Genomic DNA, 72,089 nt, shown 5'->3' on the forward strand with positions numbered 1-72,089 from the left:
TTGCCTCTAGGGCATATTTCCTTCAGTCTCCCACTTGCACTAGAGTCAATAATCTAGTTCACATCGCCATGTGATTTAACACCAATAGTTCACATCACCATGTGATTAACACCCATAGTTCACATCGTCATGTGACCAACACCCAAAGGGTTTACTAGAGTCAATAATCTAGTTCACATCGCTATGTTATTAACACCCAAAGAGTACTAAGGTGTGATTATGTTTTGCTTGTGAGATAATTTTAGTCAACGGGTCTATCACATTCAGATCCGTAAGTATTTTGCAAATTTCTATGTCTACAATGCTCTGCATGGAGCTACTCTAGCTAATTGCTCCCACTTTCAATATGTATCTAGACCGAGACTTAGAGTCATCTAGATTAGTGTCAAAACTTGCATCGACGTAACCCTTTACGACGAACCTTTTGTCACTTCCATAATCGAGAAACATATCCTTATTCCACTCAGGATAATTTTGACCGCTGTTCAGTGATCTACTCCTAGATCACTATTGTATTCCCTTTCCAAAATCATTGTAGGGTATACAATAGATCTGGTACACAGCATGGCATACTTTATAGAACCTATGGCCAAGGCATAGGAATGACTTTCATTCTCTTTCTATCTTCTGTCGTGGTCGGGCTTTGAGTCTTACTCAATTTCACACCTTGTAACACAGGCAAGAACTCTTTCTTTGACTATTCTATTTTGATCTACTTCAAAATCTTGTTAAGGATGTACTCATTGAAAAAACATATCAAGCGTCTTGATCTATCTTTATAGATCTTGATGCTCAATATGTAAGCAGCTTCACCGAGGTCTTTCTTTGAAAAACTCCTTTCAAACACTCCTTTATGCTTTGCAGAATAATTCTACATTATTTCCGATCAACAATATGTCATTCACATATACTTATCAGAAATGTTGTAGTGCTCCCACTCACTTTCTTGTAAATACAGGCTTCACCGCAAGTCTGTATAAAACTATATCCTTTGATCAACTTATCATATTCCAACTCCGAGATGCTTGCACCAGTCCATAGATGGATCGCTGGAGCTTGCATATTTTGTTAGCACTTTTAGGATTGACAAAATCTCCTGGTTGCATCATATACAACTCTTCTTTAATAAATCCATTAAGGAATGCAGTTTTGTTTATCCATTTGCCATATTTCATAAAATGCGGCAATTGCTAACATGATTCAGACAGACTTAAGCATAGATACGAGTGAGAAACTCTCATCGTAGTCAACACCTTGAACTTGTCGAAAACCTTTTTGCGACATTCTAGACAGTAACACTACTATCACTGTCTGTCTTCCTCTTGAAGATCCATTTAATCTCAATGGCTCGCCGATCATTGGGCAAGTCAATCAAAGTCCAAACTTTGTTCTCATATATGGATCTTATCTCAGATTTCATGGCCTCAAGCCATTTCGCGGAATCTGGGCTCATCATCGCTTCCTCATAGTTCGTAGGTTCGTCATGGTCAAATAACATGACCTCCAAAACAGGATTACCGTACCACTCTGGTGTGGATCTCACTCTGGTTTACCTACGAGGTTTGGTAGTTACTTGATCTAAAGTTACATGATCATCATCATTAACTTCCTCACTAATTGGTGTAGGAGTGACAGGAACAGATTTCTGTGATGAACTACTTTCCAATAAGGGAGGAGGTACAGTTACCTCATCAAGTTCTACTTTCCTCCCACTCACTTCTTTCGAGAGAAACTCCTTCTCTAGAAAGGATCCATTCTTAGCAACGAATGTCTTGCCTTCGGATCTGTGATAGAAGGTGTACCCAACTGTCTCCTTTGGGTATCCTATGAAGACACATTTCTCCGATTTTGGTTTGAGCTTATCAGGATGAAACCTTTTCACATAAGCATCGCAACCCCAAACTTTAAGAAACGACAACTTTGGTTTCTTGCCAAACCACAGTTCATAAGATGTCGTCTCAATGGATTTAGATGGTACCCTATTTAACGTGAATGCAGTTGTCTCTAATGCATAACCCCAAAACGATAGTGGTAGATCGGTAAGAGACATCATATATCGCACCATATCTAATAAAGTACGGTTATGATGTTCGGACACACCATAACACCGTGGTGTTCCAAGTGGCGTGAGTAGTGAAACTATTTCACATTGTTTTAACTGAAGGCCAAACTCGTAACTTAAATACTCTTCTCCATGATCAGATCGTAGAAACTTTATTTTCTTGTTACGATGATTTTCCGCTTCACTCTGAAAATTATATGAACTTTTCAAATGTTTCAGACTTCTGTTTCATTAAGTAGATATACCCATATCTGCTCAAATCATCTGTGAAGGTCAGAAAATAATGATACCTGCTATGAGCCTCAATATTCATCGGACCACATACATCTGTATGTATGATTTCCAACAAATCTGTTGCTCTCTCCATAGTTCCGGAGAACGGCGTCTTAGTCATCTTGCCCATAAGGCATGGTTCGCAAGTATCAAGTGATTCATAATCAAGTGATTCCAAAAGCCCATCAGCATGGAGTTTCTTCATGCGCTTTACACCAATATGACCTAAACGGCAGTGCCACAAATAAGTTGCACTATCATTATTAACTTTGCATCTTTTGGCTTCAATATTATGAATATGTGTATCACTATGATCGAGATCCAACAAACCATTTTCGTTGGTGTGTATGACAATAGAAGGTTTTTATTCATGTAAACAGAACAACAATTGTTCTCTAACTTAAATGAATAACCGTATTGCAATAAACATGATCAAATCATATTCATGCTCAACGCAAACACCAAATAACACTTATTTAGTTTCAACACTAATCCCGAAAGTACAGGGAGTGTGCGATGATGATCATATCAATCTTGGAACTACTTCCAACACACATCGTCACCTCGCCTTTTTACTAGTCTCTGTTTATTCTGCAACTCCTGTTTCGAGTTACTACTCTTTAGCAACTGAACCAGTATCAAATACTGAGGGGTTGCCAATATACCTTTGTTCACTTTGCCATCCTTCTTATCCACCAAATACTTGGGGCAGTTCCGCTTCCAGTGACCAGTCCCTTTGCAGTAGAAGCACTTAGTCTCAGGCTTAGGTACAGACTTGGGCTTCTTCACTTGAGTAGCAACTTGCTTGCCGTTCTTTTTGAAGTTCCCCTTCTATCCCTTTGCCCTTTTATTGAAACTAGTGGTCTTGTTAACCATCAACACTTGATGCTCTTTCTTGATTTCTACCTTTGTTGATTTCAGCATCGCGAAGAGCTCGGGAATTACTTTCGTCATTCCTTACATAATATAGTTCATCACGAAGTTCTACTAACTTGGTGATGGTGACTAGAGAATTCTGTCAATCACTATTTTATCTGGAAGATTAACTCCCACTTGATTCAAGCGATTGTAGTACCCAGACAATCTGAGCACATGCTCACTGCTTGAGCTATTCTCCTCCATCTTTTAGCTATAGAACTTGTTGGAGACTTCATATCTCTCAACTCGGGTATTTGCTTGAAATATTAACTTCAACTCCTGGAACATCTCATATGGTCCATGACGTTCAAAACGTCTTTGAAGTCCCGATTCTAAGCCGTTAAGCATGGCGCACTAAACTATCAAGTAGTCATCATATTGAGCTAGCCAAACGTTCATAACGTCTGCATCTGCTCCTGTAATAGGTCTGTCACCTAGCGGTGCATCAAGGACATAATTTTTCTGTGCAGCAATGAGGATAATCCTCAGATCACGGATCCAATCCGCATCTTTGCTACTAACATCTTTCAACATAATTTTTCTCTAGGAACATATCAAAAATAAACACAGGGAAGCAACAACGCGAGCTATTGATCTACAACATAATTTGCAAAATACTATCAGGACTAAGTTCATGATAAATTTAAGTTCAATTAATCATATTACTTAAGAAATCCCACTTAGATAGACATCCCTCTAATCCTCTAAGTGATCACGTGATCCATATCAACTAAACCATGTCCGATCATCACGTGAGATGGAGTAGTTTCAATGGTGAACATCACTATGTTGATCATATCTACTATATGATTCACGCTCGACCTTTCGGTCTCCGTGTTCCGAGGCCATATCTGCATATGCTAGGCTCGTCAAGTTTAACCTAAGTATTCCACGTGTGCAACTGTTTTGCACCCGTTGTATTTGAACGTAGAGCCTATCACACACGATCATCACGTGGTGTCTTAGCACGAAGAACTTTCGCAATGGTGCATACTCAGGGAGAACACTTTTATCTTGAAATTTTAGTGAGAGATCATCTTATAATGCTACCGTCAATCAAAGCAAGATAAGATGCATAAATGATTAACATCACATGCAATCAATATAAGTGATATGATATGGCCATCATCATCTTGTGCTTGTGATCGCCATCTCCGAAGCACCGTCATGATCACCATCGTCACCGGCTCGACACCTTGATCTCCATCGTAGTATCGTTGTCGTCTTGCCAACTTATTGCTTTTACGACTATCGCTACCGCTTAGTGATAAAGTAAAACAATTACATGGCGATTGCATTGCATACAATAAAGCGACAACCATATGGCTCCTGCCAGTTGCCGATAACTCGGTTACAAAACATGATCATTTCATACAATAAAATATAGCATCATGTCTTGACCATATCACATCACAACATGCCCTGCAAAAACAAGTTAGACGTCCTCTACTTTGTTCTTGCAAGTTTTACGTGGCTGCTACGGGCTTAGCAAGAACCGTTCTTACCTACGCAACAAAACCACAACGATAGTTTGTCAAGTTGGTGCTGTTTTAACCTTCGCAAGGACCGGGCGTAGCCACACTCGGTTCAACTAAAGTGAGAGAGACAGACACCCGCCAGTCACCTTTAAGCAACGGGTGTTCGCAACGGTGAAACCAGTCTCGCGTAAGCGTACGCGTAATGTCGGTCCGGGCCGCTTCATCTCACAATACCGCCGAACCAAAGTATGACATGCTGGTAAGCAGTATGACTTATATCGCCCACAACTCACTTGTGTTCTACTCGTGCATAGCATCAACGCATAAAACCAGGCTCGGATGCCACTGTTGGGGAACGTAGTAATTTCAAAAAATTTCCTACGCACACGCAAGATCATGGTGATGCATAGCAACGAGAGGGAAGAGTGTTGTCCACGTACCCTCGTAGACCGAAAGCGGAAGCGTTATCACAACGCGGTTGATCTAGTCGTACGTCTTCACGATCCGACCGATCAAGTACCGAACACACGGCACCTCCAAGTTCAGCACACGTTCAGCTCGATGACGTCCGTCGAACTCCGATCCAGCCGAGTGTTGAGGGAGAGTTTCGTCAGCATGACGGCGTGGTGACGATGATGATGTTCTACCGACGCAGGGCTTCGCCTAAGCTCCGCAACGATATTATCGAGGTGTAATATGGTGGAGGGGGGCACCGCACACGGCTAAAATATCGTATATCAATTGTGTGTCTAGAGGTGCCCCCTGCCCCCGTATATAAAGGAGCAAGGGGGAGGCCGGCTGCCCTTGGGGCGCGCCAAGGAGAGGGGGGGAGTCCTCCTCCTAGTAGGAGTAGGACTCCCCTTTCCTAGTCCAACTAGGAAGAGAGAGGGGGAAGGAAAGAGAGGGAGAGGGAGAGGGAAAGAGGGGCCGCGCCCCCCTCCCCTAGTCCAATTCGGACTCCTCATAGGAGGGGGCGCGCCACCTCCTGGCTGCTGCCCTCTCTCTCCCCTCAGGCCCACTAAGGCCCAATACTTCCCCGGGGGGTTCCGGTAACCCCTCCGGCACTTCGGTTTTATCCGAAACTTCTCCGGAACACTTCCGGTGTCCGAATATAGTCGTCCAATATATCAATCTTTATGTCTCGACCATTTTGAAATTCCTCGTCATGTCCGTGATCACATCCGGGACTCCGAACAACCTTCGGTACATCAAAACATATAAACTCATAATATAACTGTCATCGTAACGTTAAGCGTGCGGACCCTACGGGTTCGAGAACTATGTAGACATGACCGAGACACCTCTCCGGTCAATAACCAGTAGCGGAACCTGGATGCTCATATTGGTTCCTACATATTCTATGAAGATCTTTATCGGTCAGACCGCATAACAACATACGTTGTTCCCTTTGTCATCGGTATGTTACTTGCCCGAGATTCGATCGTCGGTATCTCGATACCTAGTTCAATCTCGTTACCGGCAAGTCTCTTTACTCTATCTGTAATACATCATCCCGCAACTATCTCATTAATCACAATGCTTGCAAGGCTTATAGTGATGTGCATTACCGAGTGGGCCCAGAGATACCTCTCCGACAATCGGAGTGACAAATCCTAATCTCGAAATACGCCAACCCAACAAGTACCTTTGGAGACACCTGTAGAGCACCTTTATAATCACCCAGTTACGTTGTGACGTTTGGTAGCACACAAAGTGTTCCTCCGGTAAACGGGAGTTGCATAATCTCATAGTCATAGGAACATGTATAAGTCATGAAGAAAGCAATAGCAACATACTGAACGATCGAGTGCTAAGCTAACGGAATGGTTCAAGTCAATCATGTCATTCTCCTAATGAGGTGATCCCGTTAATCAAATGACAACTCATGTCTATGGCTAGGAAACATAACCATCTTTGATTATCGAGCTAGTCAAGTAGAGGCATACTAGTGACACTCTATTTGTCTATGTATTCACACATGTATTATGTTTCCGGTTAATACAATTCTAGCATGAATAATAAACATTTATCATGATATAAGGAAATAAATAATACTTTATTATTGCCTCTAGGGCATATTTCCTTCACTGACCTACACGGCTGCAACGTATCATGTTGCAGAATTTTCAGACAAAGAGTAAGGTGCGCTAGGTCGTTGTTGTACACTTAGTTTTCCGTGGAGTTGGATGGACTCATTTATCTTCGACGCTTCCACAGTTATCTTAATTTAGATGGCCTTCAACCATATTATTGTAATAACTTCTGCTTATGAGACACTAGATGTAATAAGTGTGTGATTGAACTCTGTTATAATTCCTCGAGTACTGTGTGTGTCAGCAATACTGATCCAGGGATGACACTTAAGCACAGAGACTCCGATCCATTGGGATCGGGTCGCTACAAGATGGTATCAGAGCACATGCTAACTATAGGACGCGACCACTAGGAAAAGCAACATGATACTCTTCTCTACTCATTTCTAACTCTTCCCGATTTCTACTCTATAGATGTTGAACCCAGCAACAAGTTCACTTAGCCGGATGACTACACCCCTTGTGAAGGAATATGTTTGTCTCATGTGCATATGGGTAGTGAAATCTCTCATTAGGCCTATTCTATTTTGTTCTCATCCCTCTAACCTATCAGATTCCTCTGAGACGTGATACCTGATTCACCTTCCCACCTAAGCTCACCCAGTTGATCCAACAGCAGAATGCCTTGATGCAGTTGCTCATTCAGAACTAAGGCAACAACAACAACTACAACCCTCCAACACCACCCCCAGTTGACAATTTAGCCTGTTTCCTAAGGTTGAATCCGCCGGAGTTCTCTAGCAGCACCGAGCCGATTGTCGCTGATGAGTGGCTCCGCAAGATTGGAAGGGAGCTGACCATTGTAGGTTGCACTGATGCTGAGAAGGTGCACTTTGCCGCACAACAACTGGATGGACCCACAACCTCATGGTGGGAGAACTACTGCCATTTTCCCCATGGCCAATGTTACTTGGGATCAGTTTCAGCAGGCTTTCCGCACCGCACATGTCTCAGCTGGAGCCATGAGTATGAAGAAGCGTGAGTTCCGCAACTTATGCTAGGGGAATCGTACTGTGGCACAGTACGTGGATGAATTCAGCAAGTTAGCACGCTACGCCCCAGATGATGTGGCCACCGATGCACGAAGTAGGAGAAGTTTCTTGAGGGACTGAATGATGAGCTAAGTATGCAGTGGATGGTGGAAACTTTCACCAACTACCAGGAGCTGGTAGACAGTGCCCTCATGATTGAAGGCAAGCAGCACTAGATAGAGAGCCGCAAGCAGAAGTATGGACAGGGGAAGTACAACTCTGGAGCTCAGCAAAAGCCTCGTTATTCCTCATACTCAGGAGGACACACTCATAACCATGGAGGACATAACCATGGAGGACATTCTCATTCTGGAGGAAGTGGACATAACCACAGTGGCCCTAAGAATGGAAATGGGAATGGAGGAACCAGCAGTCAGAATCGTTCCAACCCCGCGACACCCGCCAAGTAGGATCTGAGTCACATTACTTGTTTCAAGTGCGGCAAGACTGGACACTACGCCACCGAGTGTCCTGAAGCAATGAATGGTAATGGCAATGGGAGTTCAGGAAAGAAGCCAAATCCGTTCACCAGAGGTCAGGTGAACCACGTCAACATGGAGGAAGTTGAAGAGCAGCCTGTCGTAGTTATTGGTATGTTTTTGATTAAGTCATTTACAACCCTTCTTCTTTTTGACACTGGTGCATCGCATTCATACATATCAAGGGGATTTGTGGATAAATTGAGTTGGAAACCATTGCCCTTAGGTCACCTATGTTAGTGAGCTCACCAGGAGCGGAATATATGGCTAGACGATGGTGTTGCCAGTTGCCATTGACCATAGGTAAACATGTTTTCCCCTCCAACCTCATTGTTTTGGAATCACAAGGATTGGATATAATACTAGGCATGGATTGGCTATCGAAGTATGGAGGAAACATCGATTGTGCTAGTAAGTCAATTCATCTCACCACCCCAGAGGGGAAACGGATGAAGTATGTGTCTAGGCATGCGGCAAGGAGGACCCAAGTAAATTCACTCTTAGGAGTTGTTCATGAGGAAGTGCCAGTTGTGAAGGATTATCCGGATGTATTCCCGGAGGAATTACCAGGCATGCCACCAGATCAAGACACAGAGTTTTTGATCGAGTTGTTGCCAGGCACCGGACCAATATCTAAGAGACCGTACCGGATGCCCGCAAATCATATGGAGGAAATTAAGAAGCAGATTAAGGAGTTTTGGTTGGATTTCTCGGACATGTTATATCTGGAGAAGGAATAGCAGTAGACCCTTCAAAGGTACAATCTGTCACCGAGTGGTTGGCACCCACCTCAGTAGGAGAGATACGCATTTTCCCTTGGACTCGCAGGATATTATCAGAGATTCATTGAGAATTTTTCCATGATTGCAAAGCCCATGACGGAATTATTGAAGAAGGACACTAAGTTCTAATGGACCGAGGAGTGTGAGGCCAGTTTTCAGGAGTTGAAGAAATGTTTAGTTACAGCCCCAGTGTTAATTCTTCTGGATATACGCAAGGATTTCCAAGTATATTGCGACGCTTCACGACAGAGACTTGGAGGCATTCATATGCAAGAAGGAAGAGTTGTTTCATATGCCTCACGACAGCTTCGGCCTCATGAGTTAAATTATGCCATGCATGATTTGGAGTTAGCAGCCGTAGTGCATGCGCTCAAGACCTGGAAGCATTTTCTTATCGGAAATCGTTGTGATGTTTACACGGATCATAAGAGTTTGAAGTACATTTTCACGCAGAAGGAGTTGATCTCAGGCAAAGGAGATGGTTGGAGCTCATAAAGGATTATGACATGAAACTACATTATCATCCAGGCAAGACCAATGTTGTAGCAGACGCTTTGAGCCGCAAGAGTTATGTCAATACTCTCATAACCGGAGGATTACCCCAGGAGTTAGCCGACGATCTCAGGGAACTTAGAATGGAGATAGTTCTTAGAGGTTTTGTTGCAGCGTTGGAAGTTCAGTCCATGTTGTTGGGAAAGATTCGTGAAGCCCAGAAGACAGATAAGGAGATTACGGGGATAAATGAGAAGACGAGTAAAGGAAAGGCCAAAGTTTTCGTGAGGATGAACACAAAACAATATGGTTTTAGGATTGTATTTATGTTCCCAATGATCCAGAGATCAGGAAGTTAATTCTTCAAAGGCTCATGATTCGCCATACTCGATTCACCCAGGCAACACAAAGATGTATTTGGATTTGAAGGAACGTTTCTGGTGGACGGGGATGAAGAAGGATATTGCCGAGTGATACGTCTCCAACGTATCTATAATTTATGAAGTATTCATGCTATTATTTCACCATTCTTGGGTGTTTTACAATCATTTTATAGCAACTTTATATCATTTTTTGGGACGAACCTATTGACCCAGTGCCAAGTGCGAGTTGCTGTTTTTTTGCTGATTTTTTTACATAGCTGGAAATCAATACCAAATGGAGTCCAAATGCAATGAAACTCCACGGAGATTTTTTATGGACGAAAAGGAACCCAATGGGCCAGAGCTGCACCTGGGGGGTGCCCCAAGGGGGGCATAACCCACCAGGGCGTGCCAGGCCCCCCTAGCGCGCCCAGGTGGGTTGTGCCCACCTCGGTGGCCTCCCGCACCCCCTCTTCGCACTATAAATTCCCAAATATTCCAAAACCCATCGAGGTTACCCTATATCAGAATTTCCGCCGCTGCAAGGTCTCTGCATCCATGAAAACCAATCTAGACCCTGTTACGGCACCCTGCCGGAGGGGGGAATCATCTCTGATGGCCATCTTCATCATCCCGGCTGCCACCACGATGAGGAGGGAGTAGTCCACCCTCGAGGTTGAGGATTTGTACCAGTAGCTATGTGTTCAGTCTCTCTCTCTCGTGATCTATATCTTGGGTTTGTTAATATAGTCGGATCATATGATGTTTCTCCCCTCTATACTCTTGCTGTGATGAATTGATTCTTTACCCTTTGAAGCTTTGTCTCGTCGGATGGAATATTCAGAGATGAGAACACATGATATATGTCTTGCAATATGAATACTTGAGGTTAAAATTGGGGTATCATATTGATTCACTTGATATATGTTATGGCATTCAACTCGCAGATTCCCGCGTGATATTGGGGTAATCTATGCATAGGAGTTGATGCACGTTTTTATTATCTTTTCTCCGATAGAAACTTTGGGCTCTCCTTGTAGTTCTTTGTGTGGATTGAGTATTATGAATATGAATATGTTGTGGTGTTATTCTAGTACGAACTCTAGGATAGATCGAACAGAAAAAATAGCTTTGCATTATTTTAGTAAGAACTCTTGAATAGATCGAGCGGAAAGAATAGCTTTGAGGTGGTCTCGTACCCTACAAACAATTTCTATCTTTTGTTCTCCGCTAATAGGAACTCGGGAGTGCTTCTTTGTTGCACCTTGAGGGATAATCATATGATCCAACTATGTTAGCATTGTTGAAAGGTTGCACTAGTGAAAGTATGGACCCTAGGCCTCATTTTCAAGCATGGCAATACCGTTTTTGTGCCCGTTTACTAATTGCTACCTTGCTGTTTTTATTTATTCAGATTATAAAAATATATTTCTACCATCAATATTACACTTTTATCACCATCTCTTCGCCGAACTAGTGCACCTATACAATTTCCCATTTTATTGGGTGTGTTGGGGACACAAGAGATTTCTTGTATTTGGTTGCAGGGTCGTTTGAGAGACACCATCTTCATCCTACATGTCCCACGGATTGATAAACCTTAGGTCATCCACTTGAGGGAAAATTTCTACTGTCCTACAAAACTCTGCGCTTGGAGGCCCAACACGAGTCTACAAGAATAAAGTTGCGTAGTAGACATCAAGCTCTTTTCAAGCGCCGTTGCCGGGGAGGTGAGTGCTCGAAGGTATATCTTTAGATCTTGCAATTGAATCTTTTAGTTTCTTGTTTTATCACTAGTTTGTTTTATAAAAGAAAACTTTAGAAAAACTGAAATTTAGGTTGCATCATATTATTGATCATCTTTATAATATCTTTCTTGAAAATGATGGATCGGAAAATTGTGCTCAATTGTTAGAAGAAGAAGTCAATAAAATGTTTGGCACAAAATATTTGAATGATGAACATGATTGCAATGTCGTTGGTATGAACTCTTTGAATATCCATGATGTTAATGATATGCAAAGTCATAAGCTTGGGGATGATATGTTTGATGAAGATGATATTTTTAGTCCCCCAAGTTTTAATGAGAAAATTTATTATGATGATTGCATGTCTCCTATTTATGATGATTATATTGATGAAAGTGGATTTGGAGAGGTCATGACTTTATTTAATGATGAATCCCCTATTTTGGAGGAGGTTGCAATTGATTATGACAACAAAGTTCCTATATCTGATGATTATGGTGATGACATGTGCGCTGTATTGAATAATTATAAACATGGAACATTTCATCATGATTTTAATTTCCAATCACATGAGAGTTATTTTGTTGAGTTTGCTCCCATAATTATTGAGGAGAATAAAATTGCTTATGTGGAGAGTAATAAATTTTCTATGCTTATGGATCATGAATAGAATGCTTTATGTAATAGCTATATTGTTGAATTCGCTCATGATGCTACTGAAAATTATTATGAGAGAGGAACATATGCTTTTACATATTGCAATAATATCAAGTTTCCTCTCTATGTGTTGAAAATCTTGAAGTTTTGCTTGTTTTGTGTTCCTATGCTAGTTGAGTCTTGTTCCCGCTCACAAAATCCCTATGCATAGGAAGTGGGTTATACTTAAATGTGCTTGCCATGTGATTCATGATGCTCTCTTTACATTTCAATTCTTATCTTTCATGCGAGCATGTTTGAAATCATCATGCCTAGCTAAAAGGCATTAAAGAAAAGAGCTTGTTGGGAGACAACCCAACACTTTTACCTACTGTTTTTGTGTGTTCACATGATTATGCTACTGTAGTAATCATGTTTTAGTGCTTTGTTTCAATAAAGTGCCAAGTGAAGCCTTTGGGATCATGTTGGGTGATAGTTGATTTGACCCTGCTGAAAAACAGAAACTTTTGCGCTCACGAAAATAAGTCTCATTTTTCACAGAAGAGTGCTTTTGAGTTTATTCTTTTTTCAGAAGTTTAATATACAAACTTCTCACGTGGTACTAATTTTTTAATAATTTTTGGAGTAGCAAAAGTATGGTAGTTATCCAGATCATTACAGACAGTTCTGTTTTTGACAGATTCTGTTTTCAATGCATAGTTTGCTTGCTTTCTAGTTTCTGTAGCTTATATTGCTCAATATAAATTCTGGAAATGATATGCTACAGTAGGAATTGTGTGGAAACAATTATGAATCTTGTCTTTGACAGTACCAAAGTGAAATAGTTTGCCCTTTATCATACTAACCTATCTCCCGAAGTTCCATTAAGTTTTGTGTGATTGAAGTTTTCAAGTTTTGGGTGAGATATCGATATGAGGAGAATAAGGAGTGACAAGACCCTAAGATTGGGGATGCCCAAGGCACCCCAAGGTAATATTCAAGGATGATTCCAGAAACTAAGCTTGGGGATGCCCCGGAAGGCATCCCCTCTTTCGTCTCCAACATTATCGGTAACCTCACTTGGAACTATGTTTTCATTCGTCACATGACATGTGTTTTGCTTGGAGCGTTAATTTATTTTGTTAGGATTTTCTTGCTGTTATTTGGAATAATTTTTTTCATCTTTTATTTCAATAAAAGTGGCATTGATAGCCTTTGCCATGCTTATCTTGCAAGTATACATGTTGCTGTTTGAAAACAGAAAGTTTATCGATGTTGCAAAAATTCCCTAGAAAATTCAGAGTGTGATAAAATGTTGAAACTTTTTTGCGTCATAAGCTCTGATAAATTTTATACAGTGTGGTAAAGTTTTCATAATTTTTGGAGTTAGGTAAGTATGATGAATCTTGCATTCTCTACATACTGTACTGTTTTGGCAGATTGCTGTTAGGTTTGCATTGTTTGCATATGTTTGCTTGTTTAATGATTCTATTTGAGGATAGGAGTACTAAATATGAAGAGGAATTTAGTATGCAATGTTAAATAATAATTTTTGTGATTTGCTACAGTGGAGAATGATAAGGTTTTGCATTGGTTTATACTAACTTATCTCACGAGTTCTTGTTGAGTTTGTGTGGATGAAATTTTTGAGATTTAGGAAAACCGTGAAATGAGAGGAATGAAGAAGACACAAGAGCTTAAGCTTGGGGATTACCAAGGCATCCCAAGTTAATATTCCAATAAGTCTCAAGAATCTAAGCTTGGGGATGCCCCAGTGGGCATCCCACCTTTCTTCTTCAACAATTATCGGTTAGTATCGGTTGAGCCTAAGTTTTTGCTTCTTCACATGATGTGTGCTATCCTTGAAATTTCATTTTATTTTCATTTTTCTTGCTGTTTTAATAAAATATTTAGATCTGAAACTTTTAAATAAGAGAGAGTCCTCACATAGCTATCTATTTACTTAACTACTCGCATGATATTCACTTATATCTTTTTGGAGTAGTTTGTCATTTACTCTTGTGCTTCACTTATACCCTATTAGTAAATTGTTGAATAAATTGAATGTCATGAAGTTGAAATCATATCATGCCTAGTGGTAGCTTCACATTGGGTTTAAAAAGTGAAATCTTTTGAGGCTTGACAATCACAATATTGGTCATACAAGCAATTCACGAATAATTAGTATAAGGAAGAGAACTTTCACATGCAAACACACTATCATGGAAATCTTTTGTGATTGTGAGCCCCCATCAAAATATTATATGCCAAAATTGGCGACGTTGGACAAGGAAGACAACATAATGATTTATGTTTGCTCATATTCACATAGAAGTCATATTGTCATAGATCCTTTAACATGTGGTGCTTGCCCCCCATATTTGATAGACAAAAATGCCGCACCAAGTAGAGATACTACTTGTGCATCCAAAAACCCTTAAACCCAAATCTTATTTTCAAGAGTCCATCATACCTGCCTATATGCGGTATTTCCGTGCCGTTCTAAGCAAATTTGTATGTGCCATCTCTAATTTTCAAAAATAAATTTCTCTTTTGTGTGCTCATACCGCTCGCTAGGCGGTGAGGGGTGGCCAATATTTTCCATGCTAGATGTGTTATTCTCACGACGAGTGTTTATTCACTTGTCATTGCACGAGAGTAAGGCAAAGGTTTTAGGGATGCCCAGTCCCGAAATGAAAAATGAATTTACTTTATGTTGTCAAATAATAAATTCCTTGGAAAGTGTCACTACAAAAAAAAGAACCATCCGTGACATTTTTGGCCGAACGAATTTTTTTCCTGTCATGCTTATGACACTTCTATGATGATAATTGTGACAAAACCTGGTATCATCTTGACAGAAAATGGGCTTCTACTTCTATGAAAAAAAATCATGACAGAAAATGGGCTTTTCTTCTTGGGCGGGCCGGAGATGCAGCTGCGTCCATGACGGAGAAAACAATGGTAGAAGCGAGGGTGAGGAAAATATCGAGGGACTTCCCGGTTACGGTGGGTGGTCGGGGGCTGAGCGATGCGTGTTTGTCTCATACGTACACGCGTGTGTGCGAGGTGTTGCGCTCTAACTGAACCCGAGCGATTGCACTCCAGGCTACGCGTTACTGAACCAGAGCGACCAATCGATCCCTTGCTGTTAACTGAACCCGAGTGATTCCTTCGCTAGTGCTGCTAACTGAAGCCGATCGAACACTGCTGCCTCCTTCCCTTGATGAACAGTGAGCATTGTTGGGAGGGTTTGGATGAACAGTTCCCGGTGGGGGGTTGGATGAACAGGACCCCCTGGTAGTAGAGGTCGTTGCCGCTGGATGAACAGGACCCCGGTCGATCGAGCCGGTGGATGAACAGGATCCCGTGGAGGGCTGGATGAACAGGACCCTGTGGAGGGCTGGTTGAACAGTAGCCAATGGAGGGCTGGTTGAAAAGTAGCCGGTGGAGGGCTGGATGAACAATAGCTCATGGAGGGGTGGTTGAACAGGATCCCGCGGAGAGGGATGGTTGAATAGTATCTGGTGGAGGAGCGGTGGACGCTAGACTAACAGGAGCCCGTGGATGAACAGTCGCAGGTGGAGGCTGGAGGAGGTCGACGGTGGATGAACAGGAGCCCGTGGAGGCAGTCGATGTGGATGAACAGTAGCCCGTGGAGCCAGTCGATGGTGGAGATGAACAGTATCCCGTGGAGTCCCGTTTTGCGGTATGCCACACCCCTCCCGATGAACAGGACCCCTGTTTCGACCGTAGCGCTCCAACACAGATCTGTTTCCTATGTTCTGCGGTACGCCACACCCCTCTAGATCAACATGACCCCATTTTGACCGTAGGAGGTTTGTTTCCTCCGTTCTGTGGTACGCCAGGCCTCGTTCCATCGGCTATTCCGTCCAAGCCGGTTGGCTCCCGATGAACAGCACGCGTTCTGTTGCCTCCCGATGAACATGACGCATTCCGTTGCCTCCCCATGAACACGACGATGACGTAGTTTCTCCATTCCGACCCAGCCATGTACACGAGCCCTGGCCGTACATATGCGCGAGTAGGCGTTCGAGACCCCGCCCGTATGTACGTATGTGGCCGTATTTACTTTCTTGCACCCTGGGCGCTGTATGTACATGTACATGGTATGTGTGCACCTCTACTACGACACGTGCCTGTCCTTACACGGCCACGGTTCATCACTGCAGCCTGTAGACACACCGATCGACTAGTATGTACGTACACGTTCGCGACCAGAATGACAAACGCTACGTACGCTTCGACCAGGTGGGTCCCGACTGCCAGGCACTTCCTTGCATGCGAAGATGTAGCTGGTGTGTCCTAGCAGTCAGGGGGGACACTTTTTTTCACAAAATACGGTGGCCTGTCCTGTGGGTCCCGGCTGTCAGGTGGAGGAATCATTATTTTCCGAATAATAAGGAGGCACTTCCTTGCTGCGGTCATGGACCCAGCTGTTAGCCTCTCCACGTACAATACTCTTCCGATGGAAGTCGGTCGTTGACCACATTGACCATGCCGCGCTGAGAGCACCAAGGCGGTGGACGACGGCGAGGCCTAGGAAGGGGACGACGCGAAGCCGGGGACGATGCGGTAGTGGATGCCCACGCGGAGAGGAGTACAAGGGTTCACTGGTTCTGCTGCGGTGTGAGGCTGCCGTCACCACAGGGCCTGGCCAGCGGTGGGAGTAGTAAGGGGCGGTGAGGCCTCCGCGACAGCATCGCCGGTCATGGGAGGCAGGAGCAGGCGGCACGACCGGTGCTGCTTTGGGCGGCTGGAGCAAGAAGACCAGAGGTTGAAGAAGCAGTACGGCCGTTTGATGGACATCGTACAGTCACTGGAGCTAGAATCGTTCATATGGACTAAGTTGATAAAGCCCTCCGTCCCTGTCAACGTAGTAGGCCCACATGTCAGCCTCCGACTAAGCTGGGTCCCAGCTAGCAGGGGGAGTATTCATTTTTTTTGTGTAATAAGGAGGCACTTCCTTGCATGCGAAGATATAGCTGGTGGGTCTGACCTGTCAGCGGGGGGAACGTTTTTTTCATGAAATACAGAGGCCCTCCCGGTGGGTCCCAGATGTCAGGTGGAGGAATCATTATTTTGCGCGTAATAAGGAGGCATTTCCTTGTGAGCGGCCGTGGACCCAGGTGTCAGCCTCTCCACGTAAAGTCCACATCCAATGGATGTCGTTCGTTGACCACGGCGCACCGAGAGCACCAGGGCGGTGGATGACGGCAAGGCCTAGGAAGGGGACGACGCGGAGCCGGGGAAGACGCGGCAGTGGATGCCCACGCGGAGAGTACGAGGGTTTACTGGTTCGACTGCGGTGTGAGCCTGCTGTCGGCACAGGGACTTGCCAACGGTGGGAGTAGTAGGGGGCGGTGAGGCCTCAACGGCAGCACAGGCAACCACTGGAGGCAGGAGCAGGCAGTCTCGCCGGCACTGGTCTGGGCGGCTGGTGCAAGAAGAGCAGCCATTGAAGAAACAGTAGGACCGTTCAATTCAAATCCAACGGTCACTGCTGCTAGAATCGTTTGTTGACTAAGTTGACAAAGCCCTGCGTACGCGTCAAGTTAGTAGGCCCACAAGTCAGCCTCCGAACCGGTGCGCCCCAGATGTTAGTGGGAGGAATCATTTTTTTCGCGTATTAAGGAGGTAGTTAATTGCGTGCGGCCAGGCCAGTAGAGGGAGTAGGGTTGGCCGATGAAGTCTGCGCGGCATGACAACGGGCCACAAGAGGAGGGAGCAGGCACTCCCGCCGGCGTGGTTTAGGCGGCTGGAGCAGGAAGATCAAAGATTGAAGAAGCACGTCGGCCGTTGGATGGACATCCAACAATCACAGCTGCTAGAATCGTGTGTTGACTGACAAAGCCTTGCGTAAACAAGTCGGCCTCGAAATTTGTGGCGTGTACAACCCATTTGCTATTATTTTACTCATTTTCTAATTCATATGGAATTTATTGTAGCCGATTTTCCATTTTTAGAATTGCTGCCCATTTTCTGGTCAGTACCGGGGTTAAAAAATTGAACTAAAAATGTGCGAAATTTTGGAAATTAGCAATTTTTTGTTGGGGAACAAAATATTTTTAATCCAAAAATTATTAGCCATACTAAAACAAATTTAAAAATAAATTAGTACTATGTCATGTTAAAATCCAATGAAATATAAAATATCAGTGAAGAAAAAAACAAAAAAAGAAACTAATTTTCCCATTTACTTTTAACAGAAACTGGCCAAACTCTTTGGCCAGGCCGGAATGCATCCCTCCTCGTCTTGAAAGATTTGCAGCCTAGTAAGTCGGAGAAAACAAATAGGCCTAGCTTTGGTATTCTTCAAAAAGAAATAGTGGCCTACTTATTTTCCCAAAGAAAAAACTATAGGGCTGGTCATGTTGTTAGACGGGCCACAGAGACCGCACAACCCAGTTTATAGTCTGCTCCTCCGAACAAATCCTCAAAAAACAATTTGTGCAATTCTGTCGTTAATTGACTATACGTTGAAAATGATGTGGGTCCTAGATATCAGCAGGGTGGATTAGAGTAAAAAACGAGGGGTGCATCTGAGTAGTAAAAGAGGCGCTTTGCTTGTGTTCAGGAGTGAACCCGGTGGGTCCGTACTGTTATACTCACATCTACAGTCCTCTCCCGATTCACTATGTTGACAGGGCCGGACGGTGGCGCCACGATGAGCGCACCAAGTTGGAGGATAAAGTGTTGTCACCAATGTGCTCGGCTGGGTTGGACATTCTTATTGAAAAATAAAAATGGACCGGAACTATTTACGACGTTGACTACAATTTGCATGGGTCCGCTGGTTGCAGGAAGAAAATGGTGGGAGAAAGAAGACTGATCGCTATCTTTGCCTAAGAATTATATTGACTGAATGTAACGACACTATCATAGGAACTAATATCCTCCTGTTAAATCGTGAATATAAAGAACTGGTGCATGAGCATTAGGTTTATTTATTTAGTTATTTACTTATTTATGTTTAGGGGACCATGAGCATGTACCTGGGCAGGATTCATGTGAGAGCCTCCCTTCCAGTTAATTATGGGCTCCTCTATTGGGCCTTCATCAGTGGGCTGCATGTTATCAACAAGTGGAAAATGTGTTCCTACGAAAAATAGTATGCACTACGTACGGTACGGGGCACTAAAGGATCGGACCGTGCAACGATTTCCAAAACATGGTGTTTGTCGTTCTAACAACACATTTATTCAACCAACAGACGAAATATACAACTGATTGTACATTGAAAACAGCAGCAGCAGTAACCAGGGCTTGGGGTGCAACAGAAGCAGTAAGCAGGCCAGAAGAGTAAAGACGCAGCTCTCTCATCCAAACCAAACATCAGCTGTCATTACAAAAGGGCTACCAAAAAAGAACAAGTGTATGCATCAAACTAAATGAAGATCCTACTACACCAAGTGTACGCATCTAACTAACTGGCTCAGTTAGATGTTACTATTTATTAAGCTGTGGAGATTGGCTGACGGCTTGAACTAGATGGGTGCCTAACGGGGGAAACTCCAGCCAGCAGGTCGAAGTCTGATACTTGCGACCCTCTATCTTACTTTGGGCTGCAGAGCGTGGCGGCACATATTAGGGTATGGTGCATGCAGAGACGCATGGTAAGCTGTGTACACACAGTTTTGCCTGATGAACGAAACCGGGATGCCATCATGATCCTTGCCGTCGGCTATCTCCTGGTTAATCGAATAATTCAATCTGAGAAACAGAGAGCATGTACCAAGGCTACTTAGCAGCCTCCAGTTAAAAATTCCTGAAGGCCCAAAGAAGCTGGGATCCTGCTCAAAGACCTTGCAGTGACTGTGATTGTATTCCGTGAAACAACACGTCCGATACGTGCGAACGATCATCAATCGTTCGCCGTCGTCTGATCAAGCCAGGAACCACCTACAACTGCCATGCCGCTTTTCTTTGAAAGGTTCTGGGATTAGGAAGGGTAGGGACACCAGGTGGCCTATAACATCATATCAAGTTGGAGTCAAATAAAAAAGGGCTCTTAATGTAGTCAATCTTAAGAACTACATGTTATGAGCATGAATATTTTTTCAGTAAATGTTGACAGTAATATAAGCAGGCCATCATGATATCATAGGAAAGTAACATACTGTTGTAACAACCATTTGCAGCGATGACTGTAGTAGGCCAGCAATACATCTAGCCATAGAAGGAGGTGACAGTGTAAATGAAGCCCTTGTGTTCAATGGCATCAGAGAACCATGGAGGATGTATGATCCTGCGATGGACGTGCAGATTTATCCGCTTACCGCAGTGACCTGTCAGATAGGCGAGACCACGGTTAAAGAACGCAATTAGCCTGAAGTCTTTATAATTCGAAGATCTTGTGGGCACTTGGCAGATTACAACCTTGAGAAAATCAAACTTGGTATCGTGTTGGCTACTGTAAGATTCTGAATATTCTAGGCCGCGGTGCCAAAGCAGTGCAGTGTTAATCGAAGGAAGGGGATCAATCGCCGGGTGTAGACCTCCACGAGCATCCAGCTGCCGCCACCATCGACGAGCACCATTCAAGACGTGTTCATGCCGACCCAGTACATACCGTTAATGTAGTTGAGGGTGACGGGGATCGGATCGCAGTCAAGAGGGTTGATGCTCGACACCCTACGATCGTTATGCTGCGTGACACGCCGTTTCTGAAGATCGGACAGCATCAGCAAGCAAGGAGCTGGCTTAAAAAGCTCCGGCCTGAGGGCTTTGAGTAAACGGTACAGCCCCGACGAGCATGCGACGAGCGGCATGGTACTGAGATTGTCCACACGCGAAACAATGAGCTTGATTACCTCTGTGGGGAGCGAATTCCAGCCACTCTTTCGGCGATGCTGCTCGATTCTGCCATTGTTAGTGCTTGGGTTTTAGAAGAGGGGGGAGGCACCTTAGCGGGGATGGAAGATTGGACGATTATCTGCGGACAAGGATGGAGAAGCGAATATGTGCTGCGGGAAGTGGACAGGTGCTGATGACTACAGCATGCTGCTTGACTTATGAGACACGTACCAGCAGCGCAGGGTCATATTGATGCCAGGCAACTTGCTTGAGTGATCACAGTACTGGTACTCCCTACAGTACCTACTACTATGCCCTAACTTGCTTAACTAGAGTAGTAGTGGAGCAGGACTCTGCTCTACTACTAGCACCGGAGGATTAGTATATTCTAATCTAAAATAGTTGCAAACTTCAATGCCCGAGCATGGAACGACTACGAACCGCCATCGGTGCTAACTCCAATCCCCAGCAAACGTTCGCTAGCAGACATGGCTGTTGCAAACGCCCGTGACGCAGTTACAGTACGTGTGTTAGGGTGGCGGTTTTGTCAAATACTATGGTTTAAAAACAGGCCACTGTCGGATGGAAATATGACGGTTACGTAGGATTCGCCATGATTGAGCTCGTGGCGAACAATTGCCAGATATCGTTAGTAAAAAAGGTTAAAACACCCGGGGCTATAACTTGCACCGGTTGACCACTAACAATGATTTTTTATATCAAAGAAGGGTTTCCCCCCTTACGATTTCCATTAAGGGAAACCAAGCCCGAAAGTCATTCGCGATACATCAAATTATTCGAGAAAACAGGAAGCAAAAGACGAACTACCAAAGAGCTAGAAGAGCTCCAAACATCCATGGACGACCACTAACAATGATACTAACATAGTTGTAAAATGGTCAAAGACCGGTCTACGTTTTGTTTGGAATTAGATGCAAAAAAACTAGCAAGACACACATGCATTGCACGGAACATCAAGATGCATTTTTTTACAAAACACCTATTGTGATAGACCCATGCAAGAGTAATCCCATGTGTAAAAACTAATGATATCTCAAGAATTTTATCGGAAACATGGTATCAACCATTTCATCGAAAAAATGTTATCTCGAGAAAGATGATAAATAAGGTGAGGAGGAGTGGGGCGTGGTCGTGACTGGTGGTCGGACTGGGCGGAGGCATGGGGATGGACAGCGCCGGCAGCGGCCACCATGCCAGATTGTTCCAGAGACTTCCTTTTTTTATTGCTCGGCAATGAGGTTGTGTGAGATACGGATGAACGAGGCAAGGCCTTATCTGTAAATGAGGAGAGAGGTACGGGTATCTTTTGTAAAACTGTCATAGTTTGCTTTCTATCCGTCAGTTATAGCTCGAACGCCATCATCACCAACTCGGCTTTTTCTCTACTCCTACTCCTATATTACTTATACTTATATACTCCTACTAGCAAGAGGCCCATGCGTTGAATGGAACATCAAGATGCATATATATGAGCTGTTTATCACGTGGGAGACGAAGATGAATGAGGGAAGTCCTTATCTGCAAATGTGGAGAGTGGTGCGGGTATCTTTTTGCAAAATTGTCATAGTTTGCTTTCTATCCGTCTGATATAGATCGGACGGTCTATATTGCAGGATGGCAGGCAAACCATCATCACCAACTCAGTTTTTTTATAAGAGTAGAGATAAAAGTCTCACTTGGTGATGATGGTGTGTTTGCCATCCGCCATTTCTAACCATTAGATCTGCATCTAACGGCTGTGATGTAAGTTGTGCCTTTTGCAACAATTCCCACTTCTGTGCTCCGGTTTACACAAAACCCCTTAGTATCTTGAAACCAACCACATTCCTCCCTTACCTCAATAAAACAGCCCAAAGAATATATTTGGAGTGAAACATAAGATATTTTTAGTGATATGTATATCAAACTAAACTGTTTTGTTTCAAATTCGTGAATATGCATTATTCTACTATGGATCCATTGCAACGGACGGGCTCATTGTTATAAAGGTTTATCTCTTGCATCGTCCGCAAGGAACACCTGGTGTACTGGTCCGGGTCGGATGCTCGCAGCGCGATGACCTGAGTTCGAATTCTGTCCTAAACTTTATCTTTTTATTTTTTAATATATACTTCTTTCGCAACTGTACTGGCAGTGGAACCCACAGAGTACTTAGAATACAAGATTAATGATGGATTTGTTTCTTTTTAACTTTCTATACGAATCTGTAGCCAGCCTGCAAGTCATGTACACTATACTGACACTGGAACCCACAGAGTACTTAGAATACAAGATTAAGGATGCAATTAACTTTTTATAGAGGGAGAAGCATACACGCAATTAACTGAAATGGATTGGACGTGACTCTATTATTCTCCAACGGCAACCGACAAATTTCCTCCCGCGGGCCGAAGTAGGTTTCTCGGTTTGCATGCGGGTTTAACGAGGGGTTTGATGGAGGCGAGGAGGCGTGTTCAGCCAGGCGTGCAGCGGGCGGCGCAGTACTATTCGATTTGACAACTACTAGTATATTATAAAAAAGAAAGAAGAGTAGTAGCGATAGACATAAGAGTAGAGATAGAGACTATAGGGAGGAGCACCATCTACTGCTTCGTGTGCTACTCCTGCACTCCATTCGGCCGCCGCAACCTCCCCTACAGCCACTCCCTCCTACGCTCCATTCAGCAGGCGCTGTTGAAATTTGGGGAGCACACTCTCGCGACTACTGGCAACGACGACTTCACCGACGATGATTTCTTCCCCAACCTCGGCAACCTCTTCCTCAACGACATGGGCGACAACCTCAACGCCAGCGGTGCTGCTCCCGTTGCACCGTATGTGTTTCTGTCCTTCCTGTTTGAAATTGTGGTAGAATTCATGTTTCTACTCTGTGTCCTAGATTTGATCTGTCCATCTACTATGCTAGTCCACATGATTAGTTTAATCTCTGTTATAGTCATCATGATTTATTTTGTGCTTATTCAGACTAAATCTCATAGTAACTTGCTCATATATTCAACTGGCGCACTGTCCCCTACAGCCACTCCCGTTTGATGGACGGCTTGGTCGATGCCTCCAAGGAGCCCTTCGTCTACTGCTATGAGTGCCCGATGCCGTTTTGGGGCTCGCCGGCGGACCTTGTGCATCACCTCACGCAGTCGTCCGTCTATCATCACTGTCCCGCGGCGAAGAACATCAAGTACGAGTCGTGCTACCCGTTCACCGTGTCGGAGCCGCTGGAGGATCACCACCGCCTGCTAGTCCTGGAGGAGGATGGAAGCGTCTTCCTCTTGATCGTGGGCACCGGCGAGGCCCGCGCAGGCTGCCGCCCCGTCTCTGTAGTGTGCTTCAGTGGCGACGTCGCTGACGCTGACACTGACACGAGGCCGATCTACGGGTGCGTGCTCACTGTTAGTACCCCTCAGAGGTACGTGGGCGATGACACTAGCTACATCAAGCTGACTACGACTGTGCCGAGCTGGGACCTTCCCGCCAATGTGGACATGGAAGACGCATGGTATGATTTGGCCCCCAACGTGGTGCACGGGGACTCCAAGGAGGTTCACCTGGACATATGTATTACCAAGTTAAATGTTGATCATTAGTCTTCGCTCAATGTAATCCACTGTCTAAGCATGTGGAGACTTCCATGCATGATCTTGCTCTATTGGAGTATCGCGCATGAATAAAATTGTATCCATTTATTGTTTAGTCTAGAATCTTCCATGTATGAATTTTTTACTACAGTACTGGTGAAAGACTTATGATGAACCATTTCTTACATCTCCTCTGCCCCTTTCCATGTCATCCTGATTTAATCCCTCCGTCTAGGTGTATAAGGGCATGGTTAATACTTAATACTATAGCCAATTGTTAACTATAAAAAAGTGCCATGTCATATGTAGCCAACATGTATATCAATTGATACTCAAAAACTAATTCTTAAAGATCATTTCTTGCAAAGCACAATAAGTGTTATTTCTTCACAAGTTTTGGATGCAGGTTGAGTAGTTGAACGCTTTTGTTTGCAGAAGATACTTTTTTATCTATTTCATCCGGATGTTTGTGAGCGCTAGAGATGAAATAATATCCGAAGAAACCTATCAATACCCGTTACACATGAGATGACCCCCCACATCCTTTGTCAAAATAGACAACTCCCCGATCAATGCATTTCACTGTTCCGTGCAACGCACGGGCACCTTACTATAGATTAGTACGACCAAAAATTGAACTAACATTATATGTAGTACAATAAATGCTAATGCATGTCACCTAAAATTATATCATTGAAAACTATGTTCAAATATGAATCGAGCGATATAGTTTTTGTTAACGTGCACTAACATTTTGTCAGTTAAATATTCAGTCAAATTCAATGGGGGACTAATAAACCAGGACTGATGTAGTACTAGTGTAGAGGGCGACGCTGCACGTGAGTCTCACCCCGCTCGTGGCGCGGCAGTAAAGCCGTCATATCACAAAACCCAACCACTCCCAGTAATAAGTGGCCTGGTAAAATAAATGGACAAGCAACCATCACATCCCTCTATCTTTTTTGCATTTCATCTCTCTGCATTTACTTTGTCCGGTTCATCTCGCACACTCGATCCCTAGCTACTACTCCTAGTATCCCTAGCTATCACTCCAAGGGCCAGTTCTTTTGGCGGCTTAAAAATAAGCCGTCTCTTACCTAGCTTTTCCCATAAGACTAGTCACAGTGGAGAGTAACATTAAGGCGCCTCACTCATTTATTTGGGCTTCTAAACTACTACTAGTACCTCCGTCCTGGTTTATTCATCACCATTGTAATTTGTGCTAAATTTTGACCAAAGATTTAACTGATAAAATGTTAGTGCATGTGACATATGCACGTACTTACAAAATGCGTACGGATACACAAGGTTTCCAAACTTTCCTTTTACATACTTAATTAAGGACGCTAATAATTCGTGAATGTTTGGGATTTATCATTTGCATCCCAAAAATAATGAGATCGCCTTACGAAACTAAATTATATTCCTAATAAAAGCCACGGCGCTCGCAGGAGCGCTTGCAGCGTGCCACGAGTGCCCTGGTGCGCGGTCTTTTCCCAGTGCGCAGACACAACACCTCTTCCTCAGCCTCGCAACTTGCGAGGTGCTGATTGGCAGCTTGCCGGCGGGCGAGTGCGATATCACCGGTGTGGTGATCCGGCACCAACAGGTACTCCTCCCCACTGGAAGCATGCACACGGTCCACGTACCACCAAGCGTAGATGAGGCGCTTGGGCCCGACTTCACTCAAGGCTTTGGCACAGGCGTCCTCTTCCACCCTCACGGCCCTCGCACGAGCCTTCTGCCAAAGAGCCAATTGCCTGACTCTCTCGGACGCGACATAGGCCTGCCAGGCATCTTGCCCATGGCGCGCTTCTCTTCCTCGGCCTTCTTCTCCGCCTCTATTTTGGCGCGCTCTGCCGGAGCCTCCCACAAGGCGACATCCATTTCTTTCCAAATCTACTCAAGGGTGGGGGGGCTCGGCGGGCGGCACGGCGTTTTCCTCGTAGCGGGGAGCCAACGCGTCCTCCAACGCGCGTGCTGGTGAGATTGGGAACGCCGACGAGTCCACCTCGAAGCGTCGCGGTGAGGAGAGGAACAAGGACGCATCCTCCTCGACTAGTGGTTGCAAGGAACGGAATGGCGATGCATCCTCCTCGACTAGTGGCGGCGAGGAATGGAACGGCGATGCGTGACCGTCTGCATGGTGCAGCAAGGGGAGCCTAGGGCTTGGGAGGGGGATGCCATGGTGGTCGACGTGAGAGGGAGGGGGAGATAGCGATGAACGTGAGCGTTCTTCCGAATGCTGTGGGAGGCGCAGTATTTATAGCGATCAATGGCACACCTACGTAATATATGGACTGAGCTTCACTGACTTAACTGCAGGTCTAGTTGCATCACTGACATGGGGGCCAGATGCCTATTGGGCCCACATGTCAATGACCCAATGCACCTACAGTTAAGTTACTGAAGCAGCTACATGGGCATATTTGTTCGAGTAAATTATGGGTGAGGGAAGGGGTGGAAATATTGCTGGTCACAACGGATTGGATGAGCGCGAGGGAGGAGAGTCATGCATGCAGATTTATTCCACACGGGGTGGAGTAGTGGGACTGCTGGAGGGAGAAGGAGAGTCAAGCAGGCGTTCAGATTTCAAGGTGCACTAAATGATTGCATGTGATGATTAATGCTGGCCATAGTGGTGGTAATGTGGTACTCCCTCCTTTCCGGTTCATAGGGCTTAATTTGAAATTCTCTTCAACCAAGGTACATGATGAATGGTGGAATTAATTCCGTAGTTTGCAAAAATACTTAATTAGTACTCTCGTTTTTCTCAAAAAATTGTGTAAACCAATGATTAATTACACCACATGCATGCATGAACACTCCTATAAAAATCTCAGTTGGTGGTGATGGTATGTCTGCCTCTGGACAATGTGAGCCGTTCGATCTACTTGGAACCAACGACTGAGATGTGTGTGCATAGAGACATGGCCTTGCCACCGGAGGTACTGTATAACAGATATTTACCCACCTCTGCCACTGTATAAAATATGGAACTACTCATTCTAGCCTCATTTCCTTTCTGTTTCATCTCCTTGCATTCTTGCCGGCGGCGGCGAAGGTTCCTGAAGATGGAGTCCAGACTCTAGAAACCACTACAAAAACTATTCCACCGCCTCTATCTTGGTAAGAGTAGATGAAATTTTTGAATCGAGCCCTTTAAACTAGAAGGGAGGTAGTTGTACTCTAATAGCTAACCTTGTTGTGATGACTAGATAGGACATGGCACGCACCAGGATGGAGGAACTAGTCTGCATTGTGCATTTAAGTTTTGTCTGAAGTCAATGTACCTCTACTTTGACCAAACTTATAGAAAAATGTACATCAACATTCACAATGTCAAATCAATATTTTTATACTCATTATAAAACGTAGTTTTTATTCTCATTATAATCACTATTGTAGATATTGATATTTTTAGTATAAATTTGGTCAAACACTTTGCAAACGGTTGACGGAAGTAAAAAGGACCAAAGGGAGTATCATGCATGCGGAGTAGGAAAAAAAATTGCTCATTTGTAACCGGTCGAAGTCTCAAAGGGCGCAACCGCGCGAGGGAGGCGAAGGTCGTGGGAGGCGCGATGGTTGAGGGAATTAAGTGAAGTTACATCCACGCGCCAGCATGGCGTGTGAACAGGTAGAAGCTATACCGTCAGGCCTACGATATGGCTCTAGTAGACATGACATCTAGTGGGTTCCGCATAGTACTCGAGAACTCTTTTGGGGCTTGCAGCCGTTTATCCACTGGGCAAGCCAACAACCCCATGCCTTTCGCACGCCCTACTCGTCCCCGTCTTCTACCTTACAATAGTTTGCCCCCAGTCGCCCCGTCCTTTCACATTACACCAGTTCAACTTCTCCTAACCCTCCTCGAAAATCCATGGCCTCCCAAATCTCCATGGTCGCCGCTGAGTACCAGGTTAGAGCCATCACCGGCGATGAGTTCATTGTCATCTACACCCATGGATCCACGATGGTGAAAGAATGCCTTGCTCGCTTCAGAAGCATGTTCGTAAACTCAAAGGATGAGTGGGTCGCTGGGCTAGATGTTGAGTACACCACAGTCCTGGAAAGTGAGAAGATTCTAAAGGAGGCTGAGAAGAAGAAGCCCGCCGTGATCCAGGTTTTCGTACATAATGTGTGCTTGGTCTACCACATATGCCATGCCGACGTTGAGTGCCAGGATTTTAAGAACTTCCCCAAGGACGAAAGAGTGAAATTCGTTACTGTAGACTTTAGGAACGACAGGGATGTCCTGGGTCGGATAGGCCTCGTTGTAGGCCAACCCTTTGATCTCCAGAAGGAAAGCCTGGTGTCCTCTTCTCAGCCTTGAATGCTGACCCTGGCAGCAGCCATGATTGATCTTTCATACGCTAAACTGAAGAAACCTCACCACGAGTTTCATCATGCATGGGAGTCGAAGAAAATAGATGAAGATCACATCCTGTACGCAGCAATGGATGCCTACCTTTGTTTAAACATCTAAAAGGTATGGATGAAGAAGCAGAGCCCAGTGTCCGATTCAAGCAAAGAAGCGGCAGCGAAGAGGAAGAGGAAGAGGGACGAGGACGAAGTCGAGGACCTAGACTCGCACTCCGAGTAAGGTGGCAGTGCCGTCGCTCATGCTGGTTCTACTACAGTGTCAAAGGACTAGTTGCTTAGTTTTATTACAGGGGTGTGTTGTGCTGAGCCCCCAGCAGAACTATGTTTATGTTCTTTCTCGTTATTTGAACTCTTTTGTACGTACAGTAGTACTAGTACTATGTCTTACTACTGTTCTTCTTGCAGTTGGTACTACTTCTCGTATCTTCGTGTTCCTACTGTACTTAATACGTTCGTACTAGTAGTATAATTTGGGTCAGTCGATTTGTGAAAGAAGTTCGAGAGAGCGAAGGAAGAGGACGACAGAGAAGCTACCCCAGTATCTATATTAGGGTGGCAGGGTGCCCATGATATATCTTATGAGTGGTGGGTGTGGAATGCAGTTCGCCAAAAAAAATGGATCGTGCCCAGGGTTAAACGGATGGCGGGGGTGGTGGGAGCATGGCGGTGGCAGGCGGTTAAGGGGAGGGCGGGGCGGCGGCGGCAGGCGGTTAGGCGTGTGGCGGGCTGAGAAGATGAACAATGCATCAATTTTGGAGGTTGAAGAAGCCCTTCTAGCCATCCATGTTGAATCCAACGGCTCACAAGAGTCGACTGACCCAAATTGCTCCTTCAGATTGCAGGATCCACGTGGCATTGAAGGTCTTGAAGGTAGATTCCGCGTCTGCACCCGGTTTGCGGGCTCGGTGCGGGCGCGACCGGCTTCCGCCGTGACAACCACCATGCACGCTCCTTTGCATGGGCGGAGACGAGAATGACATGCTAGTTCCTCCGTGTCGGGATGCTGGAGCAGGCGCTCGTCCTCCTCTTCGTACGCTGCGTGCATAGACACGGCTCCACCAGCTACTCGCGTGCTTGGCAGCGCGGCGGCATCGCGAGGAGGGACTGCAGACGACGTTGAGCAGGAGAGCCTTCGGCTTCACGGTACAGGGATAGCGGCGACACGACGGTGATGGGCGAGAAAAGGTTGGCCGGAGCAGGCGGGCGCCGGCATGCGCAATGGCGGTGGCGGCATATTGATGAGTGCGCGTATGGGAGCTTAGTTTAGTTTTATATAGGGTTGGTCAAACTTAAAAGAAAACCATACTAGTACATGTAAACATTAGACTGAGGCAGCGCTTATATTAGTTACCACAGCCACGATACGGAATCCTGTGCAAGTGCGTGAACCGCAGCCACATGATCGATCGAACGGTGCGTCACCGTGTCGCGCTCGAAGGACACCCAACGAACATTTTTGTGTGTGTGAAAACAATCCCCGAATATTACACAACTTTTTTTCCTGGAGAAGTTCTTGACGCTACAATATTTCCATATATTTGAATTTAGCTCCAGCTTGTGTTTTTTTGGATTTGGACGTTTTAGGTGCGCCCTAGTTTTTCTTAATACTATTTTGTGTGTGTGACTGAAAGAGAACGCCATATGTGTGTTGTGGCGGAAGGGCAATGTGGAGACGGTGTGCGTGAAGGAAATATGCCCTAGAGGCAATACTAAAGTTGTTAATTATATTTCCTTATATAATGATAAATGTTTATTATTCATGCTAGAATTGTATTAACCGAAAACTTAGTACATGTGTGAATACATAGACATGCAGAGTGTCCCTAGTATGCCTCTACTTGACTAGCTCGTTAATCAAAGATGGTTAGGTTTCCTAACCATAGACATGAGGTGTCATTTGATTAACGGGATCACATTATTAGAGAATGATGTGATTGACAATACCCATCCATTAGCTTAGCACGATGATCGTTTAGTTTGTTGCTATTGCTTTCTTCATGACTTATACATGTTCCTATGATTATGAGATTATGCAACTCCCGAATACCGGAGGAACACTTAGAGTGATATCAAACGTCACAACGTAACTGGGTGATTATAAAGATGCTCTACAGGTGTCTCCGATGGTGTTTTTTGAGTTGGCATAGATCAGGATTAGGATTTGTCACTCCGATTGTCGGAGAGGTATCTCTGGGCCCCCTCGGTAATACACATCACTATAAGCCTTGCAAGCAATGTGACTAATGAGTTAGTTGTAGGATGATGCATTACTGAACGAGTAAAGAGACTTGCCGGTAACGAGATTGAACTAGGTATTGAGATACCGACGATCGAATCTCGGGCAAGTAACATACCGATGACAAAGGGAACAACGTATGTTGTTATGCGGTTTGACCGATAAAGATCTTCGTAGAATATGTGGGATCCAATATGAGCATCCAGGTTCCGCTATTGGTTATTGACCGGAGATTATTCTCGGTCATGTCTACATAGTTCTCGAACCCGTAGGGTCCGCAGGCTTAACGTTTGATGACGATCGGTATTATGAGTTTATGTGTTTTGATGTACCGAAGGTTGGTCGGAGTCCCGGATGTGATCACGGACATAACGAGGAGTCTCAAAATGGTCGAGACATGAAGATTGATATATTGGAAGGCTATGTTTGGGCACCGGACAGGTTTCGGATGAGTTCGGGCATTTTCCGGAGTACCGGGGGGTTACCGGAACCCCACGGGGAGTTAATCAGCCTTAATGGGCCATGGTGGAAGAGAGGAGGAGGCGGCCAAGTGGGAGGCACGCGGCCCCCAAGCACAATCATAATTGGGGGGCGGGAGGGGCGGTCCCCTTTCCTTCTCTCCCTCTCCCTCTTCCTTCTTCTCCTACTCCAACTAGGGAAGGGGGGAAACCTACTCCTACTAGGAGTAGGAATCCCCCCCATGGGCGCACCCCATGAGGCCGGCCCTCTCCCTCGTCCACTCCTTTATATACGGGGGAGGGGGCACCCCATAGACACACAAGTTGATTGTTTATCCGTATGCGGTGCCCCCCTCCACATATTTCCAGCTCGGTCATATCGTTGTAGTTCTTCGGCGAAGTCCTGCGTCGGTAACTTCATGATCACCGTCATCACGCCGTCGTGCTGATGAAACTCTCCCTCGGCCTCAGCTGGATCAAGAGTTCGAGGGACGTCACCGAGCTTAATGTGTGCAGATCGCGGAGGTGTCGTGCGTTCGGTACTTGATCGGTTGGATCGCGAAGACTTTCAACTACATCAACCCCGTTACTTAACGCTTCCGCTTTCGGTCTACGAGGGTACATGGACACACTCTCCCGCTCGTTGCTATGCATCACATAGATAGATCTTGCGTGATCGTAGGTAAATTTTTTGTAATACTGCGTTCCCCAACAGTGGCATCCGAGCCAGGTCTATGCGTAGATGTGATATGCACGAGTAGAACACAAAGAGTTGTGGGCGATAATAGTCATACTGCTTACCAGCATGTCATACTTTGATACGGCGGTATTGTTGGATGAAGCGGCTTAGACCGACATTACATGACCGCGTTCGTGAGACTGGTTCTACCGCCGTGCTTCGCACACAGGTGGCTAGTGGGTGTCTGTTTCTCTAACTTTAGTTGAATCGAGTGTGACTACGCCCGGTCCTTGTTGAAGGTTAAAACAGCAAACTTGATGAAAAATCGTTGTGGTTTTTGATGCGTAGGTAAGAACGGTTCTTGCTAAACCCGTAGCAGCCACGTAAAATTGGCAACAACAAGTAGAGGACATCTAACTTGTTTTGCAGGTTATGTTGTGATGTGATATGGTCAAGGCGTGATGATATATAAATTGTTGTATGAGATGATCATGTTTTCTAACATTTATCGGCAACTGACAGGAGCCTTATGGTTGTAGCTTTATTGTATGAAATGCAATCGCCATGTAATTGCTTTACTTTATCACTAAGCGGTAGTGATAGTCATGATAGCACTAGTTGGCGAGACGACAACGATGGTTCGATGAAGATCAAGGTGTCAAGCCAGTGACGATGGTGATCATGACGGTGCTTTGGAGATGGAGATCAAAGGCACAAAATGATGATGGCCATATCATATCACTTATATTGATTGCATGTGATGTTTATCCTTTATGCATCTTATTTTGCTTAGTTCAGCGGTAGCATTATAAGACGATCTCTCACTAAATTTCAAGGTATAAGTGTTCTCCCAGAGTATGCACCGTTGCGACAGTTTGTCGTGCCGAGACACCACATGATGATCGGGTGTGATAAGCTCTACGTTCACATACAACAGGCGCAAGCCAGTTTTGCACACGCAGAATACTCGGGTTAAACTTGACGAGCCTAGCATATGCAGATATGGCCTCGGAACAATGAGACCGAAAGGTCGAGCGTGAATCATATAGTAGATATGTTCAACATAGTGATGTTCACCATTGGAAACTACTCCATCTCACGTGATGATCAGACATAGTTTAGTTGATTTGGGTCACGTGATCACTTAGATGATTAGAGGGATGTCTATCTAAGTGGGAGTTCTTAAGTAATATGATTAATTGAACTTCAATTTATCATGAACTTAGTACTTGATAGTATTTTTCATGTCTATGTTGTTGTAGATCAATGGCCAGTGCTACTGTTCCTTTGAATTTTAATGCGTTCCTAGAGAAAGCTAAGTTGAAAGATGATGGTAGCAACTACACGGACTGGGTCCGTAACTTGAGGATTATCCTCATTGCTGCACAGAAGAATTACGTCCTGGAAGCACTGTCTAGGTGCAAGACCCGTTGCAGGAGCAACGCCGAACGTTGTGAACGCCTGGCAGAGCAAAGCTGATGACTACTCGATAGTTCAGTTTGCCATGCTTTACAGCTTAGAATCGGGACTTCAACGATGTTTTGAACTTCATGGAGCATATGAGATGTTCCAGGAGTTGAAGTTAATATTTCAAGCAAATGCCCGGATTGAGAGATATTAAGTCTCCAATAAGTTCTATAGCTGTAAAATGGAGGAGAATAGTTATGTCAGTGAACATATACTCAAAATGTCTGGGTATCATAATCACTTGACTCAGCTGGGAGTTAATCTTCCGGTTGATAGTGTCATTGACAGAGTTCTTCAATCACTGCCACCAAGCTACAAAAGCTTCGTGATGAACTATAATATGCAAGGGATGGATAAGACAATTCCCGAGCTCTTCGCGATGCAAACAGGCTGCGGAGGTATCAAGAAGGAGCATCAAGTGTTGATGGTCAACAAGACCACCAGTTTGAAGAAAATGGGTAAAGGGAATAAGGGGAACTTCAAGAAGAACTACAAGCAAGTTGCTGCTCAAGTGAAGAAGCCCAAGTCTGGACCTAAGCCTGAGACTGAGTGCTTCTACTGCAAAGGGACTGGTCACTGGAAGCGGAACTGCCCCAAGTATTTGGCGGATAAGAAGAATGGCAAAGTGAACAAAGGTATATGTGATATACATGTTATTGATGTGTACCTTACTAATGCTTGCAGTAGTACCTGGGTATTTGATACTGGTTCTGTTGCTAATATTTGCAACACGAAACAGGGACTACAGATTAAGCGAAGATTGGCTAAGGACGAGGTGACGATGCGCGTGGGAAATGGTTCCAAAGTCGATGTGATTTCCGTCGGCACGCTACCTCTACATCTACCTTCGTGATTAGTTTTAGGCCTGAATAATTGTTATTCGGTGCCAGCGTTAAGCATGAACATTATATCTGGATCTTGTTTGATGCGAGATGGTTATTCATTTAAATCTAAGAATAATGGTTGTTCTATTTATGTGATTAATATCTTTTATGGTCATGCACCCTTGAATAGTGGTCTATTTTTGTTGAATCTCAATAGTAGTGATACACATATTCATAATATTGAAGCCAAAAGATGCAGAGTTGATAATGATAGTGCAACTTATTTGTGGCACTGCTGTTTGGGTCATATTGGTTTAAAGCGCACGAAGAAACACCATACTTATGGAATTTTGGAATCACTTGATTATGAATCACTTGGTACTTCTGAACCATGCCTCATGGGCAAGATGACTAAAACTCCGTTCTCCGGAACAATGGAGCGAGCAATAGATTTATTGGAAATAATACATACTGATGAATGCGGTCTGATGAATATTGAGGATCGCGGCGGGTATCATTATTTTCTGACCTTCATAGATGATTTAAGCAGATTTGGGTATGTCTACTTGATGAAACATTAAGTCTGAAGCATTTGAAAAGTTCAAAGAATTTCAGAGTGAAGTGGAAAATCATCGTAACAAGAAAATAAAGTTTCTGCAATCTGATCATGGAGGAGAATATTTGAGTTACGAGTTTGGTCTTCATTTGAAACAATGCGGAATAGTTTCGCAACTCACGCCACCCGGAACACCACAGCGTAATGGTGTGTCCGAACGTCATAACCGCACTTTATTAGATATGGTGCAATCTATGATGTCTCTTACTGATTTACCGCTATCGTTTTGGGGTTATGGTTTAGAGACGGCTGCATTCATGTTAAATAGGGAACCATCTAAATCCGTTGAGACGACACCTTATGAACTGTGGTTTGGGGCTGCGATGCTTATGTGAAAAAGCTTCAACCTGATAAGCTCGAACCCAAATCGGAGAAATGTGTCTTCATAGGATACCCAAAAGAGACTGTTGGGTACACCTTCTATCACAGATCCGAAGGCAAGATATTCGTTGCTAGGAATGGATCCTTTCTAGAGAAGGAGTTTCTCTCGAAAGAAGTGAGTGGGAGGAAAGTAGAACTTGATGAAGTAACTGTACCTGCTCCCTTATTGGAAACTAGTTTATCACAGAAATCAGTTCCTGTGACTCCTACAACAATTAGTGAGGAAGCTAATGATGATGATCATGTAACTTTAGATCAAGTTACTACCGAACCTCGTAGGTCAACCAGAGTAATATCCGCACCAGAGTGGTACGGTAATCCTGTTCTGGATGTCATGTTACATGACCATGACGAACCTACGAACTATGAGGAAGCGATGATGAGCCCAGATTCCGTGAAATGGCTTGAGGCCATGAAATCTGAGATGGGATCCATGTATGAGAACACAGTGTGGACTTTGGTTGACTTGCCCGATGATCGGCAAGCCATAGAGAATAAATGGATCTTCAAGAAGAAGACTGACGCTGACGGTAATGTTACTGTCTACAAAGCTCGACTTGTTGTGAAAGGTTTTCGATAAGTTCAAGGAGTTGACTATGATGAGACCTTCTCACCCGTAGCGATGCTTAAGTCCGTCCGAATCATGTTAGCAATTGTCGCATTTTATGATTATGAAATTTGGCAAATGGATGTAAAAACTTCATTCCTGAATGGATTTCTGGAAGAAGAGTTGTATATGATGCAACCAGAAGGTTTTATCGATCCAAAGGATGCTAACAAAGTGTGCAAGCTCCAGCGATCCATTTATGGACTGGTCCAAGCATCTCGGAGTTGGAATAAATGTTTTGATAGTGTGATCAAAGCATATGGTTTTATGCAGACTTTTGGAGAGGCCTATATTTACAAGAAAGTGAGTGGTAGCTCTGTAGCATTTCTAATATTATATGTGGATGACATATTGTTGATTGGAAATGATATAGAATTTCTGGATAGCATAAAAGGATGCGTGAACAAGAGTTTTTCAATGAAAGACCTCGGTGAAGCTGCTTATATATTGGGCATCAAGATCTATAAAAATAGATCAAGACGCTTAATTGGACTTTCACAAAGCACATACTTTGATAAAGTTTTGAAGAAGTTCCAATTGGATCAAGCAAAGAAAGGGTTCTTGCCTGTATTACAAGGTGTGAAGTTTAGTCAGACTCAATGCCCGACCACCGCAGAAGATAGAGAGAAAATGAAAGTCATTAACTATTCTTCAACCATAGGTTCTATCATGTGTGCAGTGCTGTGTACCAGACCTGATGTGTGCCTTGCTATTAGTTTAGCATGGAGGTACCAAAGTAATCCAGGAGTGGATCCCTGGACAACAGTCAAGAACATCCCGAAATACCTGAAAAGGACTAAGGATATGTTTCTCGTTTATGGAGGTGACAAACAGCTCGTTGTAAATGGTTACATCGATGCAAGATTTGACACTGATCCGGATGACTCTAAGTCACAAACCGGATACATATTTGTATTAAACGGTGGAGCTGTCAGTTGGTGCAGTTCTAAGCAAAGCGTCGTGGCGGGATCTACGTGTGAAGCGGAGTACATAGCTGCTTTGGAAGCAGCAAATGAAGAAGTCTGGATGAAGGAGTTCATATCCGATCTAGGTGTCATACCTAGTGTATCGGGTCCAATGAAAATCTTTTGTGACAATACTGGTGCAATTGCCTTGGCAAAGGAATCCATTCACAAGAGAACCAAGCACATCAAGAGACCCTTCAATTCCATCCACGATCAAGTCAAGCAGGGAGACATAGAGATTTGCAAGATACATACGGATTTGAATGTTGCAGACCCGTTGACTAAGCCTCTCTCACGAGCAAATCATTATCAGCACCAAGACTCCATGGGTGTTAGAATCATTACTGTGTAATATAGATTATTTACTCTAGTGCAAGTGGGAGACTGAAGGAAATATGCCGTAGAGGCAATAATAAAGTTGGTAATTATATTTCCTCATATCATGATAAATGTTTATTATTCATGCTAGAATTGTATTAACCGGAAACTTAGTACATGTGTAAATACATAGATAGACAGAGTGTCACTAGTATGCCTCTACTTGACTAGCTCGTTAATCAAAGATGGTTAAGTTTCCTAACCATAGACATGAGTTGTCATTTGATTAATGGGATCACATCATTAGAGAATGATGTGATTGACAAGACCCATCCGTTAGCTTAGCACGATGATCATTTAGTTTGTTGCTATTGCTTTCTTCATGACTTATACATGTTCCTATGACTATGAGATTATGCAACTCCCGAATACCGGAGGAACACTTAGTGTGCTATCAAACGTCACAACATAACTGGGTGATTATAAAGATGCTCTACAGGTGTCTCCAATGGTGTTTGTTGAGTTGGCATAGATCAAGATTAGGATTTGTCACTCCGATTGTCGGAGAGGTATCTCTGGGCCCTCTCGGTAATGCACATCACTATAAGCCTTGCAAGCAATGTGAATAATGAGTTAGTTGCGGGATGATGCATTACGGAACGAGTACGGAGACTTGCCGGTAACGAGATTGAACTAGGTATTGAGATATCGACGATCGAATCTCGGGCAAGTAACATACCAATGACAAAGGGAACAACGTATGTTGTTATGCGGTTTGACTGATAAAGATCTTCATAGAATATGTGGGAGCCAATATGAGCATCCAGGTCCCGCTATTGGTTATTGACCGGAGATGAGTCTCGGTCATGTCTACATAGTTCTCGAACCCGTAGGGTCCGCAGGCTTAACGTTTGATGACGATCGGTATTATGAGTTTATGTGTTTTGATGTCCTGAAGGTTGGTCGGAGTCCCGGATGTGATCACGGACATAACGAGGAGTCTCAAAATGGTCGAGACATGAAGATTGATATATTGGAGGGCTATGTTTGGACAACGGAAAGGTTTCAGATGAGTTAGGGCATTTTCTAGAGTGCCGGGGGGTTACCGGAACCCCCATGGAGTTATTGGGCCTTAATGGGCCATGGTGGAAGAGAGGAGGAGGAGGCCAAGTGGGAGGCATGCGCCCCCAAGCCCAATCAGAATTGGGGGGGCGGGAAGGGCGGTCCCCCTTTCCTTCTCTCCCTCTCCCTCTTCCTTCTTCTCCTACTCCAACTAGGGAAGGGGGAAACCTACTCCTACTAGGAGTAGGAATCCCCCCCCTTGGGCGCACCCCATGAGGCCGGCCCTCCCCCTCCTCCACTCCTTTATATATGGGGGAGGGGGCACCCCATAGACACACAAGTTGATTGTTTATCCGTGTGCGGTGCTCCCCTCCACATATTTCCAGCTCGGTCATATCGTTGTAGTGCTTAGGCGAAGCCCTGCATCGGTAACTTCATCATCACCGTCATCACGCCGTCGTGCTGACGAAACTCTCCCTGGGCCTCAGCTGGATAAAGAGTTCGAGGGACTTCACCGAACTAAACGTGTGCAAATCGCGGAGGTGCCGTGCGTTCGGTACTTGGTCGGTTGGATCGCGAAGACGTTTGACTACATCAACCGCGTTACTTAATGCTTCCTCTTTCGGTCTACGAGGGTACGTGGACACACTCTCCCGCTCGTTGCTATGCATCAGATAGATAGATCTTGCGTGATCGTGCATAATTTTTTTGAAATACTGCATTCCCCAACAGTGCGTGTGATAGAGACATAAAGAGGTGTGAATGTGCAAATGATCATGCATGAGTGAGACATAGACAGATGCCGATATGTTGTGTATACATGAGAGAACGGTCTTCTATTTGTACTTGTGCGTGTGTGAGAGAGAGAGGAGCATCCGTAACACAACAACCATCTCTCTCGATTTGTTCGTCCCTCGCACGATCGCATGTAACACATGCATCAACGCACACATTTTGACACCCTCACCCGACCCCTGCCCACCTCAAGGCCCGCACATCGCTCTCTATCTCGCACGCACAATCTCTTCGTGAAAATTCTATTTAGCATGTAGCTTTCCGTCACATACACACACATTTCTCTCCATAGGTTTGATTTCTCTCAGTACCTGACACACAAACACACACACACACCCCGCACACACACTCCCCCTCCCCCGAGCACACAATTCATCCCCATCCAAGGCTATATGGAAACCACTCTCGCTTGTGCTTCTCTGCACCCTAGCATGCACAACACCTCAACCTTCAAAGAGGGCATCGAGGAGATCGAAGACGGCGACCACACTGCACTAGAGACTCCCCCCCTCTCTCCCGCACAAAATTACCAATCCCTCTCTCTCTCTCGCACAAAATTATCAATCCCTCAACCCACGAGATCCTTCCCCTCTCATCCATGTTTTTCCAGTTCTCTCATCAAACATGTTGTCTCTTCTTCTTCCACATCTACAGAATCCGGATGCACACACATCTCATGTATATTACATGTCTCCATCTATCTCACAGACCTAACTTCTTCCTCTCTCTTTCTCTCTCTCTCGTTATGTTTTTCTCATACTGTCTTGTCCACATACACACAATCTTTACAGCCCTATCTGCTCCATCTTCGCAAGCTCTCTCTACACACTTTTCATTCACACAACGGGATGTGTTCAAAATGTTGCTTTTATAATGGATGATGTAGAGTTATGGTTGTGTTTTTGCATCCTACAAAGTAATAACAATGAAATGCATTTATATTCTCATTTGATTGGGATTATGTGAGTTTGAGCATATTGTGAAGTACTATAGACCTGGTATACATCTTGGAATTCAACAATGATTGTAACTATTGAATTGTATAGACCATTACATTTGAAGTCAGCAGCCTAATATATTTATTTCACAATTACAACAAATGATTAATTGACTACAAACTAAGAAAACAAATGAGTACTCCCTCCGTTTCTATTTAAGTCTGCGGATTAGCATTGGTCAAAGTCAAGTTTTGTAAACTCTCAGAAAGTTTAACAAAATATTAACATATACAATAACAAATAAATACCATTAGATTCATTATTGAATGTACTTTCACATCATACATATTTGTTATGGTAAATGTTTATGTTTTTCTATAGACTTGGTCAAACTTTAGGAAGTTTGACTTCGGTCAAACCTAATATGCAGAGTTAATAAAATTGGAGGGAGTATTAGTAATTACTAGTACTACTCGCTAGTTGCGTAGCCCAATCACCCAACATGCCACACGGGGAGTTCAGTGTCACAAAATTTTGAGGTCGGGGGGAAAATCTCCTGCGACCCTGATTCGAGCAGTGCGAAGTTACCATCATAACCTTCGGAATAGGTCTACGGATTACGCTTGGTAGGGGCCTATTTTCATAACTTCAGGTTCACCCTACCCAGCCAACCCCACCCCGGCACCCAGAGTAGTACACCTGCATACTCCCCATTTTCTATCCCCACACAAAATAGACTTCTCCACGGCACCGTAGCCTTCATGCTCCTCCCTTCTCCATCGGCGCACTCGTCCACCGCAGCGCATCTGCCTCATCGACGACCTCGTACGCCGCACTGGAGCCGGTCCACCGTCGTTGTCGTACACGGAGGCTCTTCCTCGGCACCGTCTTCCATGGTCTCAGATCTGCTTCCCGGAAGCCGACGCCAAGGGACAATGAACTAACTCCCATTGCTAACCATGATGCACAGCGGCCGCCGCGACCATCGTTCTCCTCCTCGATTGGTAATGTGTGTATTGAATCACTTAGCAGTACATGTGCAGTTCCAATTTTGTTCATACCTACCCTTCAAATTTCCTGGTTGCTATTGTTCTTGTAAAAGTAATTGGTTATAGCCTCCATTGTCCAACAAAATATCAGCTTGTAATTGTGCGTCGCTCCTGTATCTCGCTGTGCTTGGGTAGGTTCTTCATCTGCAACTAGTAGTGTGGCAAATGAAGGAAAGTTTTTTAGAACTAGCAAGATGCCCATGCGTTGCACGGAACATCAAGAGGCATTTGTATGAGTAGTTTATCTTGTAGGAGAAAAGGATGAATTAGGGAAGGCCTTATTTGCAAATCTGGAGAGGGGTGTGGGTATCTTTCTGCAAAATTGCCATAGTTTCCTTCCTATCTGTTGGACATAAATCAGACGGCCTATATTGCAGGATGGCAGGCACACCATCACCACCAAGTCTGTTTTAAAAAAAACTAGCAAGAGGCCCATGAGTTGCATGGAACATCATGATGCATTTATACGAGTTGTTTATCTCGTGGGAGACGAAGATGAACGAGGGAAGTCCTTATCTGCAAATGTGGAGAGGGGTGCGGGTATCTCTTTGCAAAATTGTCATAGTTTGCTTTCTATGCATCAGATATAGACCAGACATTCTATATTGCAGGATGCAGGCACACCATCATCACCATCTTGGTTTTCTATAAGAGTAGAGAAAAGAAAAGAAAGTAGAAAAAAAGAGTAGAGAGTAGAGTACTAGAGATAAATATTAAATATAAAATAAATATAAAAGTAGAGAAGAGAGTAGAGATAAATATTAAATATTAAATAAATATAACAGTAGAGAAGAGAGTAGAGATAGCAGGGACGTCGAGAAAGGATCGCGCGCGCGGGGGAAGAAGCGGCCGGGCGCACGCTAGTTTTGGCGCGCGGCGTCCGGTGCGCTTTATAAAATCCAACACCCTCCCAACGCTCTATGCATTGCCACCGCTCTCTCCCCGCTCTGCGCCTCGCCACCGCTCTCTCCCCGCTCTTTCTTACCTCGCCGCCGCCGCGCCACCATGCCACTGCGTCGCCAGGAAACTTGGGGATACCGCGGCGTCCGTGTGCCCCTCTGGCGGATTCTCCACCGAGATCCGGTTCCACGGGATGCGCCTAGGCCTCGGTAATTTCGACACCGTGAACAAGGCCGTCCATGCATACGACGCGGCGGCGTGGCGCCTCCGGTGGCCTCATAGAACATTTAACTTCCCCAACGTGCCAATACGAGAGCGGGCGCAAGAGCTCGTGCCTCTCCGCGGCTTATCATCGACGAGGATCGTCGCGACAACCGGAGGCGGGAGCATCGTCTTCGCATCGCCGAGATGGACGAGGAAGCCATGGCGCTGTGGCGCCAACACTTCCCGCAGGACATCATCCACGAGCGTGAGTTCTACGCGCAAAGGAGGGCAGAGAGGGAGAAGAGGAGGGCGGAGCGAGCCGCCTATCGTGAGGACAAGCGTACGCGAAAAGCGGACGCTCAATTCAACATGAGGCTAGGAGCAGCGTCGCCCTGGGAATCCGACGATGATCAGTATCTTCACGCCTACATTGAGACGTCGGAGGAGGACATCACCGAGGAGGAGTCGGACGACGAGGAGTAGTTGAACTATCTATTTTTTTATCTATCTATGCTATATCTATGCTGAGAACTATCTATTTTTTTAACACCACGAGTGTGAACATGCAGAGGAGCAATGAAGACCAAAAACGGGATATTGGGGACATCTTCAAGGAGCGTGGCAAATTAAAGAGGAGCTGCACCGAACCTGTAAAACGAGCTTTGGTAAGTAACACCCTTTCAATTACTTTCGTTTAGCCTCGTGTTCTTCGATGTGTATATGTTGTAGTTTCTGTTTCTCTTAGCCTCGTGTTCTTCATGTGTAATAAGAAGAGTCTTAATCATCCTAGTGCTTTCACTTTTAGCTTGATGTAGGAAGTGGGTGTTCTCACCTTGTAGTCTGTTTTTATATTTTTCCTTTTGAATTCACTTCTCCGAGTCCTGTTTATCTGGCTGCTACTAAATGGATCTGGGTTGCTTTGAGTATTGATCTAAAAAAGAAGCAACTTCATGTCAGGATGCAGTTCCTACGAGGAGGGAAGTATGGTCAACCTCGAGATCATGTTTCCAAAATGAGGTTGGATTACACATAAGGGGCCAGTTCCCTAATGATGCTGGATTAGACACAAGGTGCAAATTCCAAGATGATGCTGGATTACACACAAGCCAGGTGGAGTCGTCAATTGTTCGTGTCCTCATGGCTCTAGTAAAGGCTGAAAGAAAGTGTGCAGCAGCCCTTGAGAATGTAGCTGAGTTCCTGAAGAAGCGAAAAGAGCAATCAGATGCTCTCTTCACCCAAGCCAAAGAAGAGATGGAAGAAGCCAGAAAGAAGCTAGTAGAGGCAGATCAGGCTAGGCGTCTCCTGCTATCTAAAACTGTTGTCAATACAAATTTTCCTTCATAATAGCTAGGTTCAAATGTTTATCCAGTCAGCATACTTGTTGTGATGTCCGTGCATCTACTGATGTGGCACAAAATAATTTTTTTAGGGTCATGTAATAACAGCAATTACTTTCCAAACAATAACAGATGAAGCATTGGACATGGTATAGTTCACGCGCAAGCCCAACATTCCAAGTTCAACTTCCACATCAAACTCAGGTTCACATATATCTGCACGTTCATAGATAATGTCCACAACCATGATTCACTTCAAAGCCAAAAAAATGCAAGGAGAGTTATAAATATAGAAAAACCTCTAGTTCCTGCTACCCGTGCGAGCACAACAAGTCAAGACCATGCGTAATTAATTATATTTTGACCATTTTTTGTGTTCTAAAATGTCGGCCGGCTCACAGAAGGACGTGTTGCCAGCACACGCGCGGATTCAATGGAGGCAGGCGGGGCAGTCTGAAGCCGGTTGCATGCGGCGATGAGGCGTGTTCAGCCAGGCCTGCAGCAAGTGGGGCTCTCTTGGACGGCGCACCGGTTCAATGCCTGCGCTATGAGAGGTCGCGTCTGTGTCAGAGCAATCACTCCCTCCAGTCCTTTTTTTTGGGTATAACAAAATCTTGTTTTCCATTCACATTTTACAAGTAAAATTCGTGGACAAACTTTGACCAAAAATACGATGGGGACTAGTAAACCAGGACGGAGGTAGTAGTTTTTTTTATCAAAGAAGGGTTTCCCCCTTCCGATTTTCATTACTGAAAACCAACATCTAAACCATAGTATTTGCCCTAGAACTACCAGGTTCAACATCTCGCAACATAAACCCATACAACCATACGCCAAGGAGGCAGTAGTAGTTATGAATTCCATTTTCTCTCCATACCAATTGTTCTAAAAACTACTTAAGTACTTATAACGCGCCCTTGAAAATCGGAACTCTTACCCCACTAAAAAATGATATTTTAAACATGGCTACTCGATCTATGGCAACTGGCGAGCCACCGCCTCCAGGTCGTTCACCTGTGGTCCCGACCATCAACTCCTATTGATCAAATTATCACGCGAGCTGACTATTCCTACAAAGGTGCGCTCCACCATGTACCCGGTACCCGCGCATGTAGCAATCGTGCACCTAGGGTTTTAGGGTTTATTTGTTAACGGTGCCTTTACGTAACTCTCATGTGTGCGAGACAGCGAGAGACCGACTGCGTGCGTGCACCTCTTCTCTTCATATATGTACTCCCTCGTTTGTCTGGTGTCCAAAAAATTATACAGTAGTAATAACTACTAGCAATGTGCCAATCCGTTGCCACACGATCAAAGTAGATTAATACATATTCACCGATTTGTTAGAAAAAAGAGTCTAGTTTTGAAATACGTGTATCACTAAAAATATCTTATGTTTCACTCAAAATATATTCCTTTGGCGGTTTTGATGAGATAAGGGAGGAATGTTGTTGGTTTCACGATTTGAGAAGTGGTACATCTCTAATTTCTATTCTTACTAGCAAGATGCCCATGCGTTGCATGGAACATCAAGATCTTGTGGGAGAAAAGGATGAATGAGGGAAGGCCTTATCTGCAAATGTGGAGAGGAGTGCGGGTAAATTGCCATAGTTTCCTTCCTGTCCGTTAGATATAGATTGGACGGCCTATATTGCAGGATGGCAGGCACACCATCATCACCGACTATGCTTCTTATAAGAGTAGAGATAAAAACAGAGTTGGTGATGATGGTGTGCCTGCCATCCTGCAATATAGGCCGTCCGATTTATATCTGACGGATAGGAAGGAAACTATGCCAATTTTGCAAAAAGATACCCACACCCCTCTCCAGATTTGCAATTAAGACCTTCCCTCGTTCATCCTTTTCTCCCATAAGATAAACTACTCATACAAATGCATCTTGATGTTCCGTGCAACGCATGGGCATCTTGCTAGTTGTTGCAACAAGCCCATGTGTGTGTGTGTGTTGTGTGTGTGAGAGAGAGGGAGGGAGGAGGAGGACGGAGTGCATGTGTGACAAGACACAAAGAGTGTGTGTGCGAGAGGTATCAGCTTAAAATGAGGCGATAGTGTGTGTGTTCACGATCGAGAGGGCGTGTATCAAGAAGGGACAAAAAATCTACATAGATACAAGGAGCGCGAGAGAGACATGTACGCGATAGTGGAAGCACGAGTGTGCGGGTGTATAAACCTATCTGGAGGCTAGTCAATCAATGATGTGAGAGAAATATGAGTCGGGGGTGCGAAAGCGAATGTTTTGTGGGTGAGAGAGAGAGACGATAATTGGGAAGGGGAGTGGAACCAGGAGCTATGTATGTGTGAGAGAGAGAGCGCGGGGGGGAGTTTGTCTGATCGGTAAATAAATGAATAGTGTCAGTTTTATAATTGGGATGGAGACGGAAAGGAGATCGCAACAAATGTTGTTTCTGCAGGAGAGAGTAATTTTAGTGGCATGAGTCATGTCTCGAGACATATAGGGTGTGTGAGAGAACCCCATAGAGAGAAAGACAAAGTGAAAGACGAGTGAGACTGTGTGTGTGGCAGTGAAAAAGAAAGCTTAGGTACCTAGTGATACCAGAGAATGGTAGAGACGTGAGAGATAATGAAAACCGTGTAATGTATATTGATACGGAGAGTGTGACACTTCTCAAGGGAGACGTCGGGAGACCATGTTTGCGAAGATAGGAGAAACATGAAGTGAGCGTGCGGGTGAGCTCGAGAAAATAGAATGTTAGCTACATGAAGGAGCATGCAAGAGAGATGGGCATGAAAGGAGTCAAAATAAAAGGGATTCAAATATTTGAATTCGAGATGATGATACATGTAATTCATACTCGAACCAAAATTGATCTATCAAACATGCATACTCATATGAATTCACGCGCATCTATGTTATTTAATATGTAGATATTACTGATCCATACTTCCTCCGTTCCTAAATATAAGTGTTTGTAGAGATTCTATGAACCACATACATATTTATATAGATGCATTTTAAGTGTAGATTCATTCCTTTTGTTCCGTCTGTAATCCACCTAGTGGAATCTCTACAAAGACTTATATTTAGGAACAGAGGGAGTACATTTTAGTAGAACATAATTTGGTTTAATTTTTTTTGAACTCAACCTTATGATTTTGAGATCATTGTATTTGTAAATCATATTATATATACCCCACAAAAAATCATATTATATACATATAAAGGATCAGAATTCTTTGCTGTGCTTTTGAAAGTATATATAAATAAATGATGTATATAGAATTTTATTCCAATCGCAAATGGATCCTGCCCGAACAAGAATAGAATACAAACTGGATTCGAATTGAGTTGGCACGGTAAACGTGCACTCTTCCTGTGCAAAAATTTGAACGAAGCGGGGAAAGTCGCAGTAACCGTCCGAAACCAAAATCTACGAGATGGAAATTACTACCTATCCCTGACACACAAAGCCTATTGGCTCGATTTCTATAGGTTTCGATACGGGTAGGTTTGTAATTTCACTCAAACGTGACATAACCACCTCTCACCAGGATTCATACATGGTGGGCGCCAAAACACAGTGTCTCCTTGGCCGAAATCGACTGCCTCCCCGATTCATACACGGTGGGCGCCAAAAACAAATTCTCGTCGGCAAATATTCAGTGTATGCGAGATTACCGTCCTATCCCCAACCGGCTAATATTGCTGTGATGTAGGAAATTTTAAACGGGGGCTAAGTTTGTAAATTTCCTCACATTTGAGAGAAGCGCGCCCTGAACACATGGTTCCCCCTTCCTTTCTCCCTCCATTTCCCCATTCGTACTTCGTGGGCGCCAAAACACCCTCTCCACCCCAGCCTCCTCCGTCCGCCACCCCATCCACCGCCATCCTCCTCCACCATGCCAGATCTGATACCCCGACGCCGTCGGCCATTACAAGAGATCGACCTCTCTCATCGACGGCTTCGGACCGAGATCCTTACATCCCGTACTCTCGCTTCATTCCTGCCATCGTCCACCTTGCCGACACCGCTCCTACGACCGTCTCGTCCACCGCGCTCCGCAACAGCCATCGCTACCGCAGCACCATCACATTCTCAGCAGATGCATACACGGCGCCGCACCAGAGGTGGTACTCTTTCATATCTGCTAACTTATTTATCGTAGCAGGAAAATAGATCATCACTGCTTTACTCTGATTTCTTGTCCATCACTTACTTGCTAGTTGAAAGCAAACATTGGTTGCAAAGTTGCCTTTGTCCGGTTTGCACCTTCAGGTCCGCCATGGCACGCTCAACACTATACTCGCAATGCTTATGGTTTTCCCCTTTTATATTCCACACTAGTTAAATGACAGTAGACTAAATTTCAAAATTGGGCCAGTCGATTTTTGAGAACTCGCCGGAGTTCGCCGGTGTGAAGGAAGGGGCTCGGGTGGGGACGGTGGTTGTGGGGGCGGTGGTGGGGCCTCACCGAATGAAGAAAACTCGACGCGGGTGGGGGCGGGGGTGGGGGGTGGGGGTGGCGAAGGAACACAAGCGGTGGGGGCCGGTGGTTCGGCAGGCGGCCCGTGCAGTGTTCTGTACGGGAAGAATCAGAGACGAGAAAGAAGAAGGGTTAGGAGACGTAGGATCTTCATCCAACCACCTGAAATGGTCGACTGACCCAAATGACAAAAGTCACGTGACTTGCATGCAGACATGCCTTTATATTCAGTATCATCACCGTACCTGCTTAGTACTACTCCTCAATCCATCAAGCTAAACAACGTGCCACGCATAATTCGAAACTTGTTGCTCAAATACAAATATGATATGATGCTGATATTACTAAAACAGATAATGCTTAACTGGTCAGCTAATGTTCCTACTTTACTTTCCAAAATCATGTGCACCACATATAGAGAGACAGCAGGGAGTTGCATTCTTAATGCGCTCTGGTTCATCATGTGTGGGCACTGTGCAACGAACATTTTATTATCCAAAATCTGCTTGCTCTTCTTTAGCATGTTCCTCTTTCGTTCTTCTTTAATAAGTACTCTCTGTGTTCCTAAATACAAGTCTTTGTATAGATTCCACCATGGACTACATATGGAGCAAAATGAGTGAATCTACACTCTAAAATGTATCTGTATACATTTGTATGTGATCCATAGTGGAAATCTCTACAAAGACTTATATTTTGGAACGGAGGGAGTATGATAGTAGTATAGTATGGTCCTTGTAGTGAAGATGAGCAGGGACATTTGCAGTGTAGAGGTCTATATGATCGGTTGTGATGGACACTTTGAACTCTTCGGGCCTCTTTGATTCGTAGGATTTTGTAAACATAGGAATAGGATTTGTAGTGGCTTGCCCACTTGAATCCTATAAGATTAGCAATGAAATGCGGGGAGCTGTGTCGCCTTTGAGAGTTACACTGATATTAACAGTACCGCACCTTCAGTTGAAGAGAGCTGGTACCCAAAGCCTTTCTAGCCGTACCGGAAATACTAGCACATATATTCCAGCAAGTTCTACTTTGCTGATTTTACTCCTGATGCTTACGGTTTTCCCGTTATATCTACACTATGATCTGTGTAGCTGCTATGCATCAGCACTAGCAGCAGACCACTCTTGAAGCTAAACAGCACACCAATCATAAGGCCAAAACTTACTTCTTGAAATACGAATTGTGATATGATACCGATATTAGTTAACAGACACACATTTTATTGGTCAGGTAGTGCTCCCACTTGATTTTCCAAATGCATGCGGCCACATATAGAGAGACAACATGGAATTGCATTTTTTTGGGTGCTGTGATTCATCATGAGTGGGCAACCAACATTGTATGCTATGAAGAGGAACCTCAAGAATATGCTTCCTCTTCTGTTCTTTAACATGTTCCTCTTTTGTTATTCTGTATTTAGTATGTACAGTATGTTCCTTGTCCGGAAGGGGCGCAGGGACATCTGTAGTCAACAGCTGATAGAGCTGGCCTGTACGTGATCGATAGGCTTTCAATTAGTAGCGGCAATTCAACACCGTATTTTCTAGCCAGTTCCACTTTCCCGATTTATATATCGTGGTTATGGTGTACCCCTTTTATGTACACTACGATCTGCCTAGTTGTTGTGTGCTCTTGTTATCATGGTTTGGCAATGAACTCTCTATACAATATATTATGAACCTATCATCTGCTAACTATCCTTACTTCTGGAACCTATTTTTTTGTGTACTTGTGCCTGATTATATTAATGCACGCACCATATTGCAGCACACAAGGGTTTACAGGGGTGCCCGTATATTAGAATATCCTCTGCATTACAAAGATAATCTCACTACTATTTATGTTTTCATGGTTCTCATATATTATATGTAATTACAGTCAATATCAGAATCCGCGCATCAGAAGAATATTGTGTAGCACTGCAACGACTTACAAAATCGGCACGAAGGCATTGAGTGCCATTCTGGATGCAATGAGACTCATACGCTCCCCACCTGTAGATTCTTGTTCAGAATATGATCCTAATGACTATTCTAACCTCGAGGAGTCAAAGGCAGATGGCCTGTCCTGTTCACCCATCAAGGTGCCTGTTCTAATTTGGCATGGTTTTATTGATTGCGCGTATCTTGCATATGTTGGCTTGCATTTCTTCTACTTTGTTGCACTGCCATCTGCTTAGTTTACTCATCATATATGTCAAGATGCCATGCCCATCCATTATCAATACATATTCCATCTGTCATCATACCATGTTTTTCCACTCAAATGCTATTCTTGTGCATCAGACATCAAAAATGAAGAGGGTGATTGCCGAACCTGAAGGAGCACTAGCAAAGTCCTTGAAAAACATGGTGGTGTCGGAGAAATCAGACAGCACCCCACTTATATTGGTTGTACAACCAGTGACACAAAACGTAGGACCGACTCCAGCAGACTGTACACATACTTCACTGGCCACACCACTAGCCCCACCACACAGGACCTGCACTTCAGCAAAAGGTATGCCGATTTCAGTTGCCATAGCACCAGCCGTTCCACAGAAAAATCCCACTCCAGCAAAAAGTACAACAAGTCCACCGGCCGAAGACCTATCCCAACTACAGAGACGGCCAATTCCTGCAGATTGGAACCCCATTCCAGTTATTCCCAGTTTTAAAGACAATGCTTTCAATGTTGTTAGGGACTACGTGCATATATTCCATCATGGGAAGATTATAGTGAAGACAAACACCATTTTCACATCTTCTTGTCCCACTTATGTGTAACTGCTATTATTCATGGTGATTATTTTCTTGTTTTCTGCTGATTGAACACATCAATGATTTACATTACATTGTTGTAAGTAGGCGAGGGTTAATCGGATAGTCATGATGAGCAAAGCTTGCTTGCACTTTTCAAGGAAGCATTGCAGCAGTATCGGTGTTACCTGAGGAAATCACACTTTGATGGCAAGTCTATAAACGAATTTCCGGTGAAGTCTCCTGTGCTAAATTTAGAAGACATTGAATGGAAAAACCTTGTTATGCACTGGTCTCGTTCCCAGGATGAGGTACCGTCTATGATATCACATGACAATTCGAACTTCTACTTTTTCACATGTGCCTTATGGATCTTTTTTGCAGGAAATCAACTTGAAGAAGAATTTCGGTTTGAAAAGAACAACAGAATATCGCAAATATGATGCCCGCTGCTTTGCTCTTGTTAGTACCTATGGTCCTGTATCACTGTACTTGAATTCATAATTGTTTCATTATGTGACAGCGGTATACATGATTGCTTGCTTATCAATTGTTCGCTCCAAATTATCTGATCTTTATGAATGGTTATAATAGTGTAGAATATATCCAATGCCAATAAATTTTTTTAGCTCTGCATTGTTCTTGTAAGTACCTGCTGTCCTTTATCAGTGTACTTATATTGACATGTAGTTGTTCGTGTACCATCACTCTACAGCTTATTTTCCTTTGCCCTCCATTTTCTACGCATCAGATCTATATTTACTCTTACCATAAGGTTGGATAACACCGATGGTCCTTAAGAAGTTTAGCTCTGCATTGCTCTTGGCTGTACCTTTTGCTTGTATCGCTGTACTTACAATTATAGCTACTTGGTTATGTAGCATCACTCTTCATCTTATCTTAAACATTCTCCATTTTTTCTTATATTATCACATCTATATTTACTCATAACAAAATGTAGAATAAAGGCAATGCTTATGAAGAAGATTCTGTGGTAAACTTCTTGAATTGCCCCCCTCCCCCCATCAGCATGGACAAGGGCCTTATAGAGCCTGTCTTCACCAATAATGTAAGGTTGTCCCTCTCAAGCCTTCAAACTTTGTTGTGTATATTTGGTTAGGAATGACTGCAACAACTGTTTATTTTTGGTGTTTGCATCAAATTGCATGCTTAAAGTTTATTATGTAGTTCATAAACAAAAGTTTGTCCTTCTCAATTTAAGTTTTCAGTTGTAGAACCAAGTTCCTTCTTCATACCATGTAAATTAAACTATACAGAGCAAGTGATCTTCTTTTGCACTGCATGTATGCTTCTATTCTTGATCCGTAATCGAGTGGTGTGGTGAACCTGCCCACTACCGCACAATGTCATATTCTGCAATGTCTTAACTATGAACGACGTCATATCATTCTACTATTATTTAAACCGTCTCTTTATTTGCCAATCTGAAATGGGATAAATTGACAGCACACTAACCATTGATACTTATGAGTTCTTGATCTGTAATCCAGTGGTGTCGTGTAGCTGCCAACTCCTTCACAATGTCATTTCCTGCCATGTCTTAACCTGAACAATACCATATTGTGTTAATGTTATTTTAAACCGTGTCACTTTATTCGTTAGTAAGAAATGTGATGAATTGTCAGCGCTGATACTTATATGTGCAAAACCCGTCATCTATCTGCTTGTTTATCTTTCAGAGTGAGGAGGATATAAATGTCGAACAAGCGCAATTTCATTAGCTTGCTCAGCTGCTTGCGCTGCAGCTCCTGAGCAGGGCTAACCTTTCTTGAACTCTATTGAAGTGCTGTCGGTTTTGTATATTATTTTGTCGGCGTGTTTATTCGCACTGGTGGCGATCTTTGATGCACAGTGTATGTAATCTGCTGTCTGCTTGTGCTTTATTATCATAGTGATGAACTTTGATGCCCAGTGGATATAATATGCTGTAATTTCTTTATTGTATAGTCTATGTTTTTTTATTCACGATGCTGCAGATATTTTACTGTATATATATCCTGTCTTCGCAGTAAACCGGCCAAACCGTAAAATTATGGTACATAATCAGGCCATCATGCAAATCACTACATAATTGGTCCGTTAACAGGCCTAAATTGAAATTGGCCCACTAGTAGATTTGGGCCTCTAATTGGCCGAGTAAACCGTCGGCCTTATTTTCGCAAGAAAACTCAATGGGCTTTTAGGAAGCTGAAAAGTAGGTAGGGCCTGAAACGTGCCGAATAGCTCACGGGCCGGCAGTAGGCCGAAATAGACCCCGGCCCATGATTGTGCCAATGACATCACGGGCCGTTAACAGGCCAAAATTGTCTCGTTCCTTGTTTGGCCCAATCAGATTATCGATTGTGAGTAGGCCGGATGCAAACCGGGCCGTAGTTAGGCCCAACTATATGACGGGCTTTTAACGTGCCGAAATAAATATAGGGCCGAAATGTTAAACATGCCTTTAACATACCGAAACTAATATCAGGCCGAATTACTAAATGGGCCTTTAGCAAGTAGTCCCAAAAGCATACCGTCCAGTTGACGGGCCGAATCTGATATGGGCCATAATTTAGCCCAAAGCCTCTTAAAGGGCCGGATCTGATCTGGGCTGTAATTTGTCCCAGAACATGGTAGGCTTTTAACGGGCCGGATCTCATATGTATTTTATTCGGCCCGAAACGTGGCAGGCTGTTAATGGACCAAATCAATTATGGGCCGGCATTTGGCCCAAAACATGGCAGCCTGTTAACGGGCCGGCCCATTAGTGTCCTCAAAATCTTATGGGCCTTTAGCTGGGCCGACCCATTATGGTCGGTGAAATCTCATGGGCCTTTAGCTGGGCCGGCCCATCATGGTTGGCAAAGTCTCATGGGCCTTAAGTTGGGCCGGCCCATTATGTTCGGTGAAATCTCATGGGCCTTTAGTTGGGCCAGCCCATTTAATCTTTATGGGCCACTTTTGGGCCGGTCCACGTGTCAACATATCATAGGTGCATCTCGCCCATTGGATGAGTGACACCTGTGCCAACGCGGAGCTAACACGTGGTTCCGTCATCCAATGAGAATTTTACACGTGGAAAATCATCATTGGTCATGGCTGTTAGCGGGTTATCTGATCGAAAACCGGACCCGATAGCTTAACAATGACACGTTACGGTGGATGCCATGTGTCGTTCACCATTGACGAAAGCACTTCCATGACGCGGCATTTAACATCATGGAAGTGAACACTTCCATGATAATAATTTTGGTAATGTCATGGAACACTTCTACGACAGCACAGGTATGACTATCTTCATTCTGTCATAAAATCATCTTGGATGTACATGCATGACAGAAAACGTGACCTACTGTGACAAACACGTATCATCACAGAAGTGTCTTTTTTTGTAGTGTGTTGGTATGGAGGGCACCCGTGGATACGGCTAGCCATGGAACGTGAAAGTATGGTGGAAAAAGGAATAAACTTTCATATCTGTTTGGGAACCGCCTATGATATGTCTAGCATCGAAAGTGTTGGGAGCTCTAAGTCGTTTTCGTTGGTGGGAAAGGTATACCTCTCAAAATGTTTTTATCTCTCAATTTTCGCTTTGAGCTCTGGCACCTTTACAAATCCCTACTTCCCTCTGCGAAGGGCCTATCTTTTACTTTTATGTATTTACTTTCATGCAAGAGTCAAAGTTTTTCTCTCTATTCCTTTTTATTTTTCTCTTTTGGCAAGGATCATGTGGCGAGGAAAGATCTAGGCACATATGTCCAGTTGAATATGGGCAGCATGAGTTATTATTGTTTACATCACCCTTGAGGTGAATACGTTGGGAGGTAAAACAATAAGCCCCTATCTTTCTGTGTGTCCGGTCAAAACATTTTGCTCATGTGTATGCGGTGATTGTTAGATATCATAGAAGACTATATGATGGTTGAGTATGTGGAGCTCTTACTTAAACTCTGTTGAATAAGTTGAATTGCAATTGCTTGGTGACTAAGAACATAGGTTGTTGAGTTTCAAGAGAGTTCATTGTTTGAACCTTAACATGTGAATTGGGTGCTACTATAACATGAGAAGTTTTGTAAGAAACAATTGGTGTTATGATGCTAGGAAAAGTGATTGAAATTATCATTGATCAAACTTATGCACTTTGCAAGCATTCACACTTCATAAATTACTTCTTTTATCATTTACATACTCGAGGACGAGAGGAAATTAAGCTTCGGGATGCTGATACGTCTCCAACGTATCAATAATTTATGAAGTATTCATACTATTATTTCATCATTCTTAGGTGTTTTACAATCATTTCATAGAAACTTTATATCAGTTTTTGGGACTAACCTATTGACCCAGTGCCCAGTGCCAGTTGCTGTTTTTTTGCTTGTTTTTTACATCGCAGTAAATCAATACCAAATGGAGTCAAACGCAACTAAACTCCACAGAGATTTTTTATGGATGAAAAGGAACCCAATGGGACACTACTGCACCTGGGGGTGCCCCGAGGGGGTACAACCCACCAGGGTGCGCCAGGCCCCCCTAGCGCGCCCAGTGTAACATCCCAAATTTTCAATTTGGGATGTTATACATAGGTCATCATATGCATATCATATTTTATTGCATTTTGGTTAATCCTAGAAATTCTAAGCAACTCAAGGACCCACGGAGAGAGTTGGGGATTTCATTATTTTCATATTTGAATTTTCTCAAATATTGAAAAGAGGATCATTTTGGTTTTAATTATTTTTCTCTCCGAAAATATTTCCAATATCAAAAATAAAAGAGAGGAGATAATATGACTTCTCCAAAATAAAAGAAATATTGGAGAAAAAATATTAAAATCAAATTTTATTTTATTGGATGTTTATTGCTATTTTATTTGAATTAGAAAAATATGCATGTTTTCAAAATTGCATTTTTAGGCCAGAAAATGTTCACTTTGTTCTAAATATTCTATTTAGACGGTGAAAATTGTTTTTGGCATTTTTAGGAATTTCTTATATTTTACTAGGATTTTTTTTCTCTTTGGCAGAATTTATTTTAAAAAAAGTCTCGCGGACCGAACTGGGCCAGCGGCCCAGCCGGCCCACCTGCGCCGCCGCCTTTGCCGGGCGTGCCCGAGCCGGACTCACCGGAGTCCGACTCCTCCCCGCGGTCGTTGCCCCCACTACAAGCCGCAGCCGCCCCCTCCCCTCCCTAAATACAGCCGCCGCCGCCCCACATCGCCACCCCGCCCCGCCCTGCAAGCAGCAGCAGCAGTAGCCGCGCACCGCTGCAGCCGCCGCGCCGCATGCCGCGCCGCCGCAGCCGTTCTACGCCGCCGCCGCACCACACGCCACCGCCGCACCACTCGCCGCCTCCCGCGCCGCCCGCCGTCGCCCAGAGCCGCCGCCGCCCATGCCCTGCCCCGCCGGACCTCGCCAGAGATATGCAAAACCTATTGCTCTTTTATTAACGAACCTTTGGGAGTTACTTCTGTGTTATGCTTAGGATTGATATGCTATGCTCGTAGACGTGGATTGGGTGAGTGTATCCGTGACAGATGTGAGTATTGTTAATTAATGGTTAAGTTAAGGTGGCTACTTAAATACACATCTAGGTGGAATGGTTGAGGCACCTGGAGAATACAATGCTGTCCTAGGATATCCCGGAGTACCCGTGTGATCATCCTATGGTTCGCCACCCAGGCTCAAAGGGATCATAAGATTATTCATGCTAGAAACTTCCGTGTGCAGTCACAAGCCATTATGGGCTCTGGCATAGTTAAGTATGTTGCGTGAGCTCTTGAAGAGGTAGACTAGCATATGTAGGGGGTGTAGGTGGTATTGTCTACCCGGAGTAGAGAGTTAATGCTTCTAAAAGACTGTGACTCGGTCATCCGTTTCTCAAACACCATGTAGTGCGAGAAATTCAACGGAGGAGATCGAGTCTTGTGGGGAGAAGTGCGCAAACCTCTGTAGAGTGTACAAACTAATCATGGTTAGCCGTGTCCCCGGTTATGGACATCTTGAGTATCTGGATCTTGGATTATCATGTTGATCTCATCACTCTAAGTAAATTTTGTTGGGTAACTGATGATGCTTAATTGGGATTGAGTTGAAGGAACCTTCTCAATGTTTAACAACCACCATGATAGTTAAATAAAATTTATTCCTTTGTTATAGGGGAAAATTGGCTTTATGCAAAACTGTAACCATAGAGCTTTCCACCAACCATATATGCATGTAGTGATAGCATTTATTTTGTTCATTACTCTATGTGTTACATTGCCAGCATATTCCATGTGCTGACCCGTTTTGGTCTGCAACATACCATGTTGCAGACTTTTCAGACGACGAGTAAGGTGCCATAGGTCGTTGTCGTTCACTCAGCTATGCCGTTGGAGTTGATGGACTCACTTTATCTTCCAAGCCTTCCGTTGTTAGCTTATTTAGATGGCCTTAAGCCATATTATTTGTAATAAGTTCTCTTTTGAGACATTTTGATGTAATAAGTGTGTGATTGCAACTCTGTTATAAATCCCTGAGTACTGTGCATGTTAGCATTACCGATCCAGGGATGACAGTGATGCACAGAGACTATACTGTTTGAGGTCTGGTCGCTACACCCAGGTGGGTTGTGCCCACGTCGGGGGCCTCCCGCACCCCCTCTTTGCACTATAAATTCCCAAATATTCCAAAACCCATCGGGATTACCCTAGATCAGAAGTTCCGCCGCTACAAGGTCTCTGTATCCACGAAAACCAATCTAGACCCCGTTTTGGCACTCTGTCGGAGGGGGGAATCATCTCCGGTGGCCATCTACATCATCCCGGCGGCCACCACGATGAGAAGGGAGTAGTCCACCCTCGAGGTTGAGGGTTTGTACCAGTAGCTATGTGTTTAATCTCTCTCTCTCTCTCTCTCTCTCTCTCGTGATCTATATCTTGGGCTTTGTTAATATAGTCGGATCATATCATGTTTCTCCCCTCTATACACTTGTTGTGATGAATTGAGTCTCTACCCTTTGAAGTTTTGTCGTGTCGGAATTAATATTAAGAGATGAGAACACATGATATATGTCTTGCAGTATGAATACTTGAGGTGACAATTGGGGTATCATATTGATTCACTTGATATATGTTATGGCATTCAACTCGCGGATTCCCGCGGTGATATTGGGGTAATCTATGCATAGGAGTTGATGCATGTTTTTATTATCTTTTCTTTAATAAAAACTTTGGGGTCTCCTTGTAGTTCTTTGTGTGGATTGAGTATTATGAATATGAATATGCTTTGGTGTTATTCTAGTACGAACTCTAGGATAGATCGAACGGAAAAAATAGCTTTGCGTTATTTTAGTACGAACTCTTGAATAGATCGAGCGGAAAGAATAGCTTTAAAGGTGGTCTCGTACCCTACAAACAATTTCTATCTTTTGTTCTCTGCTAATAGGAACTCGGGACTGATTCTTTGTTGCACTTTGAGGGGTAATCATATGATCCAACTATGTTAGCATTGTTGAGAGGTTGCACTAGTGAAAGTACGGACCCTAGGCCTCATTTTCAAGCATTGCAATACCGTTTCTGTGTCTGTTTACTAATTGGTACCTTGCTATTTTTATTTATTCAGATTATAAAAATATATTTCTACCATCAATATTACACTTTTATCACCATCTCTTCACCGAACTAGTGCACCTATACAATTTGCCATTGTATTGGGTGTGTTGGGGACACAAGAGATTTCTTGTATTTGGTTGCAGGGTCGTTTGAGAGAGACCATCTTCATCCTACACCTCCCACGGATTGATAAACCTTAGGTCATCCACTTCAGGGAAAATTGCTACTATCGTACAAAACTCTGCGCTTGGAGGCCCAACACGAGTCTACAAGAATAAAGTTGTGCAGTAGACATCAAGCTCTTTTCTGGCGCCGTTGCCGAGGAGGTGAGTGCTTGAAGGTATATCTTTAGATCTTGCAATTGAATCTTTTAGTTTCTTGTTTTATCACTAGTATGGTTTATAAAAGAAAATTACAAAAAATGGAATTGAGGTTGCATCATATTATTGATCATCTTTATAATATGTTTCTTGAAAATGATGGATCGGAAAATTGGGATCAATTGTTAGAAGAAGAAGTTAATGAAATGTTTGGCACAAAATATTTGAATGATGAACATGATTGCAATGTTGTTGGTATGAACTCTTTGAATATCCATGATGCTAATGATATGCAAAGCCATAAGCTAGGGGATGCTATGTTTGATGAAGATGATATTTTTAGTCCCCCAAGTTTTGATGAGAAAATTTATTATGATGATTGCATGCCTCCTATTTATGATGATTATATTGATGAGTGTGGATTTGGAGAGGTCGTGACTTTATTTAATGATGAATCCACTATTTTGGAGGAGGATGCAATTGATTATGACATAGAAGTTCCTATACATGATGATTATGGTGATGACATGTATGCTATATTGAATAATTATAAACATGGAACTTTTCATCATGATTTTAATTTCCAATCACATGAGAGTTATTTTGTTGAGTTTGCTCCCATAATTATTGATGATAATAAAATTGCTTATGTGGAGAGTGATAAATTTTCTATGCTTATGGATCATGAAGAGAATGCTTTATGTAATAGCTATATTGTTGAATTCATTCATGGGACTACTGAAAATTATTATGAGAGAGGAACATACGCTTTTATATATTGCAATAATATCAAGTTTCCTCTATATGTGTTGAAAATCTTGAAGTTTTGTTTGTTATGTCTTCCTATGCTAGTTGATTCTTGTTCCCATAAGTTGTTTGCTCACGAAATCCCTATGCATAGAAAGTGAGTTAGACTTAAATGTTCTTTCCATGTGATTCATGATGCTCTCTTTAAATTTCAATTCTTATCTTTTATGCGAGCATAGTTGAAATCATCATGCCTAGCTAAAAGGCATTAAAGAAAAGCGCTTGTTGGGAGACCACCCAACACTTTTACCTAAAGTTTTTTTGTGTTCACATGATTATGCTACTGTAGTAATTATGTTTTATTGATTTGTTTCAATAAAGTTCCAAGTAAAGCCTTTGGGATCATGTTGGGTGATAGTTGATTTGACGCTGCTGAAAAACAAAAACTTTTGCGCTCACGAAAATAAGTCTCATTTTTAACAGAAGAGTGCTTTTGAGTTGATTATTTTTGCATAAGTTTAATATACAAATTTCTCACGTGGTCCCATATGTTTCATAATTTTTGGATTAGCATAAGTATGGTAGTTATCCAGATCATTACAGACTATTCTGTTTTTGACAGATTCTGTTTTCAATGCATAGTTTGCTTGCTTTCTAGTTTCTATGGCTTATATTGCTCAATATAAATTGTGGAAATGATATGGTACAGTAGGCATTGTGTGGAAACAATTATGAATCTTGTCTTTGACAGTACAAAGTGAAATGGTTTGCTCTTTATCATACTAACCTATCTCCTGAAGTTCTGTTAAGTTTTGTGTGATTGAAGTTTTCAAGTTTTGGGTGAGATATCGATATGAGGAGAATAAGTAGTGAAAAGACCCTAAGCTTGGGGATTACCAAGGCACACCAAGGTAATATTCAAGGATGATCCAAGCAACTAAGCTTGGGATGCCCCGGAAGGCATCCCCTCTTTCGTCTCCAACATTCTCGGTAACCTCACTTGGAGCTATGTTTTCATTCGTCACATGACATGTGTTTTGCTTGGAGCGTCAATTTATTTTGCTAATATTTGCTTGCTGTTATTTAGAATAATGTTTTGCATCTTTTATTTCAATAAAAGTGGCATTGATAGCCTTTGCCATGCTTATCTTGCAAGTATACATGTTGCTGTTTGAAAATAGAAAGTTTATCGATGTTGAGAAAATTCCCTAGAAAAGTCAAAGTGTGATAGAATGTTGAAACTTTTTGCATAATAAGCTCTGATAAATTTTCTACAGTGCGGTAAAATTTTCGTAATTTTTGGAGTTAGGTAAGTGTGGCATCCCAAGTTAATATTCAAATAAGTCTCAAGCATCAAAGCTTGGGGATGCCCCAGTAGGCATCCCATCTTTCTTCTTCAACAATTATCGGTTAGTATAAGTTGAGCCTAAGTTTTTGCTTCTTCACATGATGTGTGCTATCCTTGAAATGTCATTTCATTTTCATTTTGCTTGCTGTTTTAGTAAAACATTTAGATCTGAAACTTTTAAATCAGAGAGAGTCCTCACATAGATATCTATTTACTTAACTACTCGCATGATCTTCACTTATATCTTTTTCGAGTAGTTTGTCATTTACTCTTGTGCTTCACTTATATCCTATGAGTAAATTGTTGAATAAATTAAATGTCATGAAGTTGAAATCATACCATGCCTAGTGGTAACTTCACATTGGGTTTAAAAAGTGAAATCTTTTGAGGCTCGAAAATCACAATATTGGTCATACAAGCAATTCACGAATAATTAGTATAAGGAAGAGAATTTCACATGCAAATACACTATCCTGGAAATCTTTTGTGATTGTGAGCCCCCATCAAAATATTATATGCCAAAATTGTTGACGTTGGATAAGCAAGACAACGTAATGATTTATGTTTGCTCATATTCACATAGAAGTCATATTGTCATAGATCATTTAACATGTGGTGCTTGCCCCCCATCTTTGCTAGCCAAAAATTCTGCATCAAGTAGAGATACTACTTGTGCATCCAAAAACCCGTAAACCCAAATCTTATTTTCAAGAGTCCACCATAGCTACCTATATGCGGTATTTCCGTGCCGTTCTAAGCAAATTTTTATGTGCCATCTCTAATTTTCAAAAATAAATTTCCCTTTTGTGTGCTCATACCGCTCGCGAGGCGGTGAGGGTGGCCAATATTTTCCATGCTAGATGTGTTATTCTCACGACGAGTGTTTATTCACTTGTCATTAGACAAGAGTAAGGCAAAGGTTTTAGGGATGCCCAGTCCCAAAATGAAAAATGAATTTACTTTATGTTGTCAAATAATAAATTCCTTGGAAAGTGTTGGTATGGAGGTCACCCGTGGATACAGCTAGCCATGGAAAGTGAAAGTATGGTGGAAAAAGGAATAAACTTTATTTTCTATTTGGGAACCACCTATGATATATCTAGCATGGAAAGTGTTGGGAGCTCTAAGTCATTTTTGTTGGTGGGAAAAGTATACCTCTCAAAATTTTTTTATCTCTCAGTTTTCGCTTTGAGCTCTGGAACCTCTACAAATCCCTACTTCCCTCTGCAAAGGGCATATCTTTTACTTTTATGTATTTACTTTCATGCAAGAGTCAAAGTTTTTCTCTCTATTCCTTTTTATTTTTCTCTTTTGGCAAGCATCATGTGGCGAGGAAAGATCTAGGCACATATCTCCAGTTGAATATGGGCAGCATGAGTTATTATTGTTGACATCACCCTTGACGTGAATACGTTGGGAGGCAAAACAATAAGCCCATATCTTTCTATGTGTCCAGTTGAAACGTTCTGCTCATGTGTATGCACTGAGTGTTAGCAATCATAGAAGACTCTATGATGGTTGAGTATGAGGAGCTCTTACTTAAACTCTGTTGAATAAGTTGAATTGCAATTGCTTGGTGACTAAGAAAATAGGTTGTTGAGTTTCAAGAGAGTTCATTGTTTGAACCTTAACATATGAATTGGTTGCTACTATAACATGAGAAGTTTTATAAGAAAGAATTGTTGTTATGATGCTAGGAAAAGTGATTGAAATTATCATTGATCAAACTAATGCACTTTGCTAGCATTCACACTTCATAAATTACTTCTTTTATCATTTACCTACTTGAGGACGAGCAGGAATTAAGCTTGGGGATGTTGATACGTCTCCAACGTGTCTATAATTTCTGACGTATTCATGCTATTATTTCATCATTCTTGGGTGTTTTACAATAATTTTATAGCAACTTTATATCATTTTTTGGGACTAACCTGTTGAACCAGTGCCCAGTGCCAGTTGTTGTTTTTTTGCTTGTTTTTTACATCGGAGGAAATCAATGTCAAACGGAGTCCAAACGCAACGAAACTCCATGGAGATTTTTTATCGACGAAAAGGAACCCAATGGGCCAGAGTTGCACCTCGGGGGTGCCCCAAGGGGGCACAACCCACCAGGGCGCGCCAGGAGCCCTAGCGCGCCCAGATGGGTTGTGCCCGCCTCGGTGGCGTCCCGCACCCCCTCTTTGCACTATAAATTCCCAAATATTCCAAAACCCATCTTCATCGTCCCGGCGGCCACCACGATGAGGAGGGACCAGTAGCTATGTGTTTAATCTCTCTCTCTCTCTCTCATGATCTATATCTTGGGCTTTGTTAATATAGTCGGATCATATCATGTTTCTCCCCTCTATACTCTTGTTGTGATGAATTGAGTCTTTACCCTTTGAAGTTTTGTCTTGTCGGATTGAATATTCAGAGATGAGAACACATGATATATGTCTTGCAGTATGAATACTTGAGGTGACAATTTGGGTATAATATTGATTCACTTGATATATGTTATGGCATTCAACTCACGGATTCCCGCGGTGATATTGGGGTAATCTATGCATAGGAGTTGATGCACGTTTTTATTATCTTTTCTCCGATAGAAACTTTGTGGTCTCCTTGTAGTTCTTTGTGTGGATTGAGTATTATGAATATCAATATGCTTTGGTGTTATTCTAGTACGAACTCTAGGATAGATCAAACGGAAAAAATAGCTTTGCGTTATTTTAGTACGAACTCTTGAATAGATCGAGCGGGAAAGAATAGCTTTGAGGTGGTCTCATACCCTACAAACAATTTCTATCTTTTGTTCTCTGCTAATAGGAACTCGGGAGTGATTCTTTGTTGCACTTTGAGGGATAATCATATGATCCAACTATGTTAGCATTGTTGAGAGGTTGCACTAGTGAAAGTACGAACCCTAGGCCTCATTTTCAAGCATTGCAATACCGTTTTTGTGCCCGTTTACTTATTTCTACCTTGCTGTTTTTATTTATTCAGATTATAAAAATATATTTCTACCATCAATATTACACTTTCATCACCATCTCTTCGCCGAACTAGTGCACCTATACAATTTTCCATTGTATTGGGTGTGTTGGGGACACAAGAGATTTCTTGTATTTGGTTGCAGGGTCGTTTGAGAGAGGCCATCTTCATCCTACACCTCTCACGGATTGATAAACCTTAGGTCATCCACTTGACGGAAAATTGCTACTGTCCTACAAAACTCTGCGCTTGGAGGCCCAATACGAGTCTACAAGAATAAACTTGCATAGTAGACATCACCGAGTATGTAGCAGTGTGCGACGTATGTCAAAGAGTTAAGGCAGAGCATCAGAAGCCAGCAGAATTACTTCAGCCTTTGCCGATACCTGAATGGAAGTGGGATAAGCTTGGCATGGATTTCATCACCTCATTACCCAGGACACGATCAGGATACGACTCCATCTGGGTAGTAGTTGATCCCTTGACCAAAGTGGCTTACTTTCTCCCCGTGAAAACCACTTATACGAGCGCAAAGTTGGCCAAGATATATATGACCAGGATCGTATGTCTACATGGAGTTCCGAGGACGATCGTATCAGATAGAGGAACACAGTTTACCTCGAAGTTTTGGAATCAGTTACACCATACTTTGGGTACCAGGCTAGAATTCAGTACAGCCTTTCATCCGTAGACAGATGGATAAACCGAGAGAGTCAACCAGATTTTGGAGGACATTATGAGAGCTTGTGCACTAGATTATGGACCTAGTTGGGATGACAATTTGCCTTACACAGAGTCACTACAAGAAATATGTCAACTTGTGACCTTCTCTCAGTGACCCCGGCTGAATTGGTCGTAAATCCACGACCATTTTGCTTGGAAGGGCTCAAACCCTGAAATTGCCTTACACCAAATGGTCATAAAGCAGATAAGAGTGGTCGACGACCTTATTTCTACCTGATTATGACCAATATAAATGGTCATGAGGTTGTGAACGTGGATGCATTGGTTAAAGTGTCGCTCAAGATGGCTTGGGCCTCGGTGGAACGAGGCCACCTCCTTTTAAAAAAACTGTGTGCCATGAAGGCCTCGGCCCATCCAGAAAGAAAGGTGGGATGCCCTCATATTACTCAAAAAAAGATATATTCAGCCCAACGAAAATGGGAAAATAATAAGTTTTTCATTATTAACATTTGGCAAGGATGGTCAGTTATTTGAAAAAAACTGTTTTCATTATTGTCTAAAAAACAAGTTTTTCATTGTAGAACTCTAAAAAGGTTTTTCCTTATAGAAAAATCTCGAAACCAATTAAACAATATAAAATTATAACAATAGGAAAATAATGAACTCCTTCGTGAATCTTGCTATATGGTTTAGCAATTAGAAAACTAAACGGGTAATTCAAAAAATGTTAATGTTAATATGTATTTCAAAAAATGTAATCATGTGTTTAAAAAAACTAAACGTGTGTATTTGAAAAGTTTCATGCATATAAATAATGATAATCATAAATAATATTAGATATGTATAGCACATATGCCCGTGCGTTGCAATGGAAGAGATATTTTTTGCGAGAAGCATTGGGAGAGATAATTGATGTCCATCAAAATGGTCTCCAAAACAGTGGGGCGACAGAGCGGAGATATGTGGTGGTCTCACGGGTCATGTTTGGCCCGCGAGATCATTATAGTAGTGGGGTTGATCGGAGTGGCGACCACTACCCAACTCGTGCTTTTTTTTACTTCAGGCCCGCCTCCTTGTTGAGGTTGTGGTGACCTCCTATTTTTTTTATAAAAAGAGGTGAGCAATGTTTTTTGAAAAAATCATTAATTTCTGGAAAAAGGCAAACAAAACTGGAAATAGGATTTTTTTTTTAAATTCACAAACATTTTTTTGAAAACAGGAAATTTTTAAGGTGGAGCAACTCGCATTTTTTGAATTTGTGAGCAATTTTTAAAAATGGAAACTTGCTTTGAAAATTCAAAAACATTTTAAAAATGTGTTTTTAATCACAAACATTGTTTTGAATTTGTGAACATTTCAGCAAACAAGAATATTTTTGGAATTTCTATTATTTTAAACAATGCAAATTGTTTTAAAAATTGTCAAACAATTTTGATTTTTTTTTAATTTGAACATTTTTGAATTTCGAACAAATTTGGAACGGAAATAAAATTTAGAAGTTCCAAATATTTCTGAAAAGGTAACAAATTTGGAAATTCTGAAGATTTAACGAAAATGTGTAAATAACGAAATTCTGAAAAACAAAATTATGGGAAAACGTAGAAAATCACTTCAAAGGGGAAAAATAAAAATAAAAATAAAATAAGAACACAGAGAAAAAGAGAATGGGCGGCCCAACGGTGTGCGACCTATGCGAAGCTCCAACTATATGTTGCTCCGTGCGACAAATAAGGTTTCCCATATGCGTGGGCAGGATATTGGTGGATTCTCTGGGCCTTAGCGCGTGCAGGCCCATGTATGAAATTCTGGACTTTTGTTTTCTTTTCTACCAGATGGACCACAAAAAATTAGTACCACCTCGGATATTAATAAAAATCGGTGGTGAACGGATGAAAAAACTGGAGAAACGCACCTTGCTTTATTAGTAGGTATAGATATAGATATAGATAAAAAAAGATTCATGTGTATGCAAAAATACTCATCAGTACGTGTGTGTGTGTATATATATATATATATATATATATATATATATATATATATATATATATCGAAAAGTAGATAACAAAGCAAGATTTTCTAAAAATCTTAATCATGTATTTAAATTTTTCTAACCAATATCAACAATGTTTTATATGTATACAAAAATGTACAATGTGAAAAACAAATATAGACATCAAAACATGTATGAAAAGATGTTTTTTTGTTGGGAATATATGAAAATATGTTAACCATGTATTTGAAAAAAGTTAAACATATATAAACAATATATACAATGTGTCTTAAAAAATGTAGACATGTGTTCAAAATATTAGACATCAAAATATTTCTTAAAAATATTAATGATGTAACTAAAAACCGTTTAATATCTATAAAAAATGTTTCTAGTGTACACAAATTTGTTCATAAAATATGGTCTAATATTCTTGAAAAATGGAGAAGTTTTTACAAAAATATTTGTTAGGTTCTTCACAAAAAAAACTCATTTTGGGAACTCAAAAAATGGAAAATGAATATGCGAAAATTTGTCTTTTTCACGAGAGGTGGATCAAAAACTTTTTACACCCAACCATTTGGTCAATTGTACATTAAATATGGCCCAGTATTTTAGAAATTTGATTCGGTCCAATTTTGCAACAAATATATGGTAGGTTCTTCACAAAAAAACCTCATTTGGGGCACTAACAAAATGGAAAATTGATTTTGTGTCCAAAGAAAATAAAACATCCCTTCGGAAACATTGTTCTTCATTGCAAGATGCACCCTTGTGCACTATATGAGATCATTTGAACAAACTATGCCATGAATTTTTCATGCCCATTTCAAAATGCGGTCAAAACGGCGGGCATGACCGTTGCTAGCTAGTGGGTGAATCTTGGAAAACTATTGATATTTCTCTGATTAAATAGATACTTATGTACCTAGAAATGATTTTTGGAAAAAATAAAGAGAAAACTATGAGACCGCTGCAGTTCAAATTTGACTCGCTTCCTACTGAATCGGCGGAATTTTGTCTTTTTCATGAGAGGCGCATAAAAACTTTTTACACCCAACCATTTTTCCAATTGTGCATTAAATATGGCCTAATATTTTAGAAAATTGATTTGGTCCAATTTTGCAACAAATATATGGTAGGTCCGCCACACAAAAAACTCATTTTGGGCACTCGAAAAATAGAAAATGATTTTTTCGTGCAAAGAAAGTGAAAATTCCTTAGGCAACATTGTTTGTTATTCCAAGATGTACCCTTGTGCACAATATGAGATCATTTGAACAAACTATGCCACGAATGTGGCCATAAGATTGATCATCTCGCTTGAAAGCCATTGATCTCCACACATGATAGATCGTTTCTGAGAACACTGTTTAAAATTAATTACCGTATTACAAGTTTATTATTTTTCCTGGTAACTTGGCCACATATAATGACACTATGCGAAGGTTTTCCAATTTTTTGATTTTTTTGAATTTTTCATGCCCGTTTCAAAAATGCGGTCAAAACAGCGGGCATGACCGTTCCTAGCTAGTGGTTGAATCTTGGAAAACTTTTGGTGTTTCTATTATTAAATAGATACTTTTGTACCTAAAAATGATTTTTGAGAAAAATAAAAAGCAAGCTATGAGGCAGCTGCAGTTCAAATTTGACCCGCTTCCAACTAAATCGGCAGAAATTTGTCTTTTTCACGAGAGGTGGACCAAAACTTTTGACACCCAAAAATTTGGTCAATTGTACATTAAGTATGTCCTAGTATTTTAGAAAATTTATTTCGTATAATTTTGTAACAATTATTTGGTAGGCCCTTCACAATAAAACTCATTTTGGTCACTCGAAAAATGGAAAATGAAATTTCCGTGCAAAGAAGAAGAAAACTTCCTTAGTCAATATTGTTTGTCATTCCAAGATGTACCCTTGTGCACAATATGAGATCATTTGAACAAACTATGCCATGATTGTGGCCATAAGATTGACCATCTCGCTTGAAAGCCATTGATCTCCACACATGATAGCTCGTTTCTGAGAACACTTTTTAAAAATAATTATCATATTACAAGTTTATTATTTTTCCTGGTAACTTCGCCACATATAATGACACTATGCGAAGGTTTTCCAATTTTTTGAATTTGTTTTTGAATTTTTCATGCCCGTTTCAAAATGCGGTCAAAACAGCGGGCATGACCGTTCCTAGCTAGTGATTGAATCTAGCAAAACTTTTGGTGTTTCTAGGATTAAATAGATACTTTTGTACCTAAAAATGATTTTTGGGAAAAATAAAAAGCAAACTATGAGGCAACTGCAGTTCAAATTTGACCCGGTTCCAACTAAAACGGCAGAAATTTGTCTTTTTCACGAGAGGTGGGTCAAAACTTTTGACACCCAACCATTTGGTCAATTGTGCATTAAATATGGCCTAGTATTTTAGAAAATTGATTTGGTACAATTTTGCAGCAATTATTTGGTAGGTTCTTCACAAAAAGTTCATTTTGGGCGCTCGAAAAATGGAAAATGATTTTTTGTCCGAAGATAATGAAAACTTCCTTAGGCAACATTGTTTTCCATTCCAATATGCATCCTTGTGCACAATATGAGATCATTGTAACAAACTATGTCATGAATGTGGCCACAAGATTGATCATTTGACTTGAAAGTCATTGATCTTCACACATGATAGCTCGTTTCTGAGAACACTTTCTAAACATAATTATCGCATTACAAGTTTATTATTTTTCCTGGTAACTTTGCCACATATAATGACACTATGCGCAGGTTTTCCAAATTTTTAATTTTTCGTGCCCATTGCAAAATGCGGTCAAAACGGCGGGCATCACCGTTCGTAGCTAGTGGTTGAATCTTAGAAAACTTTTGGTGTTTCCATGATTAAATAGATACTTATGTACCGAGTAATGATTTTTGGAAAAAAATAAATAGCAAACTATAAGGTAGCTGCAGTTTAAATTTGACTAACTTCTAGCTGAATCGGTGAAAATTTGACTTTTTTAGGAGAGGTGGATGAAAACTTTTGACACCCAACCATTTGGTCAATTGTACATTAAATATGACCTAGTATTTTAGAAAATTGATTTGGTCAAGTTTTGCAACAATTATTTGGTAGGCCCTTCACGAAAAAACTATGAGCAAACTATTATTTTCTGTTTAAATGGCTAAAAAATGCTAGAAAGATCGGAAATGCATACAAGTTGGTTATCATCCATAAAATGTTGTATAACTTGATTGAAATTTTTTAGTGGTGAAATTTTCGGAAAATATTATTGGTAGCTCCTTGACAAATTCCCTCTATTTTTACCACTTAGAAACTATTTTAAATGACACATTTTTTGGACCAATCAGAAGGCAGAACCTCCCTTCAACGGATCACCCCCCCTAAGCTGACCTGAGCCATCCACACCATATAGATCCAACGTCTCCTAAACGCACGCTGGCCAACCAAACCCTAGCATCGTGCAGCACACTCCCCTCCCTCTCCCTCTCCCCGACCCATGCGGCGCCGCCTCCCTCTCCCTGACCCAGTTCTCCCTCTCCCCGACCCAAACCTCCCTCTCCACTGTCCCAACCCCTACCCCACCGCTGGCCTCCCCCCAAGCGCCGCTGCTCTTGACCTGCAACGACCTGAGTAGGAGCAGCAGCAACTTCCTCCTCCACTTCCCCTTGCTCTTGCCACCTGCCTCCGAGCTCTTGCCTCCGCGGGTCTTCCGAAGCCATGGCCAATAGAGCCACGACAGGCTGAGCCTGAGCCTGATCCTGCGCCGGCGATGCCTCCGCCACTCCGCAAGTATGCACTTGTGGTCTGGCCGCGCGCCGCTGCTCAGATCGAGCGAGAGGCAAGGCAGCGCTGGATCCAGATGGAGCCGCTGGAACGAGGTGCAGCACCGGATCCCTCATTCTTCCATGGATGGACTTGTCATCTTCCCTTTTGCCTTGTTGCTGCAATTTGATTTGCTTCCTCTCCCTCTGCCTCTTCCTCACGCACGCCAAGGCCATGGAACCGACATCAGGCATGCCATGGAGGAGAGGACGCCATGGAGGGGATGATGCCATGGATGTGAGGACGCCATGGAGGACGCAGCTCCACGGCCGCCCCGACGCTATCTCCGAGCCCCCTCCCGATACATCTCCTGCGAGGTATGACCTCATCACGAGTCCATGGAAGTGAAACTTGATTGTGCAGTCGTCGGTTGCTGTCGTTGATTATGTGATTGCCTGATTCTATAATAAGCCTTCTTGTCTTAGTCTTGCGGTTGATGTTGATAATTCAAAGGCCCACTTTCTGCTTACGCTGCCACTTGCTTATGTTGTAGGCCTGGTCAGTCACTTAGTCATATGGTCATTTTTCTATTAGGATTATTTTTACCTTGTAGCACAAGTAGATAGTCTAGTTCACATGTTTCCAGTGAGTTGTTGTAGAAGTGAGAACTTTATGCGGAGTATACACCTATTCAAGGAGCTTGAATTGAAGTTATAAACATGTTTTGGGCTCTGTTTTTTAGTTTGAGGGAGGGTCAAGGACCGCACGCACAATGGAGTATCCAGAACGCCCAGGCCAGCCACCGTGTGAGGTAATGAAACTAGTCCTCATGTTGCCAATAGTCGAAAACTCCCTCACACTATATGAAATTGTATGGAATAGAAGATCTTTCCTTTAGAAGCTGATACTTGATGAGCTCCAACCTCTATTTCAAGCCCTTGCAAATTTAATTTGAAGTATTGGTTCAGCGTTTGTGTGAAATTTGTTTGTCATTGTGCCTTTTGATGCTTGCTTCAGAAAAAGAAAACATGGATAGATAGAAGATGGAGAAAGTGAGCTTCCTTTCAAGTTAATAATTTATAGTGGCCTTGTTAGTTACTACAGCTAGGCTGTGTTAACGGTTGGTGTTTAATCTACCTAGCTTGTTTGTACCATCAGGATTGCAGCAAATTACAGCTAGCTAGCCTGTTTGAAATCTGTTTTTTTTGCTTGGTATGCTGCTGGTGTGAATCTACTTACATGCTTGACTGAATTTAACTTGGTGCTGAAACAAGCACCTGTAGTGACTGAATCTACTTACAATTAGGTGTCATGAATGATTGGCCTTAGATGAGTACAAGGATCTTGCTTGGTCCTAATAGGAGCATGTTCCTCTTTGTGGTTAAGTTCTCTGGCTTGCACTACAAAAAAATACGCTTCCGTGGTGATACGTGTTTGTCACAGTAGGTCACGTTTTTTGTCATGCATGTA

This window comes from Aegilops tauschii, unplaced genomic scaffold (genome assembly GCF_002575655.3).
Source record: "Aegilops tauschii subsp. strangulata cultivar AL8/78 unplaced genomic scaffold, Aet v6.0 ptg000258l_subseq_1:249645_obj, whole genome shotgun sequence".
Classification (NCBI taxonomy): domain Eukaryota; kingdom Viridiplantae; phylum Streptophyta; class Magnoliopsida; order Poales; family Poaceae; genus Aegilops; species Aegilops tauschii.